The 72,089-nt window shown below is 37.4% G+C and overlaps 5 protein-coding genes and 1 long non-coding RNA gene across 7 annotated transcripts in view; 2 read left to right on the top strand and 4 right to left on the bottom strand.

Annotated features, from left to right (window-relative positions):
- Nucleotides 1-3,714: 3,714 nt before the first annotated feature.
- Nucleotides 3,715-11,793, bottom strand: LOC125647545 (uncharacterized). The gene is made up of 5 exons (XM_048874257.2): nucleotides 11,345-11,793; nucleotides 8,644-8,856; nucleotides 6,231-6,308; nucleotides 4,626-4,716; nucleotides 3,715-4,086 (listed from the first exon to the last, which is right to left on the bottom strand). The coding sequence occupies exons 1-5, from the start codon at nucleotides 11,586-11,588 to the stop codon at nucleotides 3,858-3,860; spliced, it is 855 nt and encodes a 284-aa protein (XP_048730214.1). The 5' UTR covers nucleotides 11,589-11,793; the 3' UTR covers nucleotides 3,715-3,857.
- An 11,748-nt stretch (nucleotides 11,794-23,541) lies between these two features.
- Nucleotides 23,542-47,237, bottom strand: LOC125646828 (uncharacterized). The gene is made up of 7 exons (XM_048873381.2): nucleotides 47,140-47,237; nucleotides 37,576-37,662; nucleotides 37,193-37,389; nucleotides 36,161-36,308; nucleotides 25,011-25,166; nucleotides 24,364-24,439; nucleotides 23,542-24,193 (listed from the first exon to the last, which is right to left on the bottom strand). Exons 1-7 carry the CDS (start codon nucleotides 47,156-47,158, stop codon nucleotides 23,650-23,652), a joined length of 1,227 nt encoding a protein of 408 aa, XP_048729338.2. The 5' UTR covers nucleotides 47,159-47,237; the 3' UTR covers nucleotides 23,542-23,649.
- A 5,326-nt stretch (nucleotides 47,238-52,563) lies between these two features.
- LOC125648318 (uncharacterized) lies at nucleotides 52,564-59,226 on the bottom strand. 2 transcript variants are annotated; one of them, XM_056141069.1, is made up of 7 exons: nucleotides 59,053-59,226; nucleotides 58,716-58,919; nucleotides 58,068-58,181; nucleotides 56,426-57,171; nucleotides 55,621-55,834; nucleotides 55,057-55,227; nucleotides 52,564-54,236 (listed from the first exon to the last, which is right to left on the bottom strand). In XM_056141069.1, the coding sequence occupies exons 2-7, from the start codon at nucleotides 58,905-58,907 to the stop codon at nucleotides 53,964-53,966; spliced, it is 1,710 nt and encodes a 569-aa protein (XP_055997044.1). In that variant the 5' UTR covers nucleotides 58,908-58,919; nucleotides 59,053-59,226; the 3' UTR covers nucleotides 52,564-53,963. The 2 variants fall into 2 exon arrangements, with proteins under 2 accessions (XP_055997044.1, XP_048731261.2); XM_048875304.2 differs by having other exon boundaries at nucleotides 58,716-59,226.
- A 6,718-nt stretch (nucleotides 59,227-65,944) lies between these two features.
- On the bottom strand, nucleotides 65,945-67,649 carry LOC125647718 (uncharacterized). Its single transcript, XR_007360076.2, has 5 exons — nucleotides 67,568-67,649; nucleotides 67,176-67,267; nucleotides 66,837-66,918; nucleotides 66,349-66,609; nucleotides 65,945-66,007 (listed from the first exon to the last, which is right to left on the bottom strand). It is a non-coding gene; the product is annotated as an uncharacterized LOC125647718 (long non-coding RNA).
- A 2,044-nt stretch (nucleotides 67,650-69,693) lies between these two features.
- On the top strand, nucleotides 69,694-70,992 carry LOC130047334 (craniofacial development protein 2-like). Its single transcript, XM_056142020.1, has 2 exons — nucleotides 69,694-69,784; nucleotides 70,292-70,992. Exons 1-2 carry the CDS (start codon nucleotides 69,694-69,696, stop codon nucleotides 70,990-70,992), a joined length of 792 nt encoding a protein of 263 aa, XP_055997995.1.
- Nucleotides 70,993-71,691: 699 nt separating this feature from the next.
- LOC125647400 (uncharacterized) overlaps nucleotides 71,692-72,089 on the top strand; it is a 1,422-nt gene continuing 1,024 nt past the window's right edge. Inside the window, exon 1 of the mRNA XM_048874080.1 lies at nucleotides 71,692-72,089. This exon is cut by the window's right edge and continues 200 nt beyond it. Within this exon, the coding sequence (XP_048730037.1) occupies nucleotides 71,692-72,089 (398 nt within the window).

Below are 72,089 nucleotides of genomic sequence, written 5' to 3'. Positions count from 1 at the left end.
AACAGTTCGGCTTTATTGTTGTATTAGCCAAGCGTGAAAGTGAAATGTGTATCATTTCTCTCGTAATCAGTTATTACTCTCGACACAAAGTTTCGTAAATCTTGTAAAAATTGGTCAACTACATGACGAAAATTAAGTTTTAATCTGTAATCATACATTAGCAAATCACAATTATTTCAGCTTCCTACGCATGGTGAAAAAAGTCCGGAAAACATAGAGAAGTTTAGTCAACGATGCGTCCATGAAACTTATTGTTACGATTTTTGTTAGAATAAATCACTCGTGAAAAAAAGCACATCTTGATTATATCTACTCATTATAGAATATGAGACATTTTGAACATGATAATACTTATTTGTATTACATGTAAGTACCACCGTGTATCCTAATGCAAAACAGTCAGAAATACACACAGAAAAAATAAAATAAAATAATATATACATGTACATAGCTACACTACATGTAATCATAGTAAAGGTAGTATAAGTACATATGATTAATACTCCACTGTAATGCAAAAGATACCACGGGACGGTGCATTGGTACTAGGTCAGCATGTCATGTTTATAATGAGTGCATATGTGCAAATATGGTTTCATATGGTTCACACATAATGTACAGTAATACTAGTAGTATGAGCTTAGACAATGTACACAATATGAGACATTACTTGATGTAATATATGTAAGTACCACCGTGTATCCTAATGCAAAACAGTCAGAAATGCACACAGGAAGAAAATAATAACAATACAAGTATATGCAATGACACATAATAATAGTAAAAGGCACGTAGTACAAGTACATATGATTGACTGTAATGCAAAAGATACCACGGGACGGTGCATTGGTACTAAGTCAACATGTCATGTTTACAATGAGTGCATAATTATGTATAAACATATCGATTTGAACTTTCACATGCTTCATTTGCTGCAAGTACATCAGTATTTTCACAATTGAGTAACCATATTAATCTATTCATGTTGTTAAGACTGGAAAAATGTTCACATTGTTGTTTAATTATTTTATACATGTTCTGCCTGAGTGAGTTATAAGTTGAACATTCAAAAATTAGATGAGTTTCATCACCAATTTTACAAGAAGAACACTTTGTACAAAATCTTAAATGTCTAGGGATTCGTGAATAACGACCTCGTTCTACTGGTAAATTGTGCGCTGATGTACGTAATCTTGCAAGTGCTTCACGTTGTGCAGGTGGTAAGAGTGTTAAGTAGTTTTCAAAAACAATATTAGTTTTAAATTTAACATAAGTTTTAAGTTTTCCATATTGTAAACTTCTGACATATTCCCATTCTTTCAAATAATGATGGCATAACAATTCCTTACATTTTTTCTTAAAAATTGATAGGTTATTGATTGCAATATGATTGTTTCTAATATAACCACAAATAAAACTTCAGTTTCAGAAGTATAAGCATAGTGGATAAACGTTCAGAGAACTACATTCGACACAAAGTTTCATAAGTCTTGTACAATTTCAACCGTAAAGAAACTTGATTCGGATCTATAAACACAAATTAGCAAATCACATACCAAATATCAGCTTCTGAAATCAAAACAAGGATTGATCATGGATGCACAGACAGACAGAGAGGAAACACAAAGTCGCGTTTGGCTTCGTCGGTAGGGGACTAATAAACTTTGTGAGTATTATTGTTCAAATATATACCCAGTATAATGAAGTAATAGAATTTTTGTCTTGCTGATAATATTTACTACCGTTCCAATAACAGCGTGTCACTTCGCTTGATCGAGCATGCAAATTTTATTCACTAATCGGTCGTATTTTTTCAATGAAAATGAGTTTAGATGACCACGCTATGTTATTCTTTCAGAGTGATTGGTCACTGAGAATAAAAGTAAAACCTGATTCAATTACTTCTACGAGAAGCCCAACGCAAAGATTTGCACGCTCGATTGAAATGAATCAAACGTATCTTATTGACAAACACATGAAACTAATTGGGTTCAAGTTAAAAAGCTAAAATTTGTAAAATTACCGTACATTATGAGCAATCTTCCACGGAGAGAACGAAACAATACATAAATGGTATTATTTGTGTTTACAGTGTACAAGTAGTATCATTAAGACATAGTCAGAAAAACGACCACATTCAAGTAGAAAAAGATCGAATAGCCTTGAAAAATTCTTAAATTTTGTACATCAGAAAGAGATTCATCTCCTGCAGCATTAGACACTTCAAAACAAAAGTACGTACTATCTATCCTTCTGTGTTTAGTAAACCAGAACTAATCAAAGAACTAGATAGGTTACACGAGGAATATGTTTTTATTCCAGCTGACAAAGCTTGTAACAGCATTGTATTTGTTTGTATTAAGCTTACTATTACAACGGTATTTTAAACTAACTTGGTATTAATTCCACAGTTGGTAAGCGTACTTATACTTCAACTGCTCTTTCAAAATATGAAATTTTTCAAAATCTTGCTTTAGGTTTAGACACATTTAATATCCTAGTCAATGGGATGGGTGAGTAAGAGTTACCGTCCCTATACTGGATTCCTAAACTTCACAAAACCTAGTAAAGGTTCTACCAAGCCCTAACATTTGTTCCTCACGAAAATATCAACAGCTGTAAGGAGAAAATTCAAGCGTACTGTGCCACAACATATGCCAGAAGTGGTGTAAATCAAATGTGGATTCTAAAAAAATCTAAAGTGCTTTTATTTTGAAATCACAAAACTGTTCTCAAATCAACAATATCAAAACGTATGACTTTCCAACACTTTACACGGCTAATCCTCACGATGTATTTAAGACTAGACTTTTTGACATCATAGACAGTTGCTTCTTCAACAAAAATGGAAAAAGGAAATATTCGTATCTAGTGATCAGTCATCCAAAACATTTCTTAGTTAAACACCACTCTGATTCCACGCATAAGTACTCTGAAGTTGAAATTAAAAAAATTGGCTGGTTCCTCATTGACAATTTCTTCGTAGTCTTTGATAACCAGGTCTTTCAACAGTCTGTTGGAATTCCCATGGGCACGAATTGTACTCCTTTGTTGGCTGACCTATTTTTATATTCGTATGAAGCAGAGTTTATTCAAAAGCTTTTACATGAGAAGAAAATATATCTTGCTGTGGCCTTTCAACTTGACATTTAGATACATCGACGACGTTTTATCTATGAACAATAACCATCGTTATGTAAAGGATGCCTAAGCTTCTCAATGATGAAAAGAACAGGGTATTGCAGTTATAGATGACTATAAACAACCACAAATCTGCTGCAAGAGCTCTGAATGTCCAACAAAACGCAATATCTCGTCTCTACAAACGCCTTACACTGAATGGTACAACTGCCAATCGTTCTTGAACTGAAAGTTGCAGTCTCTTCGGGATCTTTTTATGAGTTTGCAGCACTACTTGCGCAGCCCGTTTAGTACTGTACAAAGCACTGAAAATGAGACAACAAGGACACATACTACTGGCATCATGTCGCGTAGCATGGAATCGTCATCTCTATGTTGTGTGGATTCTAGGTCAGTTAAAACATGACCTATAGGACTAGTGTGGGGGTCAACATTTGTGTTGAAAGAGGGAAAAAAAAGTTTTTTAAGTTTTAAAAAACTTCAGAAGAACACCAGGAACAAAGTGACTCAGGTGAGTGTTGTAGCCTACGGTCATCTTGTTTATTAATAAATTCATTGCGTTATCCAGTAGAATTGATATTGTATGTAACTTTATTAGTTGTAAAAATCAAACGATATATTTGAATGAAATAACACAAGCATTATCGATGCCTGCTGCGTTTCTTTTGCGTGTCGGTATATTTTCATGTAAATGACTCATTTTCAGTGCTGACATCTCAGAATGGAATTTGTTGATATGTTGAACGTGATGAAACCATGTTGGCTAGGGATGTTAAGTCGGTGATATCGTGATATACACAGGACGAGAGTCTCTCTGCCCTTGAATCAACAAGACTTGTAATATCCGCCACTGTGTTGTAACGTCTATTGGCTTCTCTCGTATAGTTTAGTTCAGTGTTGGTTGGTAAGGAAAAGGTATAGGAACATTCGCTCTGGTATTGAAGTCTGAAATTCAGAAGATCGTAATGCAGATTTGTACATTGTACCTGATTCAAAAGGCTTATTTTTACAAATTAGGGACAACTTCATTAAAGAGACTGAAAATAGTATTAACTCAAATTGCATTCACTGCATAAAAAGGTTAATTTGAGGAGAAAACTTTGTAAGTAAAAAACCTTAACCCACAAAATGCCTGAAACTGGGTCATTTCGAAATTCAAACTTGATCTGTAACTTGTTATGGCAAAGCAATGTACCAAATATCAAATGAATATCTGCAAGCACGTAAAAAAGTCCGGAATACTGATTTGCAGGACTGACGGAAAAACAGACAGACGGACGGACAGAGCGCAACCTAAAGTCCCCTTTGACTTCGTCGGTAGCGGACTAATAAAAGGGGCGTACAGAGCCTGCTCATGTTCTAAATTTTGGTGATCAGCTTGTACCCAAACCACACAGCACATAAACCGTCTATATTCGGTGCTTTTGCAGAATTTTAATCCCAGAGCGATACACATTTAGTTTTTATACAGTCGATAGCATTACCTCTTTTTCCTTTCGTACAAATAGCCAGCAGACACGAGGATCAGGAGGAGCGTGACGACGGCTAGGCTTACTTCACAGATGTATCTGAAATCTGTCGCACAATGCATTTTATAATTCAGCAGTTAATGGGACTAACGGGGAAAAAAAAAGCAAGGTTTGATTTTAATCAGACGTGTAGTACCATCTTCGCAGGCCAAGTGTCGTATTAGAGTTAGCGAGTCGGTCACTTATATACTTCAAATATTGTGACAAATGGAATGTTCTATATTTATGTGTAATAGCAGTGGTGGATCCAGCGCAGGCGCGTCAGGCGCACTTCCTCACAAATATTATCCCCTTTTAAGCTCACTTGAGCCTTCAGATTCGGCTCAACTAATTTTTTTCTGATCAAAGCTTCCCGTTGTTCGTCGTCGTTGTTGCTGGTGTACGTGTCATTTTTCACAAGTTCATCAATTTTAACCAAACTTAGCACAAATCATCTTTGGGTGAAGGGGATACAAGTTTGTTCAAATGAGGGTGCCATTCCCTTCAAAGGGGAGATAATCACAAAAATGCAAAAATAGGGTGGGGTCATTGAAAATCTTCTCAAGAACCACTATGCCAGAAAGGTTGAAATTTACATGGCAGATTCCTGACATAGTGCAGATTCATGTTTGGTAAAATCATGGTCCCCGGCGGTAGGATGGGCCACAATAGGGAATTAAGGTTTTACATGCGAATATATAGTATGGGGAAAATCCTTTCGAGAACCTCTGGGCCAGAAAACTGGAGAGTTACATGGCTGCTTCCTGAAATAGGGCAGATTCAAGTTTGCTAAAATCAGGGGGCCCCCCTCCCAAATTAGGGAATCAAAGTTTTACATGCGAATATATAGGGGAAAATCTTTAAAAATCTTCTCGAGAACCACTGGGCCAGAAAAGTGGAGATTTACATGAAAGTTTTCTGACATAGTGCAGATTCAAGTTTGTAAAATCATAGACCGAGGGTAGGTTCGGGCCACAAATGGGGATCAAAGTTTTAAATGCGAATATATATATAAATCTTTAAATATGGGCCAAAACTCAAGATATATACGTCTTATTGTCAGTATTACGTAGCATCAGGGGGCTTTACCCTGTATAACCACAGGCACCTGAAATATGGATACTACTAACCCCCAACCCCCAGGCCAACCCTTCTAATTTTTTTCCGGCGATAATTTCTCAGATATGTGTGGATTCAATGTGTATATCATCCCAATTTCGATTTATGTAATCTTTTTTCGCTTCTTGTCAGCTTTAGAAATTGGCCTTCTACCGGTATCCGGCATAATAAGAATACATTTTATTACTTTTTGAGTCTTGTAAATATACCGAGTAAAGTGGTTACACCCAGGTCTCCCATCCGGGGCTTCTGGATACATCCGGGGATTCTGGACACATCCGTGCCTTTTGGACACATTGGGGGCTTGGGTTAAAGACAGCCTCCAGAGCCCCAGCTGTTTACTGCCCCACCCACCCCCGTTCTGAAATTTCTGGATCCACCATTGACACTGTTATAAATAAAGCGAGGAAAGTTTGGCTATGTTTATTTCTGTAAATATTGTGGAAAGACTACACAAATTACCATTATTTTTCTCTTCCCGTCCAGTTTCTTTAAGTGATTTGGAAGTAGAGTATATTGAAACACCTGTTGACAAGGAACCTGAAATATGAATTTCTACTTGCAATTGGAAATTGATTGGTCAAATAAGTTTAAACATCTTTGAAACACTCTAAATTGCATGAAAAATTAGAGCCCAATTTACTTCCTTTTATATGATTGGTTCAAACAAGCCTAAATATATACATGTATATATATATATATATATATATATATATATATATATATATAATGATTGATTTTACAGTATTCGATGAATAACAGTTTTCTTGTTTGACGTTATTTTTAATAGTATCACTTGATCTCTAAAAACGTAAAAACACCACCAATAAATGCACATTCATTGCCATTCTTAGATAAGAAGACGTGATATTTTGAGGAAAATTTACAATAAATAACTGCCTCTATCTATGAACGAAACAAAGTTAGATAAGGTTTACATTTTGTAAACTTCAAACTAAACTTTTTCTTTAGTATCTAGTGTATAAATGAGGGACTCTAGGCGTCTTCTTAAGCCTCTGATCAAACGTTGAATTTCATATTGTGGTAGTGTTGTCGCTCCGGATGCAGAACCGGTGTCCTTGAATTGGCGGTGTCCTTTGACTCGGCGAATACTACTACTAGCGATGTCCCAAATGTGCTCAGAAGGGTTCAAAGCAGACTATGGTAGTGTCACAATTGACTCTCTTCGCAAAAAAAATCCTGCACAGCATTAGCACGATATAGTCTGGCATTGTCATCCATGAACACTGATCTGGTCAAAGAGGGTGACTGTCAAAATAAGACACAACACGTGCAGCAAGAATGTCTCTTTGGTAGCTAATTTTGTGCATTAAGGTTGCCCCTAACTGTGATTAGATTCAACTTATAGTTGTAGGAAACACAACCCCACACCATTACTGATCCACCACCAAACGGAATCGTCTCTACAATATTTCGTTCAGCATGTGCAGTTGTAGGTTGCCGCCATACACGCATTCGTCCATCTGTGATATGGTGTGACCGGTCGACAGGGAATGCTTACTCCTCCTAGGCACCTGATCCCACCTCTGGTGTGTCCAGGGGTCCGTGTTTGCCCAGCTATCTATTTTGTATTGTTTATAGGAGTTATGAGATTGATCACTGTTCGTTATCTTCACCTTTCATGTAGCAAAAAGCGACTCTCTTCTGACCAATAGACTTCACTCCAGGAAGCTAGGTTCCAACGTTGGCGAGCTTGACACCATTGCGTACTTGTTGTTATGTGGTTGTGTGTAAGCAAAGGTCTCTTTATGGGTCTTCTTGCACGATAACCTAATGACATTGAAAGCAAACGATGTGGCAAGTACTGGCAACCATTCCCTTTTTTAAACTGAGTTATTGGTAAAAAAAAAACAAACAAACAACTTTCGTCTAACCACCCTACGAATGCATTGTCCTCCTGGACTTTAACAGACAATTAACTTCCCATTATCTCTTACATTAACAACGCATTAAGTAGACGTTAACTGTCAGTTAAGCTTAGCTCATCTTCATGCAACTATGGCCCTGAGATGTTTTACGGGGTTTTCCAGATCTTGCACGATCTTTGACGTCATTTGTTAACCGAACTTTCGGACAATTCTACAGATAGTTGGATGGTGATGACCCACTTGATGACCAATTTGACTGAATGACACGATGACTTCTTCACCCAATCCAATAGTATGTTATCGGTTTGCATTTGAGCCTTGCCAACATAATGGGCAATAAACAATTGAATCCAGGTATATTGTAAACAAAGATAAAAATGTTATTGAATGACGTTACTAAATTGAAAATTATTGTTCTATTTTCAATTTTTTTTTTTTATAAAAGAATAATTCCAATGTTATTTATTACAATTGTTTTGATTGGACAAAAATAAAGCTGAACAAGAGTTTATACATCAATAAATCCGAAAACGCGAAGTATTCATACACGCCTGAAAACAATTAACATAGTGCGGGGAAACTATTCAAATTTTTGCAATTGTTAACAAAGTGAATGAATTGGAATTTTAAGAATTAAACATTCTTTTTGAAGAATTTATCGATGTGTAAACTCCGGACATTTTACTCACAAACTGAACATAAAAGTGCTTCGCACTTTTGTTCAGTTTATGAGTAAAATGTCCGGAGTTTACACATCGATAAATTCTTCAAAAAGAATGTTTAATCCTTAATAACTTTTGTGGTGCAATACTTTTTCTACATACAACTGTGTATGTGTGTGTGTTCTTGCGCACGCGCGCGCGTGTGTGTAGGGGGTTGAGATCCCCTGGCCCCTCCTGTGTATCCGCTTATGCATGTAGTTGCTTCTCCTATATTTAAAAAGATTTAACAATAAAAGAAACATTTTTAATGACAAAGATTCTTACTTCCAGCGTTTTCAGTAACGCTTGTGCTATTGGAATTTTCCACCGTGTAATCGTGTACATTTGTGGCATTTGGAGCAGACGATGTGTATTGTGTAGTAGATGAAGAAGTCCCGTCCACTTTTCCGGCTGAGACTTCGGTAGTGTTGATAACCTCTTGTGTTATTCCCGATGAACTCTGGAGAGTACTCGCAGTACTTGGACTACATAATTCTCCTACAAATTCAAAAATTGAAAAGTTGGAGTTTCAGAAAAATAAACCCTGTGTCGTTTTATCATACCAATAAAAGTTGATGATAATCTGACATGTTGAATCCTCCGACTACTGTAAACGTGGATATTCCCGCGTCTTGTTAATCATGCGTATTTCCTATGCAAACTATCCGCGTATAGTGTTTATTTACGCGATGTCAGTATTAAAGTAATAAATTGCTTAATAACTATGGGGAAAATTACGCGTGGGAGTAATTTACATGAAAATCTGGTAATCGCGAATTTAGTGTAAATAAGTCCCACGTGAACAATTCGACGTTTACAGTGTGTGTTATCTCAATAAAAAGACATGTTTACTACGGTGATACAATGAATATCATAATTACCGATATACAATGAAGATTATATCACATATGTTAATTAATTACCGAGGTAGAATGATGATTACACGCTAATCAAGTTCATATAGTGAAGATTATAAGTTAATTACCGATATACGTTGAAGATTTCGCATTATACGCTCGGTACGGTGATAATGTTTTGATTTATATTCGATAATCTTGTTCAATTTGTCGGCGCGGGTTCGAATCCCGCTCGCGCCATTAAGTGAGAAAGTTTCCCAGTTTACTTTCGGAAAGTAAGTGTCTCTTCCCAGGTACATTTTATCTGGGTTCTCTCTTCCACCAATAAAAACTGGGCGCCACCATATAACTGAAAAATTGTTGAGTGTGGCGGAAAACATAAATCAATCAATCCAATATAGATAACAAAATTATCGAATATAAATCAAGATTTACGCATATAAATCAAGATTTGTATAATATTGCAACGTTTTACACACCATATCGAATTGACTGGTTACCTAACATCTCTACTTCAACTAACGGAATCATTTGAAGCTACGAGTTTTCGGGCCGTATGGGGCTTTAATGAATATTTGAAGGTATGTTTGGACACAAGGATAGTAAGAAAATATGTTTGGAATTTTCTGATATTAAATTTATGAGATGTTCTTCAGTTGCACGAAATCCTCTGTTCATCCTTGGATTTTCCACTACTAATTCCAGCTACTGTAAAAAGGGACCAAGCTATATACGATCTTTGCATGTACATAAAACGAAATTTGCATGTGATAACGATAAAAAGTATCAAAGAAATTGATGTATAAAATCTTATTATTTACGATACCACTACCATTCCATAACGATCGGTTGTTACTATGACTTGAGAAAATCTAACAAACTGAGTAAATATCTACATACGATAGATGAAATACATGCTACTGGTATTGCGAATTAGTTTTGTGTTGTCTTCTGCTATCAAATAATCATTAAAGTTTTGATGTATTCAATACATCAGAAATTCATTTTAAAAACTCACGGGTTTTTTTTTTTTGGTACTAGGTCTGAATAGGATATTCGCTTGCAACATTTTAAATATTAAACCTTCAAGTTGAGGCTACGAAAATCGCACTAAATCTGCCAAGGGTTTGTAGAGAAGCGGAGCGGATCGTAACCCCTTGGCTAGCGGCGATGTTGTATCACGGACACCTGTAAAAAGCGAAATGAAACGAAATCTACCGAAACGAAAAGAAATCTACCGAAACGAAAAGAAATCAAAGGGAAAGAAAATTTAACGAAACATATTTTATAACCAAACTCTTTAATTATGATAATAAAAATGGTAACATGGGCGAGCATCTCAGGCCCATGTGAAAGTTACCACATATAAATAAAATGATACAGTTGCAATGCATGTAACATTAATTAAAGTGATACATTAGCGATGATATCCGTAGGACGATACATTATGGCAGTGATATTATTTTAGGGCGATACTTTATAATGAGACAATAAAACTGGTAGTAGTCTACAATGATCCGTGGAATGATGATGACGACGATATGTGTTACCGTGACACATTGATGATATCGGGATGTTTGGATGACATGATACAAAAATTACAATGATTTCATTGAAACTCGCCCCGTGGGGACCCGGGTTAGAATTGGTCATCAGTACCCCTTGCTTGCGTAACAGGCGACTAAATGGGGTGATCCTTCGGATGAGACTGCAAAAACCGAGGCCCCATGTCACAGCAGGTGTGGCACGATAAAGATCTTTCCCCGCTCAAAGGCGTAAGTTCCGAGCATAGGCCTGAATGCAGACCCTCACCGGCAATGGTAACGTCTCCATATGAATGAAGAAATCTCGAGAGGAACGTTAAACAATATACAATCAATCATTGAAACTCATTTATATTGCTACCGTATCATGGAACCATTGCTGTAATGGCAGTTTAACAGAATTTTATAATTGAAATAGTCACCACTTTACATTACAAGAATAAATCCAAAACTCCTTCCCTCTATACCAGAAATTCGACTTGTTCTTGTTTAGACAGCCCCCCCCCTCCATTATTTTGTTTAGTCCCTCCAAATAATTTTTGTAGCCTGTAATTTTCATTATCAGATAAAATAAACTCTCCTCACCGCTGGACTCTCTGCAGTCTGAAATGTTGCAATGTCGCCCCTCTATTTCCGAGTTGGAGGCGCCACAGACCCTGGCGCGATGCTGTATATCCCCATAACTCGTGCAATCTGTCCACGCAGACCAGGTACACTTTCCCTTCAACTTCACTGTTGAGCAGTTATGTGCAAATAATCCCAGGATACAAAAATAAGCATAAATCACCAATAATGATTTACACACGAAATATTTCTCCAAATCCAACATTTCTATATTGGAATTTTATTGCTTTCTAAACTGGACCATGCAAGGTTCTTTTTTTTTTTTATAATAGTTTTATTTTCGAAAACCCTCTTGGAACATTTCGAACTCTCAAGGAAGTGATTTATGTGTGCTATATTTCACACAGGGAAATATGTATACATGTGGAAAATCCGATAAGTATCCAGAAAAAATAAAATTTGCTCGTAATAAATCATCCCGTTACTACGAGAAAAGATTTCGAAATTACGAGTTAATTTTATTTTTAAATTAGAAAAAAAAATCGAAATAATGTTAGGTTGATATATCAAATTTGACATGAACAATAAACTGACGAATTTGTTTTTACAGTGTTACCGTACCAACTTTGTTTCATATAACAGTGCAATTATATATATATATATAGATAGATAGATAGATAGATAGATAGATAATAGTTACTTTTCGCAATGATCGGTGAAAGTATAGGTAAAAAATAAAAATGAAACACGAAGACGTTTAGTAAAGCTTTAGCACTTTCATTTCAAATCTTCAGAAGCTTTACATGTAAAAATGTAAAGCTTCTGAAGATTTGAAATGAAAGTGCTAAAGCTTTACTAAACGTCTTCGTGTTTCATTTTTATTTTTTACCTATATATATATATATATATATATATATATATATATATATATATATATATATATCAATCATTGAACATGACAAGACACTATGATCTCTTGTTTATAATATTCTATATCATAAAAGGGTAAATCATTCCCTCAGAATACGGACGCTGAAAAATTATTAAATCATTAAAGGTGTAACACCCCTGTAAACGCGCGATCTCTAACTCGGACGCGATCGGTAACGCGGGTTGTTTTCTCAGTTCAATTCTTTATTGTCCTCGAGTTATACAACTCATCGGAATACATCTAGTACATGTACAGGTGTAGACACAATATATCTAATTGTATAAGATGATTGAACAACAGGTGAGTGGACAGGAGAAGGGAGGAGGAGAAGGAATCACATATATAAGATAATATACATGTAATCACATTATGAGATGCACATGTTATTAGAAAAATACTATAATTACATTATTGATTTACAATGCTAAACTTCGTATTTTCACAGCTTGAACTAAGAATTTTCCCAAGTTATTGAGTTCTTTAGTATTGTCTACACTAAGTAGCTTAACTAATTTAAAGACACTTGGTTTTGTGTAATGAAAACCCTTAATATATTTCTTTCTCAAATCTTTGTGAAATTGACATTTCAGGATAAAATGAAACTCATCTTCTATATCATTATAATCACATAATTTACAAAGCCTCGCAGTCCTTAAAACATTGTTATGCCTGCCCTTTTCAATATTCAAAGAATGCGAAGACATTCTGAATTTAATGATAATTTTTTCCCCCTTTTAAGTTGATTGGTCTTTTGAGATATGATTGTAAACAAAAGTTATCTATTAAATGTTGATAAAGAACACTTTTTAGTGAACTTGAAAGAGACGACATTAGGTTTTGTTTGTAAATACATGTATCCAATATTCTGAATTGCTGATTCACACACCACTTTTCAAACAAATATTCTAAACCAATGCTTGACAGATCATGTTTCACATTAACAATCCAGCTGTCATTGTTTGCATCATATTTTCATAACAATCTTTCAAAATACAGTTATTCGTGGTTTTAATTTTTAACCAGAATTTAAAAATTCTCAATATTCTTCTAACGTAAAGTGGAAATCTGCCAAGTTCACAATATACCATACTATTGTTGGTTCTTTTGTTTACTCCTAACACTTTTTTACAAAAAGAAAGATGCACCTTTTCAATGTCCGGTGCTTTATGGAAAAAAAACCAAATTTCACATGCATATAAAAGAATACTGTGTACATAAGTATCAAAAATTGAACATTGCGTATCAACATTATAATAATGATTTCTCAAAGTATTAGATATTGCAAAAAGTGCTTTACGTCCTTGTTCGGCAACATGTTTTTATGTTTGGAAAAATTTGCCATCGTAATTGAACAACATTCCTCAGTATTCATTTAGCATGAGTTTACTTTACTTATCCTCTTCATCCCTGGCGGGACATAAGGCACCAACAAGCTTCCTCCATTTGTCCCTGTCCTTTGCCAAGTGCTGAGCCTGCCCCCAGGTGTACCCTTCCTCTTGAAGTTCCGCTTGGATGGTTCTCCTCCAGGTGGTTCGAGGTCTTCCTGGCTTTCGTTTCCCTGGTGGTGTCCAGTGCAAGGCAGTTTTTGGAATCTTCTCACCGGGCATTCTCAGAACATGACCTAGTCATCTAAAGCGGCGCTGTTTTATCTGTGTTGAGATACTACTACATTTGCTAATATTGAACAAGTTCTTGTTTGTTATCTTGTTAGGCCAGTGTATTCGATGAATTTTTCTGAAGCAGCTGTTATGGAATGCCTCTATCCTCTGTATGTCGCTCTGTATTATTCTCCAGCATTCCGAGCCGTAAAGGAGGACTGATTTCATGTTGTTGTTAAACAACTTCAGCTTGGTGTTTATGCTGAAGTTTTGTGACTTCCAGATTGGCTGAAGTCTGTGAGAGGCTGTAAGGGCTTTCGATAGTCTTGATTGTATGTCTTTTTTTGCTCCATTGTCATTGCTGATTACACTGCCAAGATATGTAAAATCTTCTACATTTTCAATTGGATGGTTATTGATGGTAATTGGATTTGTGATTTTCTGGTTTACCACCATCACTTTTGTTTTTGCTATGTTGATGTTTAGTCCGGTCATTTGGGCATATGAATTTAAGGTGTTTGTTTTTTCTTGTAGTTGTCACTGGGTTGTTGATATTTCTGCTAGGTCATCAGCAAAATCAAGGTCTTCTAATTGTTTAAACATTGTCCACTGTATTCCATTTCTAACAGATGTTGTGTTTTTCTGTATCCAATCTATTTCCATCAGGAATAGTATGGGTGATAGAATACATCCTTGACGGACACCAGATTTTACTTCGAATGGATCAGAAATGTTGTTTTCTAATATGATGTTGCATTCAAAATTTGATAGAAGCATTTTATGAGAGTGATAAGTTTCGTTGGTATACCATATACTGTCAATATTTCCCAAAGTGTATCTCGGTGGACGCTATCGAAGGCTCTCTTAAAGTCTATAAAGTTTATGAATAAAGGTGTGTTCCATTCAATGCATTGTTCGATTATATTTCGAAGAGCAAATATTTGGTCAATACAACCTCTGCCTTTTCTGAAACCAACCTGTTCTTCCCTTAGCTTCCGATCAATGGCCGTATCGATTCGGCTGAGAAGGATCTTGTAGAATACTTTGCTAGGTACAGAGAGTAGAGTGATTCCTCTCCAGTTGTCACAGCAGAGTAAGTCTCCTTTCTTTGGAAGCAGTATAATAAGGCCTTTATTCCAATCTGATGGTATAGTCTCTTCGTCTCAGATGTTTTTAAAGAGTTGATGTAAAACTTTTGCTGCTAAATTAGTATAAGATTTTAATAACTCGGCAGAGATGGCATCGATTCCAGCTGCTTTTCTGTTTTTCAATGATTTTATTGCTTTAATGATCTCTTCTAGTGTTGGTGGGTTTGTATCAATACTAATGTCCTCGGCAGTTGGTGTAATACAGGTGACTCTCGATGCACTGTCATGATCGTGTGCAGGATTGGACAAAACAAGATGGCAGACTGCATTTCCAAACAAAGGTAGGCTCTTAAAACTCTTCATTTTACCGACTTATTAGACGACGAATTTATGAATTTAAAACACTGCCTGGCCAGGGAGGCATCATTAAGTTGATTGGTTGTTGGAATTCTTACTCATGTACACGTACAACTCTAAATTCATTGATCGAAGTTGACGATGTTGCCTCGATAGAATTCGAAGCGGGCGAAAATGTTTCTAATCATGTTTTCATGCATTTTAAGAAAGATACTTTCGGTAAAATAGACTCTGCACATATCTGTTGATGAAAACTTGAACCAGTGTATGCGATTTGTCCCTTAAATTGCCTTGGTTAAATAGAGATCTTGACTTGAACATTTGCTAATGTAGGATTGGACTATGGTCGTTTCCACGATAAACGTGCCGGATTGGACCTCAATTTTGGTTCAATGTTGGACCCTCTTTTTATCTTTATTTTCAAAATCCTTTATATTTTCGAATCTCGACTTCACTTTATCATATTTTAGTTTGATTAATGTAGCTTATTAGATTCTCAGACATTTCCAACATGACCATGGTGTATTTCATTTTTTTTAAAATTTGTTTTTTTTTACTGTTATCAAATTACATCGTCGTTTAAGTTCCCAACGACGACAATTGCTATTGTAAAAATATCCATTCGCTATCTCCTTGGAATTGAACCAATATAGCAGATCTATACATGAATCATCAATCTTTGCTTACGACAGATGTAACGTTGACTGTTCGTATCCAGGATATATAAGGCCATTTTGACCTATAATACACGTGAGAAATTATCATCATTTTATAATCCTCTGTAACAATCTAAATTTGACGTTTCCTGAATTCAATTAACCCGCTTACATATTCCCTAATTCCAAACTCTGTTATATAGATTTTCTCCTTTGTTTCAGGTATCAAGCCCTAGAACTTCATTCCATGAGATTGGTACACTTCGAATGTTTACGCAGAAAAGTCTATAGTTATATCGCGGGGAAAATGTCATAATATTTCCCCCCAGTTTTCTTCGATAATATGTAAGTCTCATATTTTTATATAAAGTATGTGCACGAAAGACTGTAAAGTAATCTTTACATCACTTTGTGACCTTGATATCGCCCCGATGTGTATAAAGAAAACTAACGCATGTACATATCGACTCCATACAAGTGAAAGATGACGATATTTTATTTCGAACAAGGCATATTCAGAAAGGTAATTAATTGCAGATTTAGGATTTTGATACGGAAGGTACAATATTTTGCCTCGTTTAGATACGATTTGGATGTGAATGTGGAATTTGAGTTGAGATAATGGAAATTGCTATATTTGAGAGGATATTGTACCGATCCGTATCACTCTTTAAATTTACCATATCAATGTCGACATATCAAGCCCAAACTGTAAAGTATTTGAGTGCATCTTTCACCTGTACCGAGGTGATAAACAACTAGAAGTCTAGCGGATAAAAATAGCTCTACGTCACTTGTATGACGACGTAATAGTTAAGCAAAGGATTTCTCCACGTGATACGATGTTTGTTTATGTATCGACAAACGATTTTTACTAAAAATATGCGACGCTTGAAAGAATTTTACTTTTATGTGAATACACTGTTATTACTTGTTATTTTACTCGGGACACCTTACCCCGCTGTGTGTGAGCCGTATTGATCCAGGTGGCGCAAATAATGCCGAATGAAGGTGGTCCGATTCCTTCAGTCTGCTGCCTCCATAATGGTTTACTTTGAATCTCCTTTGTATAAAGCCCAGTTTGGAGCTATAGCCCTCAACGAGTGAACTCTCCCTGACGGAATGTCAGAGTGGGCTGATATTTCATAACATAATGAAAGGTGAAGACAACGAACAGTGACCAATCTCATAACTCCTATAAGCAATCAAAATAGAGAGTTGGATAAACACGGACCCCTGGATATACCAGAGGTGGGATCATGTGCCTAGGAGGAGTAAGCATCCCCTGTCAACCGGTCACACCCACCGTGATCCCTATATCTTGGTAAAGTAAACGGAGTTATCTGTAGTCAAAATCAGTGGGCCAAGAGCGGCCTAACAATCTGTATGAAACAAGCATTTGACCCAATGATAGGTTGTATTGACGAACTAGATCGTTATAACGACCAATGAATTTGCGAAATGCTGACTTCAATCGAGAGTGTTGAAACCCCTGTATCATCAACTTGTTTGTCAGTACCTTGCCTCGATTTAAAAACTGATCATACGCAGAACAAGTTCTTGCGTATCGAATCAGTTGAGATATATATTAACACCATATGCAGTTGATAATGGAATATTGCTGCATAAATATGGAAAGTTGGCGATGGAGAAGCTGAAATCATAAAATTGAGTTAATATCTATTTTTAGTCAGGCAAACAGAGTTATCCGTAGTGAAAATAAGTGTGCCAAGAACGGCCTAACAATCGGTATGAAACACCTCAGACAGCATATGACAAAATCCATATACATGTAATTTGTGTATAATATTGACAGTCATTGGAGTACTACTTGACAGTAAAATGGCTAAATTTCTTGTTTTACTTAAACTGTGTTAGAATACAAAATTTTTGTAAGTGGGTTTTTCTTCTTCAGAAAACTGAGCTCAGCTGTGGCCAAACAAAATCTAAATTTAATCCGTTAACATCAAACTAAATACATGTACTTGAAATATGTATATATATTTTTTCAAAATAGATTTAGAATACCCCTAGTACCTCACCTTATTCGTCAGCAAAAAACAATGTAGACCGTTTCTGAAACTGCCATGACGTCACAGTAGCTAGATAGAAAAACGATCGGTTGTATAGTTCTGAGCCGTAGTAGAATAGAAATAAAGTTCTTGTTTTTGTGTATGTTCCTTTCTGGACGTCAGTCTACCCCTCTCCGCCATAGTTGTTACACGTGGAAAATCATATGCTGATAAAAGTAACCTAACCCGGCATATGAGATCCCACACCTCTATATAATGAAGTGCAGTGTTTGTCACGGATTCTTCAGTGACGAAGAAGAACGCACATAAATTAAAGGGACTGATTCACAATACCCCCCCCCCCCCCAATTTTGGTTTTCACTTTAAATGATCAAAATATAGTCTAATATGTTTAGAAGGTTTCATAAAAATAATTAAGCTTATTTATCATGACAGAAGCTCATTATAGATAGTTTGTTATTTCTTTTGAAAACAAAGATAAATGTGTGTTATTGTTTACGAAGTTTCAAAATAAATGTATATTGATCCAAGTTTACTTTACGACGTAATAAGCGATCGTACAATAAGCATTGATTGTACAAGATGCTTAAATTACAAAATTAACGTTTCACTGGTTGGTTTGTTTACATGAAAAGACTCGAGTCTTTGTTTACATAATACAGAATTATAACTAAAATATTGCTCTTATCCTTGCATTCAGGTCCAAATTTTGATTGTCAACATTAAAAGAGTTATATTTTTAATTTTTAACATCAAAAATGAAAAAAAAAATCGAAAAACGCGCAACAGTCCCTTTAAAAGGAATTCTGTTATTCTGACAATTTGTTCTAACCGTTGTACGCATGTTTATCATTATTGTAGGTTGCACGATCGCTTATTACGTCGTAAACCAAATCGTTATTTGAAAGTTGCGAGTTATGATACGCACCCTAGGATTTGAGCAAATGCTCCATTATGGCAATGAGAATTAACTTTTATTTTCGAAAACTTCGAAAACTTTTTTTTCATTAAATAAAATACGAAATTTCACATAAATATTAGTCACATATGCTACGTTTAGGTGGAAATATCAGCGCATAGAAACTATATGTGATTTTGCGCTTTATAAATGGTCTGCTAAATGACTGTGTGATGCGTACAGTGTGCGTGTCTGTTTGTGTCTGTGCTTGTCACTTTCGCTTTCAGCTCCATCCCTGGCTAGCAGGTTGCTGTGAAAAGTAAGCAAAATCCATCAGTCTTACCTGCCAGGTATAGCCACTCCACAGTAAGACCTATGTGGCCCAGATATGGGATCCTCCCCGAGGTAGCAGATGGGTTTGGGGCATGACCTCAAAGCTGAACCACAGGGTCTTGGAGGAGACTAGGCCCCTAAATGCCCCTAAATGCATGGTACGCATGGCCCACCGGTGTGTGGATATACCCTGGTGCCTGCAAACCTAGTCCCCAGCTATGGGTTAAATAGTTCTACTGCCTTGTAGAAAGGTTTTGGTTAACCAAAGGCTATGGGAAAGAAGAAACCTAGACAGAAAATCCGGGTAGATGCAACCCGTTAGCACAGTCAATGCAATCATCTACGGGAAGGAAACCCCAAAAGAAAAACCCGGTTCACCAGAGAGGAGTTTAGACGTTGGATTAACTACCCCACCCTAGAAAAATCAACCAAGTTACAGAAACGTCAACAAGCATATATAGAAACTGTAGGTGGAAAGGATGCTTTAAAGCCCGGAAACCATAATGCTACATCGATGTCCAGTGCGCTTGACCTGTAGTGACTGTAGGTGGAAAGGATAACACTTTGGAGCTTGGAAACCATTGCGTCTACAGACGGACGGACAACCAGAAAACGACTGAAAACGAGGCTATTTAGCTGTGACGTCACACCGGGATCACACATGGCGGCTAGTATGGTAGATATAGAGACCAACAGTAGTTTATGCAGTGATTTTAAGAGTTATTTCATCGGATTCAGAAATAATTGAAGGTTCTGATGTCGAATAAGAGATACAACCATATCGTTTTGAGCCGAAGGCTGACCTAGACCAAAATCGTTCGCCTCAAACCAATCCTACAACAAACGGAGAGCGAGTTTGAAACCATAAGTTATTGAATCTATTGATACGTTTTTGCCATCAGATAAAGAAGTAAATATTTTCGATAGTTTGCTTGCATAAATATCTTCATTTTTTAAAAAAGACATGGCAAATAAGAATATTTCTAAAAATGAAACACGATGATGGCTTCGAAGTTCGTATTTTTGATAGTGCACCTATGAAGCAGTGAATATTGAGCTCCTAACATATTAAGAACTGATATTTGTGAAATGATGGCATTAGTTTGTCAGTAATTGGAAATTCAAATATTATAGATCTTGCATGTTTTGATTAAACAAAATACACTTGCGGCCATTGCTTTTCAATACCAACTGAAGACAAGTCTATCGGTTGTCAGGAAATTCAACAAGTCATGGCAGTGATAGAAGAGGACCCTGGGAAAGCCTATATAACGCAGCACAATGGATTTCATCCAGTGTGTCTTCATCCATCTCATCATAAGTTGCCAGAAAGAAATGGTTATGTTGCATAATTATTTCTTAATTAAAAGTGAAGACACATGCACGGATCTAGAGAGCTGGGGACTGGAATTTACGAAGTATATGCCATCGTGACATATGGGGAACAATGAATTATATATGTGCACCAAGTATTGAGGTCAGAACCTACATGTAAATTATTCTCAAAGTAATGTATACGGGAGAAATTGATATCTTTCAGTTACAATTTTCATATGTACTGGTGGCTGATAAAACAATTTCATTCATACTTCAGTAGGATGTCATTCAACAGATTTATATGTACATCATTGACTGTTGGGGTGGGTACAGAGCAGTTGAATATAGATAGACCTAAAAGAAATTCAGGAAAGAATTTCATTCAGGATGGGGGAGGGGGTTACAGTATCAATACACTTCCGTTATTATTCCCCCGCAACAAAGTTGTGGGGGTATACGGGAATCAGGTTGTCCGTCCGTCCGTCTGTAGACGCAATGGTTTCCAAACTCCAAAGTGTTATCCTTTCCACCTACAGTCACCACAGGTCAAGCGCACTGGACATCGATGTAGCAATATGGTTTCCGTGCTCTAAAGCGTTATCCTTTCCACCTACAATCAACATAAGAGGGATATTAAAATCCCGCATTAGACACATGAAAACAAAAGTACGTACCATCTATCCTTCTGTGTTTAGTAAACCAGAAGTGATAAAAGAATTAGATAGGTTACATGAGGAATATGTTTTGGTTCCAGCTGACAAAACTAGTAACAACATTGTCTTTGTTTGTAAGACTCATTATTACAACTGTAATTCAAACGAACTTGGCATTAATTCCACTTTTGGTAATCATACTTATACTCCAACTGCCCTTTCAAAAGACGAAATTCTTCAAAACCATGCTTCAGTTTTAGACATATTTAATATTCCAGTCAATGGGTCGAATGAATATGAGTTACCGTACCTATACTGGATTCCTAAACTACATAAAAACCCTTACAAACAAAGATACATTGCTGGATCCAGTAAGTGCTCTACCAAGCCCCTATCTTTGCTCCTCACGAAAATGTTAACAGCTGTGAAGGAGAAACTTCAAACTTACTGTGCGACTACATATGCCAGAAGTGGTGTTAATCAAATGTGGATTCTAAAAAATTCTAAAGAAATTTTAGTAAACTTGAAATCACAGAATTTTCCCCAAATCAATAGCATTAAAACCTATGACTTTTCAACACTATACACGACCATTCCTCACTATAAATTAAAGACTATACTTTTTGACATCATAGACAGTTGCTTCTTCAAGAAAAACGGAAAACGGAAATATTCATATCTAGTGATCAGTCATTCAAAAACTTACTTTGTTAAACACCACTCTGATTCCACGAACAAGTACTCTGAAGTTGAAATAAAAAGTATGCTAGAGTTCCTCGTTGATAATATCTTCGTGGTCTTTAGTGATCAGGTCTTCCAACAGTCTGTTGGAATTCCCATGGGCACGAATTGTGCTCCTTTGTTAGCTGACCTGTTTTTATATTCATATGAAGCAGAATTTATTCAAAAACGTCTACGTGAGAAGAAAAAATCTCTCACTGTGACCTTCAATTCGACTTTTAGATATATCGATGACGTTTTGTCTATTAACAATGACAGCTTTCATTCATATGTCGATTTGATATATCCCTGTGAGCTCGAAATAAAGGACACCACAGAGTCGTCCACTTCTGCTTCATACTTAGATATTTTATTGAAAGTAGACATTAACAGCAAACTGACAACTCAACTGTATGACAAACGGGATGATTTCAGCTTCTCCATCGTCAACTTCCCATATTTATGTAGCAATATTCCATTATCACCTGCATATGGTGTTTATATATCTCAACTGATTCGATATGCAAGAGCTTGTTCTGGGTATAGTCAGTTTTTAAATCGAGGTAAGCTACTGACAAACAAATTAATGGTACAGGGATTTTAACAGTCTCGATTGAAGTCAGCATTTCGCAAATTCTATGGTCGTTATAACGATCTAGTTCGTCAATACAACCTCGCATTGGGTCAAATGCTGTCTGACGTGTTTCATACCGATTGTTAAGCCGTTCTTGGTACACTGATTTTGACTGAGGATAACTCCGTTTACCTGATCAGGATATGGGGCTCACGGCGGGTGTGACCGGTCAACAGGGGATGCTTACTCCTCCTAGGCACCTGATCCCACCTCTGGTGTGTCCAGGGGTCCGTGTTTGCCCAACTATCTATTTTGTATTGCTTGTAGGGGTTATGAGATTGATCACTGTTCGTTATCTTCACCTTGCATCATACATATGGACTACCCATGGGACGAAGATGTTCTCTATCGAATTTGCGGTTAAAAGGTCAAAGGTCAAGTGCACTGGACATCGGTGTAGCAATATGGTTTTGGGCTCTAAAGTGTTATCCTTTCCACCTACAATCAACATATCACACATATGGACTACCCATGGAAAGAAGATGTTCCCTATCGATTTGGGGTCCAAAGGTCAAGTGTACTGGACATCGGTGTAGCAATATGGTTTACGGGCTCTAAAGTGTTACCCTTTCCACCTACAGTCACCATATCACACATATGGACTACCCATGGGACAAAGATGTTCCCTATCAACTTTGAGGTCAAAAGGTCAAAGGTCAAGCGAACTCCTAGAGAAGAGACTACCCAACGTTTTGTCATACCCTTTCTGTTCTACACTCAGGGGTATTTTTAGTGAGCATTGCTCACAGTACCTCTTGTTGAAGCCTATTTTTACGTTATGCTTATGGCTCAGTTTTGAGAAAAAGATTATTGTATTATGCGCATGCGCGGGAGTGGGGGATCTAGAGGGAGCGATTCTCTCTGTGGTTGAGTTGAGGTACTAGACGGGAACAATCCATGGGTTATTAGGAGGTAGGTATTACATGTTAGCTCGTAAAAACTAGATTTACGAGAGAAATCTTTAAATATTGATTGAAGCAAGAAATAAATAAATCATAAATCAATTACAATGCTTTAATTCATAGATACATTATAATGTGACAGACAGTTGAATTCGTATCGCAGGTCGAGCGACATCACTAAGTAGTTGAAAACAATACAATTTGAACTAATGTGTAACAATCTGTACCGTGCGCCTGGTTTGCTTTTCGAGGATTGTTATCAATTGTTTAACTGTATTTTCCTTTTCTTTAGAACTCCCTGATGACGTCATTGGGAGCGTTCCATCACCTACCACCTCAATATATGAATGTAGTTTAGGAGTACAATTGAAGTAGTCGCTGTCCCCGAGTCTTCTGGTTTTGTTCCTCTTGTATTTTAAACGACCAGCTCGTTCTCTAGAACTTTCAGTCTTTGATTTGTTAAGATACAGGGAGCCCTGTTCTGATTGGTCGTTCACTTCAACATCAGTGTATGAATGGGAGGAGCTTACCATGGATATATTACTATATATTGAAGGTCCATGTCCTTCTAGCGGCCACTGCCTCGGTATTGCATACCCAGACGATGTCATGCTCCCCAGATAATTCTCAGTTTCACCTGTCAGTACGACTGGATGGTCATACACAGTTCTCATTTCATATTCCAGCGGAGAAAGTTCAGATGAATTTCTATTGATGACTGAATAGTCTATTTTTCTTTTTGAAGAGGATCTTATGAAAAGAAAAATAATTTAATGAGCATTTAACAATTTGCCTTTTCAATATTGAAAGTGAGCAAACCCAACGCAACTAATCAAGTAATCCCGCATGTGATCCCGTGCTATATTCATACTTTTATTTCCTCCCTTAGGAGAATTTCACTGGAGAAAATGTGACTTTACCTTTGACGAAAGAAAGCTGTGGTAATGACAATAAGCGCCACAGCAAGAACTCCAATAATGCCATCTTTCACAAAATCTACAAAAGAACATCACAAATTGATAAGCATATAAAACGTATTGGAACTATTACGGAAGATTTATTTAACAAACATGTGGAGACGGATCTACAACTTAAAGAAAATTTTACTTTGTTTCACGTTAGGTACAACGTGTTTTCTACGGCGTCGGATGAAAGAGTAAAATCATAGAAGTTTTATTTTTATTTATTTGAACTGCATCAAAATTGATAGCATGTGCTAACATCCGATTCACACATTCTTGTATGTCACTTTGGCGATATACACTTTTTCTATTTCACGTTGACGATATACACCTTTTTTATATCACCTTGGCGATACATGTACAATGTATACACTTTTTTAAAAACAGCTTGGCGATATAGACTTTTATTTATATCACCTTGGCGATATAGACTTTTTGTATATCACCTTGGCGATATAGACTTTTTCTATATCACCTTGGCAATATGCACTTTTTGTATATCACCTTGGCGATATAAACTCTTTCTATTCACCTAGGTTATATACACTTCTAAAAAATGTTTGCAACATCAATACTTCCCACTTGAATAATCAATCTTTTCTTACTCATGGTTGAGGTCCGGCAGTGGAGAACATCCACATCTCCTGTTCTATTTTTAGTGCCTGTTTCCGTGGAGAGAGGAGAACCGGAAGTGGAGGTAGATTCCGGACAAACTAGTACTTTGACGATGGGATCCTTGCCCTTTTCTTTGTAGTCCCTGACTAATGAAAAAAAAAAACTTCTGAAGAGATAATATTCAAATACATGGCAATAATTAGTGTTTGCCTTCGAAACTTCTTTTTGAAGGGCTCTGCCATTAACGGATGTATGATCTGTTCAACAAGTTCTGAAAATAGAAAATAATTATCTCATCTGTTTAAAAAAAACGGGCACAGGAGAATAGTCTTGTTGTCTGTTTGTGTGATAATACAACGGGTAGACGATTTAAAAAATGAACACAAACGAGAGCAAAGACCCCAACGTCTTTGGAGCAGGATATTTTCTTGTATTCTTTTAATAAACTGTCTAAACCTCAAAGCATGCATTATACAGATCTTTAAATCGATTAACAAAATGTAAAAGTAATTTAAGCACTAATGTTTAAGCCACTGAATGTGTTAAAGAAGCAAAATCACTACGTTTGTTTATTGACAATACTTTATCTTAAACAATGCATTTATCAAAAACGAAAACAATTGATATATTTGAAAGAACCGGGACTTTTATGTCAAAGAATGAACAGCTGAACACCATGATTCCATGCAATGTTACTCATTGTCGTCGAGAGTGGAACTATGCCAGCAGGTTCTCAACGTTCTAAATATATATAATTTAAAAAAAAAAATGTCTTCCTGTAAACAAAATATTGTTGTAAACAAACTATTATTTACAGAAAGACATTTTTCAATATCTATTTAAAACGTCGAGAGCCTGTGGAAGAAACCCCCTGCAAAGATTATTTTGAATAAACCAACATGCATGCGCGTGCTTCTGAATATTTTTAAACACATCAACAGTTGGGACTTCTTAATATATACCTACATGATATATTTTAACGTGTTTTATTGCAAAATATAAAGTTGATTTGATTCAGAATTTTTTTTAGTAATACGGTAGACGTGGCTGCACATGCATGTTCAGGCAAAGGAAAAGTGTCTATCATCACCGTGAAATGGTTTTATGTCAATCTCATGCATAGTTTCCGAGAACACTCTTGGATTAAAAACTTTCTTTGTACAGCTATGACAACAACAAAATACACCACTATTGTCACTGCTGAGCACGACAGCCTAGCGTCTACACCCATGTGGGTAAAGGTTTCGTGGGTAAATAGCTAGTGTATAGGTAATGTTCATTGTGGTTTTTATGTCCGACTTTAAAGATAATGATGATTTATTTATTATTTTAAAAGAGGTGTTTTAAGTCATTTAAGCCACACTTTGTTGTATTCCCTTTACGTTTGACACATCAGTCTGTGTCGCTTAGTCCGACCTTTCATCTGTTCATTACAGATCCACATGCACTCCTTACTTCCGGATTGACCACTTTCGATCCTTTAAAAATAGCATATTTTAAATAATAATCGGACAAACCTTAATCCACAAGTGGCATGCAGGGAGCGCTTTCGATACATTCAATTCACAAAATTATCTTAACTTCCGACGAAAATCGAAAAGAACTTGCGACTAAGAACAAAATCTTCTTTTGCAATTTATTTTATTCTTTACGTTGATTAAATTAAGATTTTCATGTAAGTAAGAAGAATTTAGTTATGTAATTTTATATAAGAATAATCTTACAAAATTGATTAAGTCGACGAGGTTTTAAAATTATGCAACATTTTTAGTCTTAGTCGAAAGTTCTTTTGTAAAACAGGGTCCAGTACTATTCACGCCTGACGAACGTGGTTTTCTTCCAGATTCAGATGACGTTTCTCGAGAAGCTATATACGTTTAATAAACGCTGGTCTATAAAGAGCACTAACGAATTTCTAAAGAAGTTAAGAGATTTTGTTTTGCACTAGAACCTCGAGAGTGACACAATCGGCGTGTCATAACTGATTCTGGTCAAGTTTCATTTTGACGTCATAATACAAGCAAGATTCTAAGCAAAATGATTGCAAAGAAAATTCATTTTGGAATCTTATAGATTTTTATATGGTAATTTTGCCTGATTAATCAAAGTTGTAAGTATAAAGTAAAGAGAGACATAATAACTGGTCAAAGGAGCTCTCGTTTAATCCTCAAAAGGCCAAACAAAACTTACCGAGTTGACTGGTACACCAGTGGTCTAATGGTACTTACGATTAAAATATATAGTTTTCTAGAATATCCTACATCAATGAGTGAAATAGTACATTAAAACTGGAGAATTTACTAAATACAATGTAGGCGTTTATCTGGTGTAGAAGACGAAACACAGTTGTTGATAGTATTTTATCTATTTATTTATTAATTTTTTTTGAGCAACTTCCAATTATGACAATCTCAATGCACAAAAAACTCAACATAATTGACAGACAAGTACTATAGCAATGTATTATCATTATTTGTATGATTCTGTCAATATCTTGGCAAACGCTTCGAAATTGCACATGTCTACAGTTTTTCAACAGTATTACAAAAAGAACACATCATGGATGATTTAATTGATTTTAGTCTAAAAGGTGAAGGTTTTCATCACGCAGCGAGTTTTACTCTCTCATATCAATCGTAGAAAGACGCACACAAAAAGAAAATTTAAAATTGATGGAATAATTTATAACTGGGTTTCAATACTTTGGTATTTTGATGAATAGACTAATTCTACACAACTATATCACTTCTACTACTATTGCTACTACTAACTAATGTAACCTTTAGCATCTCTCTCTCTCTTTATCTATCTATCTATCTATCTATCTATCTATATATATATATAAATATTGAAAATCAGAATGCCTAAAAATGCAAAAATAATGATGATGGTTGAAAATTACACAAAATGCCATATTACATGTAAACACATATGTGTTATCATAAGTCAAATATCCATATGTTATCATACAATAATAATTGTAAGAGTCACCGAAATTGTATTGAAATGGGTTACTCGCAAAAGCACAGGCAGATTCTCTCTCTCTCTCTCTCTCTCATACCAATTCCTTTATCGTCAACAGAGACACGAATTCCATCTTTTCTGGTACATGTGCTTTTCATCTTTTCGTTATTGTTTTCCCTCCATTTCCGGAATGAAATGAACTTTGGAAAACTGAAACACGAACCATGCTACAATACGAGTGTGTTACTAAGTGTTCTATTTCACATGTTACAATACCAGTGTCTTACTAAGTGTTCTATTTCACATGTTACAATACCAGTGTCTTACTAAGTGTTCTATTTCACATGTTACAATACCAGTGTCTTACTAAGTGTTCTATTTCACATGTTACAATAAGAGTGCCTTACTAAGCGTTCTATTTCAAAGTCCACATAAAAAGTACTCAGATTTAGCAACACGGACTGAGAATAGGTGGACAGAATATTATTATCATCCTAGTATCAAGATCTCTCATGACATCTTATGGTGGTCTGACGAAATGTTTTCTAGCGAATGTTTTAAAATTGATTTTGGTACAGTTTTCATAAATATCCTCGCTGCATGTTTTTCCTCCGGACTGGGCTCGTGTGCCAGAGGTACAATAAAACGTTCGTCTATCCACTGTACAGATTTACGCCTGTGAAGCCGGTGACTTGTGACAGGTTTCTCCGTCTGAATTTGTCCCACACATACACTAGCTCTTCGTCCTTTCGGCGGAGGTGGCGGTGGTCCGGACGAGTCGTCTGGATGTTCATATCTTCCCTCTTGTTTGAGATTACCCAGACCATCTAGACAGTCCAAATTATTCTTAGAATTGTCATCGTCCACATTTAACTGTTCCAGAACTCTGCGAAATGTTTCCGACATGGAGGATGCGCGTGATTCCCCCGAGTCACATTCGATTGATTCCACAACTTCGTTGGACATTTTCATTAAACACATGTTGAGTACCTCAATTCGTTTTCCTTGAGATCAAACATGCTGCTAAGAATACGTTGGTAGCGTCGACACATTAAACAAGTCAAAGAATCCTACATGGACAATCAATGCATTAGACGTGGGAAGCTCCGTATACAAATCACTGTTTACTGGTTTTCAGTGAGGTAATTATGATATTAATGGGGACTAACCTGGAATCAGGCCAATATTCGTCAAGGGCGTCTATTCACACAAAAGAATGTCAAGATTTATTCTGATAATCTCCTTATGCGTCATGAAAACAATTTTTAAATAACGTATATACCTATCTGCTTCTGTACACAACTAATTTACATGTCATTCGCTCAAACGCTACAGGTGAACTATTGAGCAGTTTACCTTTAATTTAAGAACAATGGTTTAAGGGTTCGGGTGACCCTCGATATGATTATTCAACTTGTTACATGGGTTCTTCAAGACTAATACAGAATAGCTGTGTACGATTAGAGACGAGACAAAATTAATCTCAAGGACGAGAGCGCTACAACATATTTGTCACGACAGAAACCACTGTATGACCTATGATCCTGATGCATCTGAAAGAATACTATTATATCAGTTTTATACGCCCGTCTACGGGACGTATTATGATACAGCGATGTCTGTACGTCCGTCCGTTCGAGGTTTTCTGTTTCTAATTTCATTTCTGTCACATATCAAGCTGAAACTTGCTATGTAACTTCTTTGTGGATCACTTTAGATCATGTTGCAATTTTGATCCATTTTCACCCCACTTGCAGGAGTTTTGCCCCTTTATTTGAAAATTATTGTTACAAATGTATATGGAGGGTACATAATTTGTCCGGCAAACTCCTCCCACAATTTTCATGTGAGGACCATCTTATTTTAGTGTTTTTATGAGTATTGAAAATATGCATGCGGCAAGGATTTTGATTTCCTTCAATTTCTAAAAAAATTACAGGTTGTTGAACCTTGTCCGTTTTGAGGAAATATTACATAAAGAGTACATGGTTTTTCCGGTGAACTCCTCCCACAGTTTTCAAGTGAAAACCTTCTCATTTTACAGAGCATTTGTATGGGTATGGAAGATGTGCATGTGGCAAGGATTTTGATTTCATACATTTCTTCCCCAGAAAATTACAGGTTATTGGACTTAGTCCGTTTTGAGGAAATATTTTATTAAATAAAGGACATGGTTTGTCCCTTTATCTCCTCTCACAGTTTAGAAGCTAGGGTCTTTGTAAATAACTTGAAGATGTGCATAGTGCAAGGATTTTGATTCTCAACAATTTTCAATTTTCTTTGATGTTTTAGATATTTACAGGTTGTTGAACTTTGTCAAATTTGGGGAGATATATTACACACAGGACTCTTGGTCTGTCTATCTACATGTACCCCCTCTCACAGTTTTAAGCTAAGACACTCCTACATCTATATTCATATTATGCAAAGAAAGTATGTCACAGCCTGATGATGGCTGATACTACCTGAAACAAAGTTCTACAAATTATGACTTAAAAAGCACCCTATGTAAGCATTTTCACGGCGTATCTGCTATCATGTACCGTTTGCGGTACTCTTGTTAAAACAAGAGGCCCATGGGCCATATCGCTCACCTGAGTCACCTTGGCCCATATCTGAAGACTTTCCATATATATTTGCATGTAAAACCTTAGTCCCTATTATGGCCCCAACTACCCCTGGAGGCCACGATTTTTGCAAACTTGAATCTACACTACGTCAGAAAGCTTTCATGTAAATGTCAACTTCTTTGGCCCAATGGTTCTTGAGAAGAAGATTTTTAAAGTTTTTCCCTATATATTTGTATGTAAAACTTTGACCCCCTTTGTGGCCCCATCCTACCCCCGGGGGCCATGATTTGAACAAACTTGAATCTGCAATATGTCAGAAAGCTTTCAGGTAAATTTCAGCTCTTCTGGCCCAGTGGTTCTTGAGAAGAAGATTTTTAAATGACCCCATTCTATTTTTGTGATTATCTCCCCTTTGAAAGGGACATGGCCTTTCATTTGAACAAACTTGAAAGCCCTTCACCCAAGGATGCTTTTGGTCATGTTTGGTTGAAATTGGCCCAGTGGTTCTGGAGAAGAAGTCGAAAATGTGAAAAGTTTACAGACGGACGACGGACAAAATGTGATCAGAAAAGCTCACTTGAACCTTCGGTTTAGGTGAGCTAAAAACAAAGGAGTGATACGGTGAAAGATTTCTGACACCATTAAACAAGTATATTGTGTATACTTATGTACAGTTTATCTACTGTTCCATACAATCAACAGTCTCCACGCTTAACACGATCAATATTTGTTTGTGCTGATATAAACAAGAGTATTGCTGTATTTTGGTGTTATCTTTACATTTCTGCTGGACTGTTTCACTTTGGATACATAAATATCAAGTATACTTTTTATTCCTCATGTGTGTATGTTTAAATATGATATTCACTATAAAACAATCACATGTGTGTACATCTCCCCCATATCAACTTGGTAATGTCTAAAAGGAAGTTCCGATACCGGTAGTTCCAATTTTTTTCTGTACTGAGTAAAGTATTCACCGAACTAAATTTCCCTAATATCATCTTTATTATTGTCACTGTCATCATATGGCCCTCTCCATTATACTCATTGTTACTTCCGTTGTCCTCGCCACGTGCTCACTTTTCTGATGGTTTATTTTGTCCTCGCCACGTGCTCACTTTTTTGATGGTTTATTTTGTTAGTTTGTTTTACGTCCCTTCGAGAAATTTTCATTCGTATTGAGACGCCAACAACTGTAGGTAAAGTTTAGACCTATGCCGTAACAGTGTTTGAACAACTTGACTATCACAGTACATGTCGCTGACAATGCGTGCATATTAATTTGACACATTGTACCCCCAGTGGCTCTTGACTGGGACATTTCCAACGAATTTTCCTATATTCTTTAGCGTGCCAACGCTTGTCACAATACGAGACCATGGCTGTTGAATTTTCATCCGAAAGACTCGCAGCTCTCTCCTCTAAATGCCGAGCCCCCCCCCCCCCCCCCCCACGACCTATTTCAACGACTTAAGTTTGAAGTAGCCATGACACAACGGGGTTTGAACTTACGACCTCCCGCTCACGAATCGAACACTCTAACCACTACCACGACCAGTAAAATACTACATCCTGTGGTCATTTATCATAAAAAAGTCAAAGTTCATGTTGGACTGTGTCATGCCAATTTGTACAATTCCATCACGGCAATTAATTTTACCTGGTTTCTTACCACAGTTTTCTTGGTAAATGTAATTTTAGATAAATGCTGAAATGATTGATTGATTGTGTATTGTTTAACGTCCCTCCCGAGAATTTTTCACTCATATGCCGACGAGTGAAGGGCTGCAAGATTTAGGCCTATGCTCGGCGCTTACGGCCTTTGAGCAGGGAGGGATCTTTATCGTGTTACACCTACGGTGAAACAGGGCCTCGAGTTTTGCTGTCTCATCCGAAGGACCGTCCCATTTAGTCGCCTCTTACGACCAGCAAGGGATACTGAGAACCTATTCTAACCCGGATGATGAAACTATATGTGTGATATAGCAATATTTGACGAACAAAAATACCGAGTGACAGTCTCCATTCCCGGCGCACGGTCAGATTTTTGATTAATGAATGTACTTTAATAACCGCATCGTCGCAAACCACGGGTTATTGTTTTAATCAACTTGTGGAAGAGAATAAAACAATAATCCGCGCTTTGCGACAATGTCACACCCGTAGCCAGGGGGGGGGGGGGGGGGTTGGGGTTGGGGGGGGGGGTTCGTGGGGTTCGTACGAACCCCCCCTTGAAAACTACTAAGCACTATTAAAGTCGGCATTTTGTTTGAATTGTGACTATTAAAGTCGGGATTTTTTATGAAAATCATGAAAATTCATAGTAAAAAAAGGCATGATTCCAAAATTCAAATTAAGTGCCAGGAAATTGCTAGATTGCAGGATTTTGCACCAAATACCCCAGACCTTCTGGGGGCCTTGAGCGGCCCCCAGACCCCCTACCGTAGTGGCACCTCGCGGTGCGAGGTGATAGACTCGCGTTGCGAGTCTATGTAACCCCCCCTTGAAAAATCCTGCCTACGGGCCTGAATGTAATAGCCGTGACTTTCTTCTTTCAGTTGACTTGTCAGTGAAGACGTACAGATTATGATGATTCAATAACTGTACACAATGAGAGACCGGTAGGTGACACCAATGGACTCTATTGATGGTATGGGGTCTTTTTACTCGAACTAGTAAACAACCATTTAAAAAATTGGGTAATTTTCAGGGCCGAGTTGCCACACTTGTGAACATTAGACTTCATCTTTCCACTTATTTGCTGCATGAGTAATTACGATGACATTTGCATTAGTGCGCGTTCTAGCAACCAAAGCACACCGTCAACATGTATATAAACGAATCAAAGTACTCAATTAAAAACGCAACAACTATTTAACATCAGATTTCAATACGGGTAAGTGCAGTCAGTTTTACATTTCTATACGTATCATTCAGTGACTGAACTTTCGTGTAAGAAATCACAAAAATTTAACATCTGCCGACGTCATTTAGCACCATTTTTACCAAACACTGCTTACGTACAGAAATTTGGCGACATTTTATCCAAGCACTATTTCGTGCACCCAGCAACATTTCCTCCCAACTCTGCGCCTGACAAAATCAGTGATTTTGACAGCGACATTTCTCCCAAGTCTATGGCATTCAGTGGCATTTCTCCTATGTCAACATTTAGCGACATTTCTCCCAAGTCAACGACATTTAGCAACCTTTCTCCCTTGGAAGTCAACGGTATTTAGCGACATTTCATGCAAGTCAATGACATTTAGCAACATTTTCCCAACTCAACGGCATTTAGCGACATTCCACACAAGTCAACGGCATTTAGAAACATTTCTTCCATGGAAGTCAACAGCAATTAGCGACATTTCTCACAAGTCAACGGCATTCAGCAACATTCTCACAAGTCAACAGCTTTCAGCAACATTCACGGCTTTCAGCGACGTTTCTCCTAAGTCAACGGCATTCAGCGACATTTACGGCTTTCAGGGACATTCCTCCCATGCACTGATTCTGATGTATGTACAGTGTAGTGTATCTCAGTGACATTCAGCAACCTTCCTCCAAGTCAGGCATTAACAGATACTTCTTTTTTCTGATGAATTCAATGACATTTCCCCTAAGCTCGTTTTCTGCTGCGCACAGCGTGGTGAAACCAAAATAAGGCACGCCCTCTGGTGGAGTCGGCGGCAGTCAGCGACATTTTCTCCTTAAAACTAGATTGTAGGAAACCATAATACCCAAGGACCACAATATCAAGTACCTGTTACAATCAGAAGAGTACTCCATACTAATCTAGTAGTACCTGTTACAATCAGAAGAGTACTCTATACTAATCTAGTAGTACCTGTTACAGTCAAAAGAGTACTCTATACTAATCTAGTAGTACCTGTTACAGTCAAAAGAGTACTCTATACTAATCTAGTAGTACCTGTTACAATCAGAACAGTACTCTATACTAATATAGTAGTACCTGTTACAATCAGAAGAGTACTCTATACTAATCTAGTAGTACCTGTTACAATCAGAGGAGTACTCTATACTAATATAGTAGTACCTGTTACAGTCAAAAGAGTACTTCATACTAATCTAGTAGGGTTAAGTTCGGAGTGATACCGTCGTTGTCGCAGAAAGTATGAGATAAATTGCATGTACGTCATTGTTGAAATTATCAATTTGTAAAATTGACGATAGTGGATTGGACTTTTAAGTGGTTTCATTATTGCTACAAATATTCAACTGATGATCTCTTTTCATGCGAATTTCCCTGTTTCTAAAATTGGAACAAAGTTCACATGCTTCAGGAAGATGTTTTCAAATCGGCGATGGTTTCGATTGTTTTTTGAAAACACAGACACCTGATGGTTGTGTGTATATAAAATAGCCAAATCTCTAAATACCTCGCAAGAGATTCAGTGTCGAATAAACACACGAGTTGAAACACGTTTTGGTTTTTTAAAAAAAACGTAACACTTTAATAATAGTAATTTTACAACCATTAGGCTTTTGAGAGAAATAAACACAATGGAATGCAGATTACACATTATAGCGGAATTTTTTTTGTTCTTGAGGTCGTCATTCTACATATTGTATACCCAATACTTTCTATCGTTTCTAAGCAATACTTTATTTCATTTCTAAGCAATACTTTATTTCATTTCTAAGCAATACTTTATTTCATTTCTAAACAATACTTTCTATCATTTCTATGCAATACTTTACTTCATTTCTAAACAATGCCTTATTTCATTTCTAAGCAATACATTATTTCATTTCTAAGCAATACCTTATTTCATTTCTAAACAATACTTTCTATCATTTCTATGCAATACCTTATTTCATGTCTAAGCAATACCTTATTTCATTTCTAAGCAATACCTTATTTAATTTCTAAACAATACTTTCTATAATTTCTATGCAATACTTTATTTCATTTCTAAGCGATATTTCATTTCATTTCTAAACAATACTTTCTATCATTTCTAAGCAATACTTCTTTATCATTTCTAAGAAAATACTTTTTCATGTCTAAGCAATACTTTATTTCATTTCTAAGCAATACTTTCTATCATTTCTAAGCAATACTTTCTATCATTTCTAAGCAATACTTTATTTCAATTCTAAGCAATATTTTCTATCATTTCTAAGAAAATACTTTTTCATGTCTAAGCAATACTTTCTTTCATTTCTAAGCAATACTTTCTATCATTTCTATACAATATTTTCTATCATTTCTAGGAACTAAGCAATACTTTATTTCATTTCTAAGCAATACTTTCTATCATTTCTAAACAATACTTTATTTCAATTCTAAGCAATACTTTCTATCATTTCTAAACAATACTTTATTTCAATTCTAAGCAATACTTTCTATCATTTCTAGGAAAATACTTTTTCAGGTCTTCGCAATACCTTATTTCGTTTTTAAACAATACTTTCTATCGGTCATCGAACACAACTTATCTCCATATTACCTTTCCAAAATCAGTTCTTTGGATTCTTCGTTGAAAGCAAATACCTCTATCTATTTTAAATAACCATGTGGTTATGTAGGATAATGCCACACATCATAATAAGAGAAATTTCCATGAGGTTATATTTACCTTCCCATCGAATCTTGAAGCCTTTTGCAGTATTTTCACCATCAGTTCTAAACGTGAACACGATTTTATTGCCGAGTACAATGAACTTTGTGGGAGGTAAAGTTTCACATCCGTTGAAAACAGCGGAGTTAGTCTCCACTTCTGTAATCTAACATAGAAAAGCAAATGTAATCAGTTTCAAATATGTGAAACACGAATACATGTAATATGTGAAACACGAATACATGTAATGCATCATCTTCACAAGTCAAGGGTTATTGATTCGTGCGAGGTAACGAATAAATAACCCTTGACTTGTGAAGATGGTAAAGATATATGCAATAAACCCCCTGTATTAACTGTTTCATATTTCATGTGAACTCTATGGAGATTCGCATCTCTATAAATAAAATTAAGAAAGAAATAATCATTTTAGAAACTTCACTGATATATAAAGGTGGATTGGTCACGTGATTAGATGCTATGAAATAGGATCTAATCACGTGATCAACCCACCTCTATATATCATATGAAACTAACCAACCTCCGTACACCATATTGATCGGCGCGCTGATCGGGTCAGAAATGTTGCCGAGTCTTCCTACCATCCCACCTCATACGCGAATTAATTTTTACTTTTGAACTTTTAATTTTACTATATTTCAATATCAAGAGATAATTAAAGAAAGAAAAAGAAATGACCCTTGAACTGAATTTTTCTTGTGATATCATGGATCTGAAATTGTATGTTCTCCATTGACAGTGAATAAAGGGGGGAGAGTGTCGAAAAATGCAGAAAGAGAGGATTTACAATAATATACTTTTCATTATAAACAAAGGTTTATATGATCTGAAATTAGAATAAAAATCATTTCTATGTAGTCCTCCTACCGGATACTGAGGTTGAGAAATTACGACGTTGACGATTAACAAAATTAACGCTAATTGAATTTCAAAGTTGTAACGAAAGAAGAGGTCCCATGGTTTCAAGTTGCACATAAAACCCCACATTATTCTTTTAAATTTCTAATATAATTTATGTAAAAATTGTACCGTCAGTTTGTCCGAGCATTGAGATCCGGGGACGGAGTAGAGGTCGAAATGTAGAATGGTCACCGTCAGAGAAATGGCATCGATCGGTCCAAAAGTTTCCCACGTGATGTTGGCGTGATTAGGGTAGTCATTTGGAAATCCCGGAGATTCTATGAAACCATAAACACCATGCCGATGTATGGATTCCGATATACTTTCTACAAACCAAAACATAATCTGATGAGTGGAAGAAGAATCATAAACAGTTACAATAATCTTCATAATAATAATTCAGATACTTAATTCCTGGGAATTGGAATAGCTGTTTAATATCGACATAAAACTGTATACAGTTTCAAATAGCCATTTTTGACACTTATTTTATAGACCAAACCTTTTCTTACCCTTCAGAATAACAAGAAACAGCCACAGGCCCACCAGTTCTTTCCTCATGCTGATAGTATTGTATAGTCTCTCTGGCACATTTACCTCTGCAAATGTGATTTGAAAATGTCACTAAAAGTTACTGAATGTATACTAAATATAGATGACGCATGCATGCCAGAAATAAAACGGAAAAAACGTCATTACAAAATTACAAAGTTTGATCACGCATTGCTTTAACGTTTCATGTATGATCATTTTCCTTCTATATGTATTTATATTGAAGGACCGATCAAAACTTCCTTATATTTCAACTAAATTGTCACTTATCGAACAAAAATATCTATGAATGAACTACGATGAAATCTGGAAACAGGCGATTTATAACTGTCAGGGCCCGGTTTTTCGAAAGCTGGTTAACTTTAACACAGTGGTTAAGTTTAACGCAGTGTTAACTCCTAACCAAGTGATTAGCTAACACAATGGTTAAATTCTGTTTTTCGAAAGCAATTTAACACATTGATTAGTTAACACTGTGTTAACCGAGTTAACCACTTGCTAATCATTTGATTACCCATAATGCACATGCACTTCCTATGTAAACAATAAGAATGCAGGAGTAAATAGAAGTCTTGTTTGTGGGAGATAGCTGATGAAATGTTCATGTATTGTTTTGTTTCAAAATACATGACAGTGACTGTGAGCCATGCACTTATACTTGTATAAATGCATTTATTAGTCTATTCAATTTGAATAATCATAGAGGTATTGGATATAATGATATATACTAGGCCTTTAGAAGCCTAGTTGGGAAAAACGGTGCTTATGTTGTAGAAAGCAGGCTCATTGCATAGTTTATCAAAGTGGGGGTTTATAGGGAGTCGAACAAGTTGACTTCACAATTGTCTGAAAATACTTGACAAGCCAAAACAAAATTATTTATACCCCCCCCCCCTAAAATGAGTTGTTCTGTACGAGCCGAACCTAAAATCCTAAGTTGCGTGATGGGGGAGGGGGTCGGTTTCATCCTTTATCAGTAAAATATACGGGTTCAGTTCAAGCTTACATTTCAACTACCAATCACTAGTGCTATGATATGAAAAAGCGGGGAAGGGGGGTGTCAGACTTTGCATGTAAAAATAACAGTAAACGTATGTTGTCAGAAATAAGGGGGTGAGGTGCTACATGTTTTGGACTAGGAAATAAAACATATGGTTTTTTATATTGTTTGATTCATAATTGGACAAAATTTATGGGAGGGGTTTAACGACGATGCTAGCCTATAAAAAATTCTAAATTTCTAAGAATATCTAACTTTCTTTTTTTTTAATACTCTTTAAAAGTCTTATTTTCCCCAATACAGATAAAGATATTCATGAAGAAAATGATAAATAAATTTACCTTATGATAGTCTGTTCACATACATATCTATAGCATTTTATATCTATGTTCTTTTTATGCATTTATTTATTTTAATATTCTTTTTATTTTAAACATAACACTTGATCCACCACTCCATTTCTACTAAGGGAGATTAATCTGGAATATCAACAATGAAAAACTCTTCTTCCTAAGTTTGTGTTAACAACTATTCTGTATTAGCCTGAATTGAATACTGTTCTTATTAGACAGCCTTCAAAAAAGAAAATACATGTATGTACGTTTCATGCATGCAAATCTTCATTTGAATCAGTTGTGAATGATACAAGGGATTTTCAAAAGGTCAAGGCCAGTGCAGACGATAGTGTTTTTAAAGTTGGTGTTTCAATGGAGATTATCATCATGAACTAAGGGCCTGCATACACTTTGACATTTGGAAGCCAAAAATTAGGTAAAATTACATCTTAAGCATGGGTCCTGTTGCAGGATTTCATATAAGTGAATATAATACGAGTTTTATTGACACCCCCCCCCCCCCTTTTTGAAAGTTTCTGCCGAAAGTATCTATAGATGCGTGCAAGATATTGCCACTGACAGCAAAGTGTAACACCATCATCCAACTGTACTAGTTTTTTTCCATTAGCTGTTCCCCTTAGGTAAATTTCATGAGATTTGACGAAAATATCAATTTATGACAACATAAACAAAACACCGTCATAGTTCAGCATCAATACACACCTCAGAATGTCTAAGCCTTTGAAATTTTCATGATTTTTGGTCCGAGGCGGACAGAAAATGAAGTAGGCGGCCATTTTTAACCACTGTGTTAAGACTTAACACAGGTACTGGAGGTGGATTAAAGTTAACACAACGTTAACACAGTGTTAACGCAAACTCGCATTTTGAAAAACAGTTAATCACATGGTTAACTTTAACACAGAAGTTAACACCGAGTTAACACTGTGTTAAAGTTAACCAGCTTTCGAAAAACCGGGCCCAGTAGTATAACCCCGCTCGATAGGGAGTTCAACTGAGTGCAGTTTTGAGTGCAGGTTCTATAGGGAGGTCAACGGAGTGCAGTTTTGAGTGGGGTTTGGAGTGCGGGGTTTTATAGACGGGTCAAGCAGTTGGCCAGGTGGCCAGCCACCTGGCGCGGTCAAGCTGTGCAGGTGGCCAGCAGGCCACCTGGCGCGGTCAAGGCGCGGTGAAGTTGGACAGGTGGCCAGCAGACCAGCTGGCGCGGTGAAATTGGACAGGTGACAAGCAGACCAGCTGTTCGTTTTCAAACTGAGTGCAGTTTTGAGTGCGGGCCGATAGGGAGTTCAACTGAGTGCAGTTTTGAGTGTAGTTTAGAGTGCGGGGTTTTATAGAGGGGTCAAGCAGTTGGCCAGGTGGCCGGGGCCACCTGGCGCGGTCAAGCGGGGTTGGCGCGGTCAAGCTGGGGAGGTGAGGAGAGGTGGCGGTGTGTAGCAGGCGCGGTGTGGAGGGATAGCGTGTGAGCGTTTTGTATTCCTGGTGTATTCCTTTATGTTAAATTTTCAAATAAAAAGAATTAAAGAACAATTAAAAGTTTACACGTTTATTCAATGAAACACATTTACACATAATTTACTGGTCCGTAGTATTGCATCATGTCTAGAAAATAGATAGGGGTTAGGTTTCGTTTTCATTTCTCAGAAACGCGGGTATTTCGTGAACAATGAACTCCGGTACTGGGAAGTTTTTTTAAAATTCGATTCACATTGTAAATAGTTTACACATTTATTCAATGAAACACTTTTATCAAATGAACAATATGCACACATAATTTACTGACTCGTAGTATTGCATCATGTCTAGAAAAATAGATCGGGTTAGGTCGCGGAAACGTAGGTATTGCGTAAACAATGAACTCGACTATTTGGTAGTTTTTTAGATAAGCGATAAATATATAGCGGAGCACTATATAGGTAGTTTTGTGAGTAATGTTAAAGAAGATGTAAGTGATGACATCTGGTGTGCCAGTAGTGGTGTACCGGTGGTGGTATGGATTATATAGGTGGTGGTATGTGGTGTATAGGTGGTGGTAAAAGGTGTGTGAGTGGTGGTATGTGGTGTTAATGGAAATGTGAGGAGTGGTGGTGTGGTGGTGTTAATGGAAATATGCATGATAGTATGATGGTAATACATGCAAACTAATAACGGTAGATCTATCTCTTTCGTTGATATTGCTATGTAAAACTATCAATTCTCAGACCTATATAGGTAGTGGTGTGAGTAATGTTAAAGAAGATGTAAGTGATGGCATCTGATGTGGCAGTAGTGGTGTACAGGTGGTGGTATGTGGTGTACAGGTGGTGGTATGTGGTGTATAGGTGGTGGTAAGTGGTGTGTGAGTGGTGGTATGTGGTGTATAGGTGGTGTTAATGGAAATGTGAGTGATAGTATGGTGGTGTTAATGGAAATGTGCGTGGTAGTATGATGGTGATACCTACAATTTAATAACGGTAGATCTATCTCTTTCGTTGATATTGATATGTAAAAGTATCAATTCTCAGACCTGTATAGGTAGTGGTGTGATTGGTGTAGAAAAAAAAGTGTTAAAACACAAGTGTTAGCATCTGATGTGGCATTAGCTGTGTGTAAATGGTGTTTATGGAAATGTGAATGGTGGTACGTGGTGTATAAGTGGTGGTATGTGGTGTTAATGAAAATAAGGGTTGTGGTATGTGGTGTTAACGAAAGTGTAGGTAGGGTGTGTGTGTGATGTTAACGAAAGTGTGAATGGTAGTAGTTGGTTGGTTATTTCACGTCTCCCGAGAAATGTTCACCCTTATATACACCACTTGTGGATGAAGTCCTATGCTTAATGGTTATTACCCCTAGCAGTGAGGGGTCTTTCGCGTGCAAACGCCTATCGCCATAGGGCCTTCCGAAAGACCCGTACATGCAGTGCATTTGGAGGGCCAATCACTACCAATGTTTACGTCTTAGGTTGGCGATGGCATGAGGAGGAGGATTCGAATTCATGAACTTCCGGTTAGGAAGCTTTTAAGCGAATGCTCTACCATTGAGCAATGCGACCGGTAATTGCGTGGTGGTGGTGGTGGTGGTGGTGGAAGTATATAAAGAACCTAAAAGCCAGGAATTATGCATTCGAGCAGTTAACATGATTGAGTGCTCAGAGTGTCATGCTTTATTTTCCCGCAAAGATGCCATGATGCGTCATAAAAGACTAAAACACGGGGACAGCGATGAGGAAGAGGATATTGACATGAGTGATGTCTCTCCAACACAGAGTGATACTGACAGTGACTCAGAGGAAGACAATATCGTCTTTCGCCAAATGGCACATAAAGCGCGAAAACATATTGCCGGAGAGTGGCAGAAGAGATACGAGAAATACTTGAACCAAAATATGTCAGAAAAGAAAGCTAGTAAGAAAGCAGACGAAAAGACCAAAGGAGAAACTTACCAACAGTTTAGAAAACTGTATGAGCGGTTCCTTTACGATCAGTATCAGTTGCAAGAAGACACAACGCATGAACAGGTGACGGACGCCATCGATGAATTTGTGTCCGACAATCATGGATTAAAGAAATCCATTAAGATGGCTCTTCGCAAACACATATATTTACCTGAATCTTACCTAGATAAGTATAACAATGATGAAGACGAGGAGGAGGAAGATGAGGAGGAAGAGGAAGACTAACCGATGCGATAGAATCACACCTCTGTATAACGAGAAACACTGTCTTTAAAAACTTAATTCATTCAAATATTGACCTGCACCTACTTGAAAGAAAAAGCTATATCAAATGACATTTTTCATCTGAAATATGCAATAAATAAAAGTTGTAAACCTACAAAAATGTGTGATTTTTTATAACATTGGTATTACGAAGCGGCAAAAACCGAGGTTCCGTGTCACACCAGGTGTGGGACGATAAAGATCCCCTCCCTGCTCAATGGCTATAAGAGCCGAGCATAGGCCTAAATTTTGCAACCCTTCACCGGCAGTGATGACGTCTCCATATGAGTGAAATATTCAATATTCAATCAATATCAATTAAATTCGGTTGCCATCTTGGCTTCGTCTCCGAAGCGAGGGATGTTTTCGAGGAGGTCCGCGCTCTCTCGTTATATTACGACGTTCTCGCCAGTTCGCTTCACTGGTAATCCAGCATCACTTTAGAGATAAGAAGAACAACAACAATGTCGGAGAGCGGGGTGATCTTTGCCATCTTGCAGGGAATCAGATACCGGCTCCACCTCGTTAGCGAGTGGAACGATGGTGGGGACCGCTCACATTTTCGTTAACACCACACTACCACCCAAATTTTCATTACCACCAATTATGTACCACATACCACCCCTCACATTCTCATGAACACCACTACTGGCACCGCAGTTGTCACCACTCATATTTACTTTAACAAGGATCCGTGTGTATGATGGTAATACATGCAAACTAATAACGGTAGATCTATCTCTTTCGTTGATATTGCTATGTAAAACTATCAATTCTCAGACCTATATAGGTAGTGGTGTGAGTAATGTTAAAGAAGATGTAAGTGATGGCATCTGATGTGGCAGTAGTGGTGTACAGGTGGTGGTATGTGGTGTACAGGTGGTGGTATGTGGTGTATAGGTGGTGGTAAGTGGTGTGTATGTGGTGTATAGGTGGTGTTAATGGAAATGTGAGTGATAGTATGGTGGTGTTAATGGAAATGTGCGTGGTAGTATGATGGTGATACCTGCAATTTAATAACGGTAGATCTATCTCTTTCGTTGATATTGATATGTAAAAGTATCAATTCTCAGACCTGTATAGGTAGTGGTGTGATTGGTGTAGAAAAAAAAAGTGTTAAAACACAAGTGTTAGCATCTGATGTGGCATTAGCTGTGTGTAAATGGTGTTTATGGAAATGTGAATGGTGGTACGTGGTGTATAAGTGGTGGTATGTGGTGTTAATGAAAATAAGGGTTGTGGTATGTGGTGTTAACGAAAGTGTAGGTAGGGTGTGTGTGTGATGTTAACGAAAGTGTGAATGGTAGTAGTTGGTTGGTTATTTCACGTCTCCCGAGAAATGTTCACCCTTATATTTTCTCCTTTGGTCTTTTCGTCTGCTTTCTTACTAGCTTTCTTTTCTGACGGTGGCAGACGAAAAGACCAAAGGAGAAAATATAAGGGTGAACATTTCTCGGGAGACGTGAAATAACCAACCAACGACTACCATTCACACTTTCGTTAACATCACACACACACCCTACCTACACTTTCGTTAACACCACATACCACAACCCTTATTTTCATTAACACCACATACCACCACTTATACACCACGTACCACCATTCACATTTCCATAAACACCATTTACACACAGCTAATGCCACATCAGATGCTAACACTTGTGTTTTAACACTTTTTTTTTCTACACCAATCACACCACTACCTATACAGGTCTGAGAATTGATACTTTTACATATCAATATCAACGAAAGAGATAGATCTACCGTTATTAAATTGCAGGTATCACCATCATACTACCACGCACATTTCCATTAACACCACCATACTATCACTCACATTTCCATTAACACCACCTATACACCACATACACACCACTTACCACCACCTATACACCACATACCACCACCTGTACACCACATACCACCACCTGTACACCACTACTGCCACATCAGATGCCATCACTTACATCTTCTTTAACATTACTCACACCACTACCTATATAGGTCTGAGAATTGATAGTTTTACATAGCAATATCAACGAAAGAGATAGATCTACCGTTATTAGTTTGCATGTATTACCATCATACACACGGATCCTTGTTAAAGTAAATATGAGTGGTGACAACTGCGGTGCCAGTAGTGGTGTTCATGAGAATGTGAGGGGTGGTATGTGGTACATAATTGGTGGTAATGAAAATTTGGGTGGTAGTGTGGTGTTAACGAAAATGTGAGCGGTCCCCACCATCGTTCCACTCGCTAACGAGGTGGAGCCGGTATCTGATTCCCTGCAAGATGGCAAAGATCACCCCGCTCTCCGACATTGTTGTTGTTCTTCTTATCTCTAAAGTGATGCTGGATTACCAGTGAAGCGAACTGGCGAGAACGTCGTAATATAACGAGAGAGCGCGGACCTCCTCGAAAACATCCCTCGCTTCGGAGACGAAGCCAAGATGGCAACCGAATTTAATTGATATTGATTGAATATTGAATATTTCACTCATATGGAGACGTCATCACTGCCGGTGAAGGGTTGCAAAATTTAGGCCTATGCTCGGCTCTTATAGCCATTGAGCAGGGAGGGGATCTTTATCGTCCCACACCTGGTGTGACACGGAACCTCGGTTTTTGCCGCTTCGTAATACCAATGTTATAAAAAATCACACATTTTTGTAGGTTTACAACTTTTATTTATTGCATATTTCAGATGAAAAATGTCATTTGATGTAGCTTTTTCTTTCAAGTAGGTGCAGATCAATATTTGAATGAATTAAGTTTTTAAAGACAGTGTTTCTCGTTATACAGAGGTGTGATTCTATCGCATCGGTTAGTCTTCCTCTTCCTCCTCATCTTCCTCCTCCTCGTCTTCATCATTGTTATACTTATCTAGGTAAGATTCAGGTAAATATATGTGTTTGCGAAGAGCCATCTTAATGGATTTCTTTAATCCATGATTGTCGGACACAAATTCATCGATGGCGTCCGTCACCTGTTCATGCGTTGTGTCTTCTTGCAACTGATACTGATCGTAAAGGAACCGCTCATACAGTTTTCTAAACTGTTGGTAAGTTTCTCCTTTGGTCTTTTCGTCTGCTTTCTTACTAGCTTTCTTTTCTGACATATTTTGGTTCAAGTATTTCTCGTATCTCTTCTGCCACTCTCCGGCAATATGTTTTCGCGCTTTATGTGCCATTTGGCGAAAGACGATATTGTCTTCCTCTGAGTCACTGTCAGTATCACTCTGTGTTGGAGAGACATCACTCATGTCAATATCCTCTTCCTCATCGCTGTCCCCGTGTTTTAGTCTTTTATGACGCATCATGGCATCTTTGCGGGAAAATAAAGCATGACACTCTGAGCACTCAATCATGTTAACTGCTCGAATGCATAATTCCTGGCTTTTAGGTTCTTTATATACTTCCACCACCACCACCACCACCACCACGCAATTACCGGTCGCATTGCTCAATGGTAGAGCATTCGCTTAAAAGCTTCCTAACCGGAAGTTCATGAATTCGAATCCTCCTCCTCATGCCATCGCCAACCTAAGACGTAAACATTGGTAGTGATTGGCCCTCCAAATGCACTGCATGTACGGGTCTTTCGGAAGGCCCTATGGCGATAGGCGTTTGCACGCGAAAGACCCCTCACTGCTAGGGGTAATAACCATTAAGCATAGGACTTCATCCACAAGTGGTGTATATAAGGGTGAACATTTCTCGGGAGACGTGAAATAACCAACCAACTACTACCATTCACACTTTCGTTAACATCACACACACACCCTACCTACACTTTCGTTAACACCACATACCACAACCCTTATTTTCATTAACACCACATACCACCACTTATACACCACGTACCACCATTCACATTTCCATAAACACCATTTACACACAGCTAATGCCACATCAGATGCTAACACTTGTGTTTTAACACTTTTTTTTCTACACCAATCACACCACTACCTATACAGGTCTGAGAATTGATACTTTTACATATCAATATCAACGAAAGAGATAGATCTACCGTTATTAAATTGTAGGTATCACCATCATACTACCACGCACATTTCCATTAACACCACCATACTATCACTCACATTTCCATTAACACCACCTATACACCACATACCACCACTCACACACCACTTACCACCACCTATACACCACATACCACCACCTGTACACCACATACCACCACCTGTACACCACTACTGCCACATCAGATGCCATCACTTACATCTTCTTTAACATTACTCACACCACTACCTATATAGGTCTGAGAATTGATAGTTTACATAGCAATATCAACGAAAGAGATAGATCTACCGTTATTAGTTTGCATGTATTACCATCATACTATCATGCATATTTCCATTAACACCACCACACCACCACTCCTCACATTTCCATTAACACCACATACCACCACTCACACACCTTTTACCACCACCTATACACCACATACCACCACCTATATAATCCATACCACCACCGGTACACCATTACTGGCACACCAGATGCCATCACTTACATCTTCTTTAACATTACTCACAAAACTACCTATATAGTGCTCCGCTATATATTTATCGCTTATCTAAAAAAACTACCAAATAGTCGAGTTCATTGTTTACGCAATACCTACGTTTCCGCGACCTAACCCGATCTATTTTTCTAGACATGATGCAATACTACGAGTCAGTAAATTATGTGTGCATATTGTTCATTTGATAAAAGTGTTTCATTGAATAAATGTGTAAACTATTTACAATGTGAATCGAATTTTAAAAAAACTTCCCAGTACCGGAGTTCATTGTTCACGAAATACCCGCGTTTCTGAGAAATGAAAACGAAACCTAACCCCTATCTATTTTCTAGACATGATGCAATACTACGGACCAGTAAATTATGTGTAAATGTGTTTCATTGAATAAATGTGTAAACTTTTAATTGTTCTTTAATTCTTTTTATTTGAAAATTTAACATAAAGGAATACACCAGGAATACAAAATGCTCACACGCTATCCCTTCACACCGCGCCTGCTACACACCGCCACCTCTCCTCACCTCCCCAGCTTGACCGCGCCAATCCCGCTTGACCGCGCCAGGTGGCCCCGGCCACCTGGCCAACTGCTTGACCCCTCTATAAAACCCCGCACTCTAAACTACACTCAAAACTGCACTCAGTTGAACTCCCTATCGGCCCGCACTCAAAACTGCACTCAGTTTGAAAACGAACAGCTGGTCTGCTTGTCACCTGTCCAATTTCACCGCGCCAGCTGGTCTGCTGGCCACCTGTCCAACTTCACCGCGCCTTGACCGCGCCAGGTGGCCTGCTGGCCACCTGCACAGCTTGACCGCGCCAGGTGGCTGGCCACCTGGCCAACTGCTTGACACGTCTATAAAACCCCGCACTCCAAACCCCACTCAAAACTGCACTCCGTTGACCTCCCTATAGAACCTGCACTCAAAACTGCACTCAGTTGAACTCCCTATCGAGCGGGGTTATACTACTACTGTATATGTACCGGCACATTATAAATGTTACTATATACACGTAAATTTATTATTTTTCCCTGAATGATATACATGTATAGAGATTTTTCTCAGAAATGTATTTGCCCTGATTCTGTTTTTCAGATGAGCGATATATCCTTCCATCAAAGCATATATATGTATCCATGGATGTATGGATTTCACCACGTACATTGCTGATCGATCCAGCCTGAACAATGCTACAAAACACCAACTCAAGTCGTGGAGCTAGCCAATCTAATTAAAATCAGATCTTCTCTAACCGTTACACTAGTGAAGGTGTTTGAGGTCATGTTATTTCACCTTTCACACTTGACCAATCAAATGACAGCTTTCGCTAACATGAAAGTTCTGCTGTTATATCGGGGCATACTTGGTATTTATCATACATATGCATATCATTATTGACATAATTACCGAGAAGCACGAGAAAATAATCGAAGAAGATGGTGGTAGCCATGAGCGATGTTAGAACAGCACAGGAAATATATTTTACTGATAATGGATGTATAATATATATGATCTTTCTTTCCTCTTCCTTTAGCGCTGAAACTTGGAATTCATTTAAACTTTTCATGGATCGACGCCATTTTTGGGAGTTGAACTATGTTCAATCTCCCTGGGTCATCACGCACTTTTCTGCGCAGTAATTTGTATTGATTTGTATAGTGGTCGTCAGCGGGGGTTCTGTGTCAGCTGATTTACTCCTAGGTAAATCAACATAAACTTTTATAAACACCCGCCATTAAATAATCCATGTAACTTTTCTGAATTAATCTAATTTTGATAATTGACATGTAAATAAATGCAATGATATTGTATTCAATTCAAAGATTTCGATCAAATTGATACTGATAGACATAGAAAAATAAAAGATAAGTTGAAAATTGTCGTTTGTAACGCAGCGTCACCTATAAACGAACGACAACTGCACACAAGCCCTATTGACACCGTTGCGCGAAATATCGAATATGGTGCGAAACCTCAGAAAATTTACAAGAAATAACTCTACAACATTGTGTATGTGTATATATTTGGGTTTTTTTAAATGTGATATAAAAAATGCTAGATGATACATGTAGATTGAATTAAAACACGTCATTCCCAGTCAACAACTTTCGATTGGGATCGGAATACGAAATAAAATTTCTTATATCCGGTGGCAAAGTGAAACTGCTTCATGCTTCAAGTTATTGAATTACGTAGTAATTGCACGTTACACATTAGAGAACTGTTCCTTTTAATAAAGAAAGTCACAAAATAGATACAAAATGAGTGTACCTTATTCATTACTGTTACCGAGCTTTCGTCGACTATAATCTCGAAATGGCGTGTTTCGCTGCGCTTGATGACGGTAAGGTCCACATTTTCTACGTGAGTAGTGTGATATTTGTTTATGAATTTGTTGCGCATACATGGTATGTCTCGGCTAGGAATAATGGAAACTTTCTCACCTATGTATGTAAAGACATATTAATCTCTATTTTTAAAAATGTAGAACACTTTTATCAAATGACAATGTTTGAAAACGCTTAGAGCCCCGATGTCAGAATTTCCTTTTCCAAGACATCAATATGTCAAATTCATTATCCTTTTTGAATAGTATGTACCATATTTTGTACCAATTATCCATTTTGAATTCCCTATTACAATGGGATTTTGCTGCACTCTGTAATGTTTGAGTGGATGTCATGAGTGTGTGTCAAACAGAAATTTTAAGAGCATGGGATAAGGTGCTGCCATGTATTACTTCACTATCAAAGTTTAACCCAGTTGCCACAATGTTGAATTTATGCTGCAAAAAGGATTGGAAATTGCTCTGGTCAAAACACATTGTTTATTTGTCTACAGATGAAAGAGACATGAGGATTCTCCCTCACAAACTGAAAAAAAAATAGTTATGGATGTTGTACATGTATAGTTTATTAATCACTATAGATTTCCAGCATCACAAGTCTGATTCCACTATATGCTTTCCATACTGTCAGGTTCATTCACCCCCTGTTTGAGCCACAGTATAATATCCCAAATACCTTGGCAATAAATAATATTATTTGACTAGTGTTTCATTTTTAGCGGAGTTGCGATGAAGTCGAACTCGGCTTATGATCTGATGAAGAGCCTTTGGGCGGGCAGGCGGGCACGCATCAACATTTCATTTCCGCACCATAGCTCTTGAGCAAATTATAGGATCTCATTCAAACTTAGATGGATTGTCACCCTCAGTAAGATGAGGAAGCCTATCGATTCTGGGGTCATTAGGTCAAAGGTCAAGGTCACTGGCTATAAATAGACTGAAATATGGAGAAAATTTTGTTTTCCGCACCATAGCTCTTGAACGAATTATAGGATCTCAATCAAACTTAGATCGATTAAGTAAGACAAGAAGCCTATCGATTCCGGGGTCACAAGGTCAAAGTCACAGTGGCTATAAATAGACTGAAATTTGGAGAAAATTTTGTTTTCTGCACTATAATTTTTTAACAAATTATAGGATCTCAATTAAACTTAGATGGATTATCGCCCTTGATGAGACAAAGAAGCCTATTGATTTTAGTCAAGGGTTAAAGGTCAAGGTCACAAAGGATTTAAGTCGGCTGAAATTTATGTTCGCAAAATTTTGCTCCCTGCTTGATAATTCTTGAAAACTTTTCTGCCGGTTCCCTCTATGCCCATTCCTTGTGCAACTCGGCTTGTGCATTTCCGATGCCCGACAATTTTTAATTTTTTTGCATTTCATTTATTTTGAGTTATTATACAATTATTTACCATTCCATTGATCCTCTACAGGACTGTAGTATACTCAGGTGACAGTTTAGCATATTGGACTACCTTTTCAAGTAATGAATCCTTAGAATTAGCTATAACTAGGATTAAACTTGAATGTATATATACAGGGGAAAAACTTCTTCATAACTGCAAGGCATTGATAACCATATTGATTTGAATGTTTGGGCCATAATATGTGGTCACATTTTTCATGAGAATATAAAGGGGTGACATTCTAGAAAACAACAACACGACTTCAGTTACTCGAGGAGCGTTGTGGCCCATGGGCCTTCCATTATCCATGTTTGCTGTTGTAACGCTTTGAAAAACAACAACAGTTGATTTGTATCTAAAATCATGATAATATTCAGTCATTTATCCCCCTACCCTTCCAGTACTATCTTTTCTAACTGAATTTCCACAATGTTCAACTCCCACGAGTACTTTAAGTACTTTGATTGTTGTTGTGAACTTACAATCCAAATACGCTTTAGTAAAACGATTTTTGATTGGTTCTTGATTCTTTGTCAAGCAATTGTTATTGGCGTATATTTATTGAATTATTCATGAGACTGGGGTCGTCAATAATATGACCTAAATTGCAATACTGTCAGATCCCTCTCCAGTGTAACGATTAAAGAAGATCTGATTTTAATTAAATTGTGAAACTAGCAATGGTACATTGTACATGTTATTATAAAGATTGTTATAGCCATGGTCCTCTGCGCTCAGTTTCTCTGATCCACACTGCACGACTGAAACTTGCCATGATGTCACAGCAATGTGTCATATCTACACGAAATATTTGTGCCATCCCTCACGGCGAGTCGCTGCAGGACTCGAATGCCCCCACCATAAACTGCTAAGAGTGGCGAAGAGGCCACGGGACATGTAACGTCATGAAAATTCGACACGTTTCCAGATCATCAAGTTGGACGAGCGATCGGAATTGCAAACCGTATCTGATCGCCGAGGATTCACCATACGACAGACTCTGGGGAGATTATACCGCAATCTTCCTGAGACTGTACAGAGCCAATGTAATGGTTCGTTGCTCTTGGTTTAGGTGGGGTCGACAGGTGGAGCCGTAAAGTTCTCAGATTTCTGGGATTGTAAGTGATCGTAGCTTAGCCAGAATGGCAGTCATAATTATATCTCCCGACAAAAGACAATCGGGGAAAAGTGACAAAATCCCACGCAGAGAACATGTAGTTGCATTACTATGCTATGCAATAGATACAATCGACTTTTAAGCTGTGCTATGTGGAAACACCGAATAATCACGCAGCGGTGAATGCATGACGGCATGGTGTGTTAATTAAATATTTGGACAAGTTTTCTTTATAACTGTTATACTGGTTATTGGTAAATGCTAGTTAATATATATATATATATATATATATATATATATATATATATATATATATATATATTAGAATTAACGTAGCTGTTACGAGGTCTGATGGATGGCACGCGTGTGGTCTTGGGATCGAGCCGCATTTCAGCGAATCCTGAATTTAAGGAGTTGTTTCCGTTTACTTTGGATGAACAATGCAAAAAAATAAATTCACTCAAAAGAAATGGTGATAATACAAGTTTATGAATAACCATACACTATGTGAAAATAGGGTATTGAATATATGAGAAGCTAACAGAAAGCATACATGTTTATTTCATTTTTATATCCCCTTCTAACAAAGCTGGGAGGAGTACTAGGATCTTCGTGTCCGTCCGTCTGTCTGTGGTACTATTGTATGATTACTTCATATACAACATAATTTTATTCTTACTGCCAGAAGTGTTTTCTTTATTTTTGCAATTTGTGTACTTATCTCACATGGAAACTAGAGATTGTTTTTATGAAAAACAAATGTCTCCCCAAATTGTATGTGCTCCAAATTAAACCTCCTCCCCTTAATGTGCTGCATGTTATGGAGGAGAAAACATGAACAGGGACATATACATTATGAACTCAAATAAGCCATGTAGGAGAAGTGTTCACAAACTATTTTACACCCTCCAACCCTCTTAGATCCACTACAACTTTAAAAATAACGGTTGGATCCTCCTGTCCCTACAATATTCACAGCTGCAAATGGCACTGAAGTATCGTACAAAGTCCCAAGGTTATCGGATAAGCCATAAATGAGAAGTGTTCAGAAGCTATTTTACATCATCCACCCCTCTTAGATCAACTATAACTTTTAGGAAAATAACTGAATCCTCCCGTCCCGACAATATGCACATCTACAAATGGCAATGAGCATTGTACACAGTTTCAAATCTACATTGTATTAGATAAGCCATATAGGAGGAGGTTTTTACAAGCTATTTTACATCCTCCATCCCTCTTTGATCCACTTTAATTTTTAGGAAAATAATTGGACCCCCCTCTCTTGACAACAAGCACATCTAAAAAATGGGAATGAAGCATTGTTTCAAGGCTACCCGATAAGCCATATAGGAGGAGAAGTGTTCACAAGAAAGCTATTTTAACACCCCCACCCCTCTTAGACCCACTATAACCTTTAGGATCCTCCTCTCCCGACAATATGCACATCTAAAAATGGAAATGAAGCATTGTTCAAAGTTTCAAGTCTATCCGATAAGCCATAAAGGAGGAGGTGTTCACAAGATTTTGTCACAGACAGACGGACGGACAGACAGTACAAAAACAATATGTCTCCCCCTGGAATAGGGGAGCCATAATTAACGACGCATTTTACTATCATTCCAATAACAGCGTGTCATGTCGCTTGCTCGAACGTGCAAATTTCACACAACGATTGGCGGTATGGTTTGAATAAATGTTTGGATGATGACGCTGTCATTCTTTCAACATGGTTGGTCACTGAAAACAGAAATAAAACATGTTTCATTGAAATTTATGAGAAGCTTCGCTCAAAAATTTATATTCACGCTCGATCAAGCGAAGTAGCATGCTGTTATTGGAGCGATGTGCTACGAAGACATCATAAGAAAGCTACGCTAGCCTCGTCCTTGGACCACCCCTTTAGACAACACGGCGCCACTTTCTGTCAGAAGTAAAGCGGGCCAGACGACATAGTCTACATAACGCCCGCTTCTGGTGTAAAATGTGAATCGAGTTGTGTCAATCAAACTGCCCTGTGGGATCTGCCATTCAAACACTAGCGGTGGATGACGAATATTCATGAACCAACAGAGTTCTGTGCATTTGTCGAGGTATCGAATAACTTGCTTTGGGTACGATTTGAGATTTGCTGTTATATCTCTGCATGTCTGTAATATAAGCAGAACTTTAAAGGCATATAATTATCTTATTTTTAAATCTAACATTATTAAAGATATCAATACTACAGTATTCTATGATAAAAATGAAATAATAATGTTTTTTTTTTAAAAAAAAAACCCAACTCTTTAATATCAAATATACAAAATAAACTACGGTTGCAGAGATATAAATGTTAATAGTCTCAAAATACGACACGTATTTTTACGCCTTTTCCAAATTGAGCCGAATGCTGATCACGTGACTGTTTTATTAGCATAACGCGTGCAAGTGTTTTACATGATATAACACAATGAATTTAGTCTTATATGACCGTATTCCTATATACATGTATACGAATGATGATCTCAAAGTCAAACTTTCCCGACGCCATTGTTTTCTTTCTGACCACGTGTGAAGATAGCATACATTATACAAATGAGGCTATATGAAGTTGTCCGAGAGTTGAATTAGTTAGGACTTTAATTTCGACTTATTCCTTTCATGTGAAATTAAATCAACCGAAGAAATTTTTTTAATTATTAGTAGATATGTACTTTTAAAGATCATTCAAAGTAAAGCTACATGTGATGTTGGGTTAAACTGTTTACGAATCTTTGGATCTCCTCTCTGAACGCCCTTAAACAGTAACGGGGCAACAACTAGGGGTTTCGATAAAACATTTGGAAGTGGAGTTAATGGATCAACTTGCAGATCGAGTACCAACATCTACACACAACAGTCATTCATGGTAATGACCCTGCACAACGGTAGATAATCTTTTAGATTGTGTGTGTGTGTGGGGGGGGGGGGGGGGGGGGGATTCCACACCTGTTTGATTTCCGGTAGATCGTCCAGGGCGCGTTCTCGCTGTAGTTCTATGATCTGGATTGGAACCTCCAGAAGAATATCTGGATTCAGTAACCCGTCCGTTAGCTTACTCTCGCGGTGGAGTTTACGTCTCTGCTTTTCAGCCATATCTTTACACTTCATGTAAATATTCTGAAAGAAAACACAATCAGAACATGGTGAGAAGTTTAATGACACTTGCTACAGCAATTTTGTTTTTTAAAAAAATGCTGAAAATGAAAACTAAATTTATGATTTTATAAGTAAAATGAATTCAATTTACCGTATGGAATGTTATTTATTCCCATGATTTCTCAATTAGGTCCAAAAGAGTGATGAAAATTTATACAACTTTCGAACATTATAGAACATTTACAAGTCTCTTTGTATAAGAAGAGGTGATATCTGTGCTAATTACAACCAAACAAAATCAAAAAGTATTGAAATAAGAATGAGCATTTAATTTGAAAATGGAACACCCGCGATTCAGGGACTAATTTTGATACACGACCTGCCATTGAGTTGCGGAGTTTACAGGCGACGTACCGTTATACAGCTCAGGAGGTCCATCACTACCTTCCGCTCGTTGAAAACCTTGGATATCATGGATTCATAGGCGAAAGTCCACTCATTGTTGTAAAGTTCCGACAGACGAAGCCCGAGAGCCGTTGGTCTTACTAGGTCACTTAGGTCAGCAATGAACGTTTGCATGTCACCTTCATCGTCGTCCCCCACGCGGCTGTTAGCAAGTCTCCCTAATCTGTAACACATATCGTATAATTACGTGCTTTTAACATATTGTTCATTAACGTGCATATTATTGTTTGGGAATTTGGGTTATTAGAAACGAGTATGAAATAGGAATCTGTGCAATATCCTTTGACCCGCTCACGTACATCGCTACACATTAAGTGCGTTCGAGATCGCCGTTCTTCGCACGAGTACAAATTTTAGTCGACCCCGAACGCCAAGTACGCAACCCGAGAACGGGTTCGAGGTGCAAGAACTCGCATCACCTCTGTAGGAGTGCGTTCGAGATCGCCATTCTTCGTACGAGTACAAATCCCTGTCGATCCCGAACGCCAAGTACGCAACCCGAGAACGGGTCAAGGTGCAAGAATTCACACCACCTCTGTAGATACATGTATTGTGGTCGAAGAACAAAGAACACATTCATGCGCACATATTCTTGCTGTTCGCGATTCTAAGAACGGAGCACGAGAACAACGGGAACGGCGATTTCGAACGCGCTCTCGGTAGTGTGGTCGAAGAACACGTTCGTGCGCACATGTTCTCTGTACTAAATTTGTGGAATATAAAAGAACTTTTATCTGTGATGAATTTGAAGTACCTGTTGATTAAATATTTGCGCTCGGTTTCAAGAGTTTGGACTAACTTCCACAGACCCTGAAGTTGGTTTCTCATTTCCAACAACTCCTTATCTTCCGCCTCTTTCTTCAATGTACCCGCCATCTTCTCCTCCTTAAACAGTCCCATCAGTCTATTTATCTCTGTCTGCAGCTCCCTGTTCTGTTTGAGCAGTTCAGAGTTTTGATCCGCCATATTTTCAATTGTATTTTGAAGGTTCTTTTCGTATTCCTTGTATTTTTTTCTCTGAGGATTGTATGTTGTTTTTATCGTGTCAGAATCGTTAAAGCTTTTTCTCGGTGTATTCTGTACTCTCTCAGAAGTCCGTTGTTCGTAAAATCTGGGATTACTCTTCGTTTCAGAAATCCTTGGAGTGGTTTTGGAATTGTATAATTTGCCACGGTTCGAACTTCTGGGTGATTCGAAACTGTCCTGTGAAAACGGTTTGTCGGCAGGGTATCCTCTGAAGGAAACTACTTGAACGTTGCCGTCGGTCTTTAATGCCGCCCTCGCAGTCGGCTTTGTGTTTGTTATTTCCGTTGGGGTGGAATCTTTTTCCATTCTTGATGACACTTCTTCTATAGGGAAGAGAGATTTGTAAGCGGCGTCCAGTTCTCTGGACAGAAGCACGCCACTTCTCAGGTCCTCGTGAGTGTCTTCTGTCGTTGTTGTTTGTGAATCTGTCTCATGTAGTTCTCTAAGATTTCTATTAGCAGATTCCAGCAACACCTAAAATATCAAGTTCTACACCCTTACAACAAAGTGGCGGGAAATATGCGTGCGTGTGCGTCTGGAACAATGCTGTGAACATCATTTGGCTAGAAATGTTAAAACAAAGATGAAGGCAGAGGAAGATAATACTGATCTCTGTGTCAAAATGTCGTAGGTCAAGGTCACGGCCAGTATATGATGTCGTTGTAGGTGTCGATGGGGTGATTTGCAGTCCTTAGCGGTACTCTTGTACTAGGTATTTACTTTAATAAGATATATAAATTTCATTTTGAAATACATGGGGGCGTGAACTGCGACGTTTTACCGACAGACTTCATGAGGTGCAGTAGGGCTTCATGAAATATATCTGGCGTGAGGAGTTGCTGTTCATACCCTCATGTATTTTCAAAAATTAATTTCTTTTATCATTTACATTTACTTTCATTTCTGTAGGAATATCCCTAGCCGTTAAAATAGTCATACCATATTTATCAAGTTTCATACGCACATTGTTCACATTCATGAGGAAATGGATATCATTTCAATTGTAAAGATATTGAAGGTAGAAACATTGAAAATGTAAATATGAGTACATATACATTATAAGATATATATCAAAATCAAAATATTTGCTTTTTTAATGATGCAGATTAAGCTGTCCAAAAATAATTGACTTGACTAAGTATGAAGGAATAACATTGTTTGTAATTGTTGTGATTCAGACAGCAGTTTACATTGTTAGTAATTGTTGTGATTCAGACAGCAGTTTACATTGTTTGTAATTGTTGTGATTCAGACAGCAGTTTACATTGTTAGTAATTGTTGTGATTCAGACAGCAGTTTACATAATTGACTTGACTAAGTATGAAGGAATAACATTGTTTGTAATTGTTGTGATTCAGACAGCAGTTTACCGATAGTCGCATCTGCTCAGTGTTCAGGGTATGCAGCTGTTTCTTTAAACTCCTGTTCTCTTTATGTAGATTGTTCCAAGTTGGCAAATGTTGAAAGGAAATTTCTGTGGGAAGCTACAATATGAAGAAAAAAAAACCCCACTAGCATTGTGTCTTCATGCCATTTTTTTTTTACGTTAAGCAGGTATGGTGTTTATTTTTTATTTTTTTTTTTTAAATCACCTTAGCTACAGATCTCTAGCTCGCTAAAAACTTCGTATGGTCGTCCCTCACAAGACAATTTCTGACCATTGAGCTACAGCTCTGCAGTTACAAATTTCCCTTACTGTTACATATTTTCCTTACTGTTACAGGTTTTCCTTACTGTTACATGTTTTCCTTACTATTACAGATTTTCCTTACTGTTACAGGTTTTCCTTACTGTTACATGTTTTCCTTACTATTACAGATCTTCCTTACTGTTACATATTTTCCTTATTGTTACAAATTTCCCTTACTGTTACAGATTTTCCTTACTATTACCGGTACAGACTTTCTTTACTGTTACAAATTTCCCTTACTATTACAGATTTTCCTTACTGTTAAAATTTTTTCGTTTATTACAGATTTTCCTCACTAACAATTTCGTTATTTGAAATTAAGAATTACATTCTCCGCCCTTTTCACTGCAAACTCCAACAACTCGATGACGACGACACAGTATCGCCGTTTGTCTGTCTCTGTGACGTCATGATAAGGTGCGTCTATTCTGAGCATGTAGGATTCTAAGTCCCCACGAAGACGGTGTAGCTTGTTTAAAAATGTCCTTTTCTCATCAGGGACATTCGTTGTTATCGACATTTTGCAATGATACTACAGAATAAAAAAAAGAAAGAAAAAAAAGAGAACATTTTTGAAGGACGATTACATAACCGTTCAGAAACACGTGGAGAAATCCCCATACCATATTTTATCTTAATACAAGATCTTTTTTTTTGCCTCTTACCTTAAAAATATATCGTCCCTTCTGTGAAATAATTAATCACCCACATGTTAAATGTTTGTAAGTGAAATCGAGCATGTGCGTATTGAGAGACAATAGAAATAAAGCGTCACTGGTCCGGAAAAGACTACGTGCTATTTCAAAGTGTACAAAAAAAAAACAAAAAAAAACCCCAGATCAAATTACAGGAGCGAATAAAGGAGGTACATAATACACAAGTGGTCTACATATCTCAGGAATCAGGGGAGAAGGGGGTTGTTACTGAGGTCCTTACTGCAAATATCGCCTTGGGTGCAAGTCTATCATTACATATTGTACATGCGTTTTTAATGACTATAGAACGATCTGGCATACCTTTGTCGTGGATTTTAGACAGTAAATAAAATTGTCCTGGTCTACAGTCTTTAGGACAAAGCGCTCCCTAAGCATTGTCACCGATCTCGCCCTTGTTGTACATTTGTACAACACTCTTTGCTGGGGGTCAGGCCGTAACTTTTTGAAAAGTGTTCGTCCGGTGCATATTTGATGCATATTCACATTAACCCAGGAATGACCGAGGTCTTCAAAGAACCTCCCATGGCTGCCTTCAGACGTCCGAGAAATCTGAAAGACATGGTGGTGCCAGGGACCTATATACTAGTATATAGGTCCCTGGTAGCGCGAACCAAATTGGAGAATCCTTTGCCCAATGGAGGCTTTAAAACATGTTCTGATAGTAGATGCCTGTTGTGCAAACACAGCGCGAGCACAGACAGTTTTGAGAGCCCTGTAACCGGCCGATGCTACCGAATACTTGGGGACACATCTTGTCGCACGGATGACTGCATTTATCTCATAAGCTGTAAGGTCTGTGACCAACAATACGTAGGTGAAACAGGGGACTTAGTATGTAGAAGGATCAATAACCACTGATCTACCATTAAAACCAAAAGGGTCAAAGAACCCGTTGCCGAGCATTTCAAATTCGCAGGACACAAATGGGAAGACATGACAGTAGTGGTTATTGACCATAATACTCACTGGACCGATATGGAGAGAAAAAACAAGGAGAAATTCTGGATGCATAGATTGAGGTCATTCCGCCCCAATGGCATGAACAAACCCAATGACTTCACCAGAATGATTGTGGCCTAGCTTCCCCTAGTTATAACTCAGTGTTGTACTGTTGGTTTTACATTTTTTTTTTGCCGTCTACATGTCACGGCATCATCATTAGCAGTCAAAAATTATTATTTATTAGTATTATTATTTATTCATTAAATATTATTTAAAATATCCTTACTAAGTCCCCCTAAGTATTTTTTTTCATATTTTTTATTATACTCCAATGCCAGATTGGATATTTATTTTTTTGATTTAATATTTATTTTTTGATGTAATCTTTTCATATTACTTTATAATTTTTACTTTCCATCACAGTTCAACACTAGTTTACAGTGGCGTATCTTCCATTGAGGCAACCGAGGCAGCTGCCTCGGTAAAAAAAAACACCTTTTACCTTCGTCAAAATGTCGATAGCTTCTGGGGGGCGGAGCCCCCCCAGACCCCCTGCCTCGGTAATATTCGAACCCAAGCTACGCCTTTGGTTTATGGCTTTACACCTCCAGGTACGAAATACTCATTATAAGCCGTCATCAGAACGAGTTAACATACCGCTTAAGGATACTGATTAGTTAACTCGTTCTTTGTTTTTGTCTTTATCCAGCATAAGTTTAGTCTTGATGTTCGATGGGAACAAACTATTCTATTGTCACATGTTACACTCGATAATTTTAATATGTAGACGTTTTGTTTGTTAGAAGCTTTTGTAGTTTAGTTGTAGTTTTGTTTTCCTTACTTTTCTATGTAAATATTCTATCGTCCTGAAGAAGGGACAGGTCGTCCCGAAAATTTGACAATTCAATGTTGTTCGTGTTGGTCATTTTTAACGACACACACACACACACACACACACACACACACACACACACATACACACACACACACACACACACACACACACACACACACACACACACACACACACACATATATATATATAAAGAGAGAGAGAGAGATTCAAGAATTTACTTCGAAAAAAGACACACACACACACACACACACACACACACACACACACACACACACACACACACACATATATATATATATATCATCAACCCAAAAAACCCCACAAAGAATAAGCATCCTGTTAAAATATCGCTTGGGTTCGAATTTACTATTATAGAGAACTTTGAATATAGGGTACCCAAGCTCGTCGAGGAAAAAATAATAATATGCAAACCAAATTGTCAAAAATTGTACTCTCAATCGATGCAGTTGTGAATAATGTGTGCATCAATCTTGACAATATGTCTTTTTAAAAAAGAAGCAGGGAATTCCGACAGAAATGAAAGTTCTTATGAATACAAAAAATTAATTTCAATTTTCAAAGTAGATCTACATGAGGGTAAAACCTACAACGCTCCACGCTAACGTGCTTTATGCAGTTTGCTGTCGTGAAGAATCTCAGTTTCTCCAACACGTACTCTATTTCTTAAATGTACCTGTATAGTCATGATGAATAATATAAGTTATTGCTATATTAGATCTGTGGAACGGCTCGACTAGATATGTTTGAACCACAAAATCAGGGTATTTAGTCACTTCCTCGCTTTTATGACTATGCTTTCTTGGGTCGTTTTGACCATATTTCCCGCACACAGAGTTTGCTAGCCTTAGTACTTAAGTCCTCGAGCTCGTGCTTCATACTTTACCGCATATCGTAACGTAGTGCAAACTTCCCGTCGAGGCCTCATTACGTCACCTACGAATAGACCTCTCCTATCAATCGGATCACGCGCTCGTCCTTTTCCGTAACCGGTAAGAAGACTCGGACGTGGATCGGCGCAAGAATTGCATCAAATCGATGCATTTCTTCGCCGGAAGCGCGCCCATGGATGAGTGTTAAAAGGCTAGAACCGAATCCCTGAATAATATGTTATTTATATTTTCACCACAGATTCAGTTTTGGTATCATTAACGTCTCATTCACTCTAATACATAACATGCAAGTGGAAATTGATAGTGGTACAATACCTTAGATGTGTATAATATCTTAGATGCATTTGAAAGTTCTCGTTTCATAGTGTAACGTACGACTGTGACGTCAAAGTTACGTTTATGTATACGTAACAACCAACTCTGATGGCGTCGATCCACATACGAGGTTCATTTGCGGTTACAGAAATAGCCGAGTAGTTACGATTGCTCTCCTATGTGACGCAGTACAATATACAGATTTGTATATTGTGAGTCCGCGATTATCACGCAGGCAAATAACACTGAAGAAGTAGTTCGTAGTTAAAAGTTTGAAAATATTGACATGAAGAGCATTAATATAATAGTATGGCTTTTATTTTAAACATAAATTGAGATGGTTGGTAGCTGTCTCTGAGGCCGACGCAGAACAAATGGCTGCAGGCGAATGATAATGCGAAATAGTGCGAGGGTACCGTGCCGTATTCAAGACCGTTGAAACCCGCTTGAATCACTGAACGAGGACGAAATATTTATGAGATACAGACTTAGATCCGCCACCCTTCTTTTGTTGCATGTGTGGTTCAGTTGAAAATGGCCTTCAACACAGAAAAAAGAAGTTCAGGGGGTCCATGTTACCTCCCTTCTGTGTGCATTAACTCGACAATATGTTAGTTTTCCCTGTGCTGCGGAATTCCTAAAATACGAAGAAAACAAATATGGATTAGCGGGTAAATATGCTTAAATATGGTTTAAATCGTATGCATGATACAGTTCAGCAGATCATAGAATTCCAAATCCCCTACACACAACAACCTCAACATATTTTCTTTAATGCTCCTCGTCAACAGTTGTTATCGTCCGCATATTTATGAAATCAAAGTTCTGAAAGACGGTGGCGTGGGTAGGGAAAAGTTAGCCAAGGTGACCTTAAAACACTAACTGCCTGAAGGAGCAATCATTAATGGTGATTCATTTTGTTATAATAATTCAGTAATGGTAAAACAAGATAAACGAGTTCATAGAGTTAATTAAATCCAAAAAATCCAAAATTTCTCTTGTTTGTGTACAAAATAAATGTCTTTATTAGTCATTAATATACAATGTATATGGCTATGCCATTATCCAGTGACTCCAATCCATCCAAAATGCTGCAGCCAGAATCATCTCAGGCACCCGCAAATATGGCAGCATTACACCAGTACTACGCTCCCTCCATTGGCTGCCAGTTCAGCAAAGAGTCATCTTCAAGATATTGGTGTTAGTGTACAAAACAGTCAACAACATGGCTCCATCCTATCTGCAGGAACTCATAACACCCTATGCTCCCTCCAGAACTCTGCGGTCAAGTGATCAAAGCCTACCAGTGCCATTTACCACCTCATCTGTGATCCAAACTCGAGCTTTTAGTGTGGCTGGCCTTAAACTGTGGAATACTCTACCATATGATATCAGAACTACTGCTAGTCTCTGTATCTTTAAATCTAAACCGAATACTCATCTGTTTACAATTCATTACAACTAGTGTGTCAGATGAAATCTAAGTCAAGATTACTATGTTGTGTAATCATAACGGACTCCTTTTCTTCACCTACTAGTCATTTGTTCTTATACAACTCATTTTACTGTTATTTAAATAGCGTTTAGAGTAATATGGACGTTACGCTTTACAAAATAAATTTATTATTATCATTATTATTGAGAGATTTTGAGAAAAAAAAAGGTTGCCATCACTTTCACAACTAATGCCCCTTTAAGAGATATCTCAAATATGTCTCATATGTTTGAAATAGTTCTCAATTTCTATGAATCTCATATAACAAAAAACATCATATAATCTAATCCCTGTAGTATCATAGTTTTCAATCAGTCTTGTCAATCGTCCATATTTTTCAACTGAACAAGAGTAGATGTCGTGCTTTTAATGTTGACATTCAATATTTTAGCAAAGCACAACACCTTATTGATTAACCGATAATGAAAAAGTACAGACCAAGTGAAACACCTTGTCGGATCGTTAAGTATATTTGTGGAATTTGTATTCCGCCATGCCTGTTGTGTAAAGGTTTATTAGAAATATAGCACTTCTCTCCTCGAAACTGCTCGTTAAAAATCTTTCTTGATATTCATACTTACCAACCCAGTAGATAAGTTTATATCAACTTCCCATATTTTATGTAGCAATATTCTGTTATCACCTGCATATGGTGTTTATATCTCTCAAATGATTCGATACGCAAGAACTTGTTCTGACTATGACCTGTTTTTAAATCGAGGCATGGTACTGACATACAAGTTGATGGTGCAGGGGTTTCAACAGTCTCTATTAAAGTCAGCATTTCGCAAATTCTATGGTCATTATAACAATCTAGTTTGCCAATACAACCTCTCATTAAATCAAATGCTGTCTGATTTGTTTCATACTTAGACTTATTCTAATTTTTTTTTAGTAAACTTGAAATCGCAAAACTTTTCACAAATCAAGCACATCAAAACCTATGACTTTTCAACACTATACACGACCATTTCTCACGATAAATTAAAGACTAGACTTTTTGACATCATAGACAACCTTCAACAAAAATGGAAAAAGGAAATATTCATATCTAGTGATCAGTCATTCAAAAACTTACTTTATGAAACACCACTCTGATTCCACGAACAAGTACTCTGAAGTTGAAATAAAAAATATGCTAGAGTTCCTCATTGACAATAATTTCGTGGTCTTTGGTGATCAGGTCTTCCAACAATCTGTTGGAATTCCCATGGGCACAAATTGTGCTCCTTTGTTAGCTGACCTGTTTCAATATTCATATGAAGCAGAATTTATTAAAAAACTTCTACGTGAGAAGAAAAAATCTCTTGCTGTGGCCTTCAATTCGACATCTAAATATATCGACGACGGTTTGTCTATTAACAATAATAACTTTCATTCTAGTGTCAATTCGATTTATCCCTGTGAGCTCGAAATAAAAGACACCACAGATTCGTCCACTTCTGCTTCATACTTAGATATTTTTTTGAGAGTAGACATCAACGGCAAACTGACAAGTCAACTGTATGACAAACGGGATGATTTCAGCTTATTCATTGTCAACTTCCCATATTTATGTAGCAATATTCCATTATCACCTGCATATGGTGTTTATATCTCTCAACTGATTCGATACGCAAGAGCTTGTTCTGCGTATAGTCAGTTTTTAAATCGAGACAAGCTACTGACAAACAAGTTGATGATACAGGGGTTTCAACAGTCTCGATTGAAGTCAGTATTTCACAAATTCTATGATCGTTATAACGATCCAGTTCGTCAATACAACATATCATTGGGTCAAATGCTGTCTGACGTGTTTCATACCGATAGTTAGGTCGTTCTTGGTACACTGATTTTGACTACGCATAACTCCGTTTACCTGATCAGGATATAGGGCTCACGGCGGGTGTGACCGGTCGACAGGGGATGCTTACTCCTCCTAGGCACCTGATCCCACCTCTGGTGTGTCCAGGGGTCCGTATTTGCCCAACTATCTATTTTGTATTGCTTATAGGAGTTATGAAATTGATCACTGTTTGTTATCTTAACCTTTGTTTTAAAACGAATTTCTTTGGCAAATTTCATACCTCCAGCAGTGCAACAGAATTTACGTTGATCATACGAGCCGTGTTAGATACTATACTTTTAATAGCATTCCTATTACTTAAGGGAAGGTGCATATGCTTCAACTCTTAGTGTTATTCAATTCAATCAATTTTTCAACTCTACACTTCTTCAAGAACATCTCATTCATATTCTGGTATCACCCACTGTAGATGTGGTTTTACCAAGTCAAAAACAATAGTATTGTCACTACAGCAAATAAAAGACACAATTAGGTATTTGGTGTTACAAGTTTTAATTTACAATTTAGTTCCAAGACAATTTTGAACTTCGACACTCATCCTGTAGAAAGAATGAAATTTGTTAATGCTATACTCATTGATAGACATTATCAAATGAATATATGTTTAATTTGATCTATTTCATTAATGTCGCTATGTTATCGCTCTAAACGGTATATATTTTGATTTATTAACAGGGGATGCTTACTCCTCCTAGGCACCTGATCCCACCTCTGGTGTGTCCAGGGGTCCGTGTTTGCGCAACTATCTATTTTGTATTGCTTGTAGGAGTTGTGAGATTGATCACTGTTCGTTATCTTCACCTTGCATTAACACATGGAAGTGATTTCTTGATTGTTGACAGTCTTTAAAATGGATTATCAGATTCGAAATATTATATACCTAGTGATATGAATTGTTCCTTCACCTTGTTTTATGCCTTTTTCTTGCACAAAAATCGAAATTTGTCACTGCATGTTTGATCATTCCAAACAAGTTTTCCTTTATGTTCATAAACATACGCACAATCTTCTTTGCCTCCTGCATTGTCGGGTTGTCCTTTACCCCAAGCATTATACGTCAACACCTTTCCAGAGGAGGACCACCTCCACTCCCCCTCCTTTGTTATGTCTGCAGCGCCAATCCAAGCGATCTCTTTTAAATCTGTAAATCAGACTAAATGTTAAGGCATATGTTTTCTAAGATAAATTGGATTAAAGTTATTACTGCTGAGGATTCTTTTAACATTATAGGATAATTAGTTCAGAAAGTAAATGCTGTCTGGGCATTAGAGATAAATGTTTACGATGCCATTGGTATTAAGATATCCTATAATGTTACATGTAATAATATTTTGATAATTAGATAAAATTTATAAAAAGAATAAGTACCTTTGAATGTCTTATGAATCCATAGATTTTCACTTTTTGATGTTATGTCAGCCAAATTTGCCTTGAACGATTTGCATGCGCTCTGGTGTTGCAAGATAGAAAAAAAAAAGAACAGCTATATATATCAACTACCAAGGTTTGGGGATAGAAAACACACAACTCGTTGAATAAAAATCAAACCACAAACCATGGGGGATCCTATATTTATACAAAATCATACAACGATTTCACATATGTAATGTATTTACATTGATTTTGTGATATGTGTAGCTTCGCAACAGTTCTTATCAGAAAACCAATGAATTTATCATTGAACAGGTTTATATAATTAGTTTTTACCTTTGCTGAAACCCAGTTCTTTTTGTCCGACAGAAGCCTATAACAGTTTCCTGAGAATTTTTTCCAGTCCTTGGGACATTCCCTGTCATTCTCTGTATAACATGTTGTAAATCATTCACTTGTGCACTTTTCTATTCTGTATCTTTTTGTGATAAATGCTTGGCATTCATTCGTTAGATCAAGGTACCGCAATTTGTTATCAGTTCGATTAATTCTCAAATGTCTATATCTATATGGTTTTAGTTTATTACAAACAATATAAATAATTTTTTTTGATAAGATTTGCATAAATCAAGATTGTTCGGTATATTATATGCATATGTATTATTTTGTTTTAAGAATACTAATTTTCATTTTGATTTATTTTGAATATTCTCAATTTCATATATTACCATTTTTTTCTTCTGCAGATGACGAACATCCTGTCTGTGTACAGATGGTTTTAACTTTTGTTTCAAAATGTGTTTCCTTTAAGATAATAAACATGACAAGGAAGACAAATAACAGTCTCATCATGATAAAAAAAAAAACCCATTGTGAGATCAGTTTTTGAAAGCAACAATTTGTCGCAAAACCTGCAACCCCATCACCTGCAAAATTTAATTTTGTATATCTGGAGCAACATACTTATTTTTCTTGCGTTGTAGCCATTCCTGAAGCTGGGGATCGCGTTTAGCCTCTAGCATGAGAAGTTGATTAAAGTTCACCCCGAAGAGCAATTCCTTGTCGAGCAAGAAACTTCAAAATGTTTGTGATTTTAAGCAAATTCTCTCTGTTAGACTTCTTCTCGACTTCGTGCGTCTTTGAAAGACATTCTCCAACATCTTTAACCTCATCCTTTATCGTAAACTCCCTTTCCATTGCCTCTTTATGGCAATCACTTTTCTCGTGTGCGGCGAATTTTGTGGTTGCTTTTTTCGAGTTTTTAAAACCTCTTGATATGAAAGCTTTTTCTTTCTTGTGACAACTGAGAGTCTTCTTCTGAAATGATTTTATGCAAGGAAAACAGAATACAACATATTTGATTTCTACATAATGTAACCAAGACCACCGATCAAACCAGGAGGCATTGAAAGATCTCATCTTTTTACCAAACTTTTTTGCTGGAAAGAAAATATTCCGTGGCTGATTTGGAGTACTACCGATCTCTGGTGTATGCCATTTTTCATGTACAACCTGGGCCTTTTGAACTGGTATTTCTGAGATATCATCTTCTGAAGAAGAAGAATCAATAAAGGAAGCAACCTTAACATGTTTGTCTGTTTCTTTGTTTGCAGTTTCCCCCAATTTACCTGTTTCAATAGACTCCTCATTTGTGTTAGACTCCAAGAGTGGGGAAGGACTATCCTGTGATTGTTTTGGTTCAAATGAGCGATGAGGTTCAGAATCCTCAAAGGATAACCTCGAACGCTTTGAAAGAGGTTCCTCATGCTTGTAAATACAGGCAACAAAATGATTAGGTGTCCAACCATCTATTTTTGTAGCAATTGTTTGAGTCCAAATGATGTGAATATCATCCTGATATTCTTTAGCATCAGCACGGTCAAAAGAAACAATAAGCTGATTATGATCTTGTCTGTTTACACCAGGGTTTTGCACCTCGGGGAAAATCGACATGATTGGTTTCTGCAAAACGTTAGAAGCTACGAACATATGTAAAAGGCTTGAATAGTAACCGTTCTGGGTTGTTTTTATTGCTTCCTTTTGTAACGAAGCAATCAAATCACCAGTAATTAAACACTCTTCTGACAGGGAACTTTCAAAGACATATTGAAGTGAACTTTTGTTTGTGGACATGGTCACAAAAGTGTTTTCATTCGTGTAGCGCTTCAGGTTTGAAACAAGTTCAAACACAATTCGTACCCTCATTTCCTTAAAATTGTCCTCATGTCCAAACACAAAAAAGAGAGAGTTCTGAATAAACAATTCCCATCACCATATATCTTAATCGGGATAAGCTCAGAAGGAGCATCATTTGGATAAAGCTCTGAGGAAACAGCATCTTTTCGAATATTCGAAGTTGGGATATTAGGTATGCTTGTTGGAAGAGGATATTTCTTAAAAATTTGCCCTTTGAGTCTAACAAGAAAACTTATTGCTCCCAATCCCTTTTCCCCTGTATTCCTTGCTTCTTCGTGCACTTTTTCGAAAAATGCCTTTCTTTCGTCCGTCTGGGCATACATTGTGAAATATAATCAAAGTTAAAACTGTGTGGAAGGTTGATCTTACACTGATACGATAGTGTCTATTCTTGGACCAAGAATGAAACAGGTCTTAACAGCCTGAGACTTTACAAGCTTTGAAAAAGTTGTTACACGTCATGACCTACGTCATATTGGGGGTGTTACGTCACTGATAAATAGTACTTCACACATTGTCGGGTTTGGTTCCTAAGGTTGTTATGCCTAGGGGTGATACTGGAGATCAGCACCCAGTTTCAAATAAGTGCTTCTATGGGCATGCGTAAAATATAGCCTCTGACAACCAAAGTCAAGCTCCTGACCTTCTCGTGTTGGAAATGTTTCAACGAACAGGAGAAGGGGCAAAGGCGAGACCCTGGCGCCTTAAAACCAGTGCTTGGGGTGGATGGAGCTCCTCAGCCTTGGAAGGCAATTCATCTAAGAGAAGGAAAACTCTGATTTCAAACCCGGTGTTGAAAGCCGTTAGTTGTTCACAGCATTCAAAACATTGGTAGACAGGACTCAATAGCCATGGTCGGCAACCAGTCTAGGAGAAAGAGACTCTGATGTAAAATCTACTCTGCAGGTTTCAAAATCCAACCCTATATCGAAAGATATGGAATTTGTGGGGTGACAATCTGTCAAACTAAGGGATAAGGTGAAGCTGAAGGGCCAACCCCCCATCAGTGGATAAAATCGGTTACAGAAACAACCATAGAAGCAAATCCTCTTACTCGTCAAAGACTAGAGATAGAGGTAAACCAAACCCCCCAAACACGAGTTCAACGAATGAAGCGAAAGCCGAGAAAGTTGTTCTCACCAAAACATCCCGCAAAAATTGCGTGCTGGAACATCCGCACGCTATATCAAAGTGGTAAGTGTGTCCAAGTAGCTAAAGAAATGGATAGATACAACATTGAAATACATATGTACTAGGCTTAAGTGAAGTTAGATGGAACACATCTGGTATAACAACAATAAGCACAGGCCACACCATCGTATATTCTGGAAATCTAAACATAAATGATCCACATGAGAAAGGAGTTGGATCCTTACTCAACAAAACATCAAAGAAAGCACTGTTAGAGTGGAATCCTGTTTCACAAAGAATAGTTACAGCAAGATTCGACACAAAATTCCAGAAAACCATCATCATACAAGTCTATGCTCCAACTAATGAGGCTGAAGAATCTGAAAAAGATGATTTCTACAGTGCATTGCAAGCCACAGTAGATAAAACACCAAAGCGTGACATCCTTATCATCATGGGTGACCTAAATGCAAAGGTAGGATCAGATAGAGTAGGGAGGGAGACAGAGATTGGACCACATGGAATAGGAAATATGAACGAAAATGGAGAGTTATTTGCAGACTTCTGTGCAGTCAATAAATTAATGATAGGAGGAACATTCTTCCCACACAAAACCTGCCACAAGACCACATGGGTATCACCAGCAGGAAATGCAGAGAACCAAATAGACCAAATTGCTATATCACACAGATGGAGATCATCACTGCAGGATGTTAGAAACAAAAGAGGTGCCGATGCTGCATCAGACCATCACTTACTAATGGCTACCATCAAACTAAAGCTGCTATCAAAGAAAAAAAACAGAACCAAAGAGGAAAAAGTTTAATGTTGCAAAACTAAAGGAACCTTCTACAAAACAAAACTATCAAATAACCGTACAAAACAGATTCTCTGTTTTACCGATCGAAGAGGAAGACCAAGATATTAATGCTATATGGGAGAAAACTAAGAATGCCATTATACAAACATGTGAAGAAACCATAGGTTATGTCCAAAACAAACGTAAACATTGGATGTCAGATGACACTTAGGCTAGAGTAGAGGAACGGAGGCAAGCTAAAGAGAAAGTGGTAAGAGCTACAACCAGACACCAAACACGTCAATCACAGGAGAACTACACCCAAAAAGATCAGGAGGTGAAGAATAATTGTAAAAAAGACAAAAGAAAGTATGCAGAACATCTAGCACAAGAGACAGAAACAGCATGTAGTAAAGGATACATCAAAACTCTCTATAACATCACCAGACAGCTGAGTGGTAAACCACCCACTACCAATACACCGGTAAAGGATAAAAACGGAAATGTAATAACCAAGATTGAAGAACAACTTAAGAGATGAAAAGAACATTTTCAGGAAGTACTAAATAGACCACCACCGACGAATCCACCTGATACAGAAGCGGGGCAACCACTAGACATAAATATTGAAGAAGGTACAAGAGATGAAATAAATAGAGCAATAAAACATATTAAAAATGGGAAATCAGGAGGAGTTGATAACATTCCACCAGAGGCAATTAAGCCATGGACTATATTTTAGTTGAGGCCCTTCACCGCCTGATAAACAGAATCTGGAAGGAAGAACAAATTCCAGATGATTGGCGAAAAGGACTCCTTATTAAACTCCCAAAGAAAGGTGACCTTTCCTCATGTAAGAACTGGAGAGGGATCACCCTGTTATCCATTCCAAGCAAAATCCTATGTTATGTCATACTCTATCGAATTAAAGCAAAATTAGACAAAATGCTTAGAGATGAACAAGCAGGATTTAGACAAGAGCGTTCCTGTGTAGACCAGATAGCAACCTTAAGAATCGTAGTAGAACAGACAATTGAATGGCAAACATCTCTTTATATGATCTTTGTAGACTTCAAAAAGGCATTTGACAGTATCGACCACCAGGTACTGTGGGATATTCTCAA

Source organism: Ostrea edulis, chromosome 6 (assembly GCF_947568905.1).
Source record: "Ostrea edulis chromosome 6, xbOstEdul1.1, whole genome shotgun sequence".
Classification (NCBI taxonomy): Eukaryota; Metazoa; Mollusca; class Bivalvia; order Ostreida; family Ostreidae; genus Ostrea; species Ostrea edulis.
The sequence above is the reverse complement of the archived record's forward strand: the minus strand, read 5'-3'. Positions and strand labels throughout refer to the sequence as shown.

Excerpts from the sequence above, each read along its gene's own strand:
- LOC125646828 (XM_048873381.2), bottom strand. Across the intron at positions 36,309-37,192 it reads AATGCTCGGACAAACTGACG|ATTACAGAAGTGGAGACTAA; the intron begins GTACAATTTTTA and ends TTTCTATGTTAG. Across the intron at positions 25,167-36,160 it reads CTTCAAGATTCGATGGGAAG|TCAGGGACTACAAAGAAAAG; the intron begins GTAAATATAACC and ends TTTTTTCATTAG.
- LOC125647545 (XM_048874257.2), bottom strand. The coding sequence starts at position 11,588 with ATGTTGGATTTGGAGAAATATTTCGTGTGTAAATCATTATTGGTGATT. Across the intron at positions 6,309-8,643 it reads CGTTACTGAAAACGCTGGAA|GTTCCTTGTCAACAGGTGTT; the intron begins GTAAGAATCTTT and ends TTCATATTTCAG. Across the intron at positions 4,717-6,230 it reads ACGGGAAGAGAAAAATAATG|ATTTCAGATACATCTGTGAA; the intron begins GTAATTTGTGTA and ends ATTGTGCGACAG.
- LOC125648318 (XM_048875304.2), bottom strand. The coding sequence starts at position 58,907 with ATGTCGATAACAACGAATGTCCCTGATGAGAAAAGGACATTTTTAAAC. Across the intron at positions 58,182-58,715 it reads CAGTGAAAAGGGCGGAGAAT|CTTCCCACAGAAATTTCCTT; the intron begins GTAATTCTTAAT and ends TTCATATTGTAG. Across the intron at positions 55,835-56,425 it reads CGCAAATATTTAATCAACAG|ATTAGGGAGACTTGCTAACA; the intron begins GTACTTCAAATT and ends TATGTGTTACAG.
- LOC130047334 (XM_056142020.1), top strand. The coding sequence starts at position 69,694 with ATGTTTCAACGAACAGGAGAAGGGGCAAAGGCGAGACCCTGGCGCCTT. Across the intron at positions 69,785-70,291 it reads GAGCTCCTCAGCCTTGGAAG|GCTTAAGTGAAGTTAGATGG; the intron begins GCAATTCATCTA and ends CATATGTACTAG.